At 37.6% G+C, this 72,089-nt stretch overlaps 3 protein-coding genes across 7 annotated transcripts; all 3 read left to right on the top strand.

The window, feature by feature from the left end:
• The first annotated feature begins 20,568 nt into the window (after positions 1–20,568).
• On the top strand, positions 20,569–34,892 carry LOC134473570 (killer cell lectin-like receptor subfamily E member 1). Its single transcript, XM_063238285.1, has 7 exons — positions 20,569–20,749; positions 23,666–23,770; positions 24,093–24,131; positions 24,739–24,887; positions 25,702–25,802; positions 29,194–29,279; positions 34,537–34,892. The coding sequence occupies exons 1-7, from the start codon at positions 20,569–20,571 to the stop codon at positions 34,890–34,892; spliced, it is 1,017 nt and encodes a 338-aa protein (XP_063094355.1).
• LOC100724198 (natural killer cells antigen CD94-like) lies at positions 30,549–51,433 on the top strand. Of its 3 annotated transcripts, XM_063238223.1 has the most exons (11): positions 30,549–30,913; positions 38,561–38,660; positions 42,766–42,886; positions 43,611–43,728; positions 43,812–44,059; positions 44,438–44,533; positions 47,092–47,184; positions 47,329–47,391; positions 49,177–49,328; positions 50,158–50,261; positions 50,996–51,433. In XM_063238223.1, exons 6-11 carry the CDS (start codon positions 44,527–44,529, stop codon positions 51,114–51,116), a joined length of 540 nt encoding a protein of 179 aa, XP_063094293.1. In that variant the 5' UTR covers positions 30,549–30,913; positions 38,561–38,660; positions 42,766–42,886; positions 43,611–43,728; positions 43,812–44,059; positions 44,438–44,526; the 3' UTR covers positions 51,117–51,433. The 3 variants fall into 3 exon arrangements, with proteins under 3 accessions (XP_063094293.1, XP_023421056.2, XP_023421057.2); XM_023565288.2 differs by lacking the exon at positions 38,561–38,660; XM_023565289.2 differs by lacking the exons at positions 38,561–38,660; positions 43,812–44,059.
• Positions 51,434–51,572: 139 nt separating this feature from the next.
• On the top strand, positions 51,573–70,410 carry LOC106027822 (C-type lectin domain family 1 member A-like). 3 transcript variants are annotated; one of them, XM_063238221.1, is made up of 7 exons: positions 51,573–59,063; positions 60,226–60,342; positions 62,213–62,311; positions 62,826–62,942; positions 63,658–63,809; positions 64,802–64,923; positions 66,757–70,410. In XM_063238221.1, exons 2-7 carry the CDS (start codon positions 60,228–60,230, stop codon positions 66,881–66,883), a joined length of 732 nt encoding a protein of 243 aa, XP_063094291.1. In that variant the 5' UTR covers positions 51,573–59,063; positions 60,226–60,227; the 3' UTR covers positions 66,884–70,410. The 3 variants fall into 3 exon arrangements, with proteins under 3 accessions (XP_063094291.1, XP_063094292.1, XP_063094290.1); XM_063238222.1 differs by having other exon boundaries at positions 51,573–59,068; XM_063238220.1 differs by having other exon boundaries at positions 51,573–59,911.
• Positions 70,411–72,089: the final 1,679 nt, after the last annotated feature.

Here is a 72,089-nt window from a genome sequence, read left to right as displayed (position 1 = left end):
CCAGTTCACATAATCTGTCCTTAGTTTCTTTCAAACTGTTGTGCCAGTTTTCGATAGAGTTTTTAGTTTCCTGGTAATCTCTTTGAACCTGCTTCATGTATTTTATGTTTTCTCTATTTTCTTCATGAAACAATTCTTCCCTTTTTTTCTGTTCTTCCATTCCACCATCTGTTTTTTCTTGGGCAGTGCTTAGCATTTCTCTAACTATTCTGCTTATGTCTTGCTTCAGGTCACTAATAACTTCATTCCTGAACTCGTCTATGAGGCTCTGGAGATAGCGCTTTGTATCTATTGGTGCCGTGTGTGCTATTGCGTGTTTCTCAGGATTGGGGGCTGAGGACGCTTTCTTGTTGCTTCCTCTTCCCATATTCTTTGTTCCTTATGTTTAAGAGTGTATAGGAGGCCCAGCTTTCTTCCTTGTCGGCCACAGTCTGGGCTTCACCTCTAGGGTGCACCTTCAGGCGCTGGGACCTGAGTTGGGCTAGCCTATTGGGTCTCCACCAGCAGTGTCTCACAGGCCAGGCACTCCCCACCAATCCCACTTGAGAGGGGGATATGTGACTGAAGTCACTGCAGCTTCTAGTTCTGGGAAGTCTGCCAGGTCTGAGTATGTCCTCCGCTGAAGCCTCCTTCTCTATGTAAGGGTCTGATTTGCTCACTCACTCACCGCAGGTCGATGCAGAGCACCCGGTCAGTCCTGCTCCCAACTCCTTTCAATGCTTCCCACTCTCCGAGCTTTCTCACCTCTCTCCCTGCTGTGCGACCGGGATGCAACAGCGGTTGCAGGTAATTCAAATTGCAGTTTCCAGTGGCATGGGTCCAGCTTCTGTGCTGAGACCTTATCTGTGCCTGCTGTCTCACCAGGATTGTGTTTCCAGATGGTTTCTCTTAATTTAGTTCATTCCTGGGTCAGCAAAGAATATCCCTTCTTGCCTGGGACTTCCTGTCCAGCACCCTTCCTATATTTCAAGTGCGGTTTCTCTGAGAGCATCAGAGGCTGCTGCTATCTATCCACCATGTTCTTCTGGAATCAACAAAAGCCTTATTAAAGTTAGAACTATCAGATATTTCTTTTTCTTAGTGAGTATAACACTTCTAATTATATCAGATATTTTCTATGGTGATGAGTTCTCTGTACACTTCTAAGCTAATGTAAAATGAATTTGAAATTTGGTTATCTTTCATAATACTGAAATTTTAGTCATAAGAACAATTTATTAAAATGTCATTAATTAGTTTGTAGGATAGATTGTATTTTTGAGACAAAGTCTCACTAGTAGTTCAGACCTTGAACTCAATTTGTAGCCCAGGTGACCTTGAATTTGTACTGATCCTCCTGCTTCAGCCTGAAGCAGAGTGGGGATTACAGGCATGGCCTATGACACCTGATTTTAGATCCTTTCTGCAATGGTTTACAAAAGCCATTGTGTTAAAAATTTTGTCCTCTGGGTGGCATCATTGAGAAGCAATCTTAAATTCATTAAGGGCATGAAAGGTTTGTAGCACCAGGCCCCTTCCTCCCTCTTTGTTTCAGGGTCATGAGGTCATGACCTTGCTCTGGCATGGGCTTTCTCCACATGGTGCTCCCCAGAAAACAGACACCAGTGTTCATAATCCTGTTTCTTCTTCTATAGAAAATTTTACAGACAACTTCTATAGAACATTCACAGATCAAGTAACATTAGCATAAAATTTGAATAATGAGTATCAGAGGCTAGGAACAAAACATTTGAGGGGACATTCACAGACACTTTTAACAAGTGCTATGTGAAGCTGGCCTTGGTGGTGCAGGCCTGTAATTCTAACACGCTGGAGTCTGAGGCATGAGGATTACCACTAGTGTGGGGCCAGTCCAGGGCACGTCCTGAGTTCAAGTCCAGTCTGTCTCAAAAAAAAAAAAAAAAAATCCAGCTATATGAATGTTCTCACTGACACCAGGTTCGATATTGTTATTCTATCAAAATACTTCTGACCATAGCACATGCATTTTGTTTGCTTTATTAGCACTAATACTATTTTCAGGTTTTATTTTTATATGTGTTTTACTGTGTAAAATTGGTTATATGTAAATACATTTTCTTAAGTATGACTGGATGTTGGGAGCCGCAGCCCCGAGCCCGGTCGCCTCACTTGGCGGACGTGAGGCCTGTAGTAAAGAGTAAAGCCTGAGGTAGATTACCCCTCCCATCGAGCACGTTAGTTTCCTGCTTACCGCGTAAGCAACCCACTCAACAATATAGTCTGCCTGGCAACTGATGATGTTAGCCAATCAGCTTGCCTTGCTTACTTTAACATGATTGGACACTGTAACCGTATATATACTGGTGCCACCCCTGGGGGGGAAAAAGAAGCCCGGAAGTAGAAGCCCAGAAGGAGCCGCGGGGAGCGGACCAAAGGAGGCTTCGGCTGGGAGCGATCCCAGGGCAGGCTGTACGGAGAAGGAAAATAAAAGAAAAGGTTGTCCACTGCCAGGCTTTGTCGTGTGTCCTTCCTGCCGGCCGGGAGCGACATCGACATTTGGAGGCCCGCACGGGGACTGATCACCCCCGAGACGTGACAGCGGACAACGCTCCAGTACAGAGCTGCGAGACAGGTGAGTTGGGGATAAGCCTGGGCTCTGGGTGGCGCGCACCTACAGGGCTTTTAGACTCCCCTCAGGCTCACGCGTAAGTGGCGGATTCCTTGGGCCTCACGCGGTGAGTAACATATTAAAAGATGGGAAACATGCTAGGTAGCAACACTAAGAGCGAGGGTGGTTGTGGAGAAAGCTCTCAAGAGCTTACAAAAGTACGCAGGGTATTTGAGCAGGCCCAGTCGGGGAGCTCCCGAGAGGGGCCCGTCAAGGGGAACAAAGATGCTAAGGAGAAGGACGGGGCTCTAGCCTCGGAGTCATGTGACTCCGAGGACGAGGGAAAGTTGAATGGCAAGGAGGCCAAAGAGACCAGCTGTCAGGAGCCTAAGTCGCTCGATAAGGAGTCGCAGGGTTCTTTCCCAGCGTTGCGCCGTGAATTGCGCTCTGCTCAACTTGGTCTGCGGAGGAGTAGAGAGCTCCTGAGCGCTCCCCGGCGCGAGAGGGAGGCGAAGCCTTCCGCCCCACCTTGGGGGCTGTTCCCGGAAGCGATCCCTCGCCACGAGGCGGCCGCCCGGGAGCTCCCTTCCTCTTCGCCAGAACAGGAAGTGATGCACGGGCCCCCATTTTCCGCCCAATCACGGCCGCCGTCTTATGCTCCGCCACCGGTGGGTCGGTATTTTTACAGGCGGCTTTGGCAGGGGGGACGTTTGTCTCATGAGGTACATCCACCACCTGGGATAGATAGTGGCCCCTACGGGATATTTCCTGTACAAGTAGCTATGGGCCAGGGACGTAATGCATGGGAGCCTTTTGAGATAAAGCAGATTAGAGAACTTAAAAATGCAGTTACAACCTTTGGGCCGACTGCGCCTTACACCATTGCCATGCTGGAGAACCTGTCTTCTGGGCCCCTCACCCCCGCGGACTGGATTCAGCTGGCAAAGGCGTGTCTGCCCTCGGGTAGTTACCTGGATTGGCGAGCCTGGTACGCAGAGTTCTCTGCAGAGCAGGCTGAGAGAAACGCCAGTCGGGGAAACCGGGGGTGGAACAAGGAAATGCTTATGGGAGAAGGTCGGCACGCTGATGATCAGACTCAGTTCCCCGGCGCTGTCTATGAACAAATCAATGCCATAGGGCTCCGCGCCTGGAAGCAGGTAAGTGGTGCCAGAACAGCCTCCTTGTGTCTTTCAAAAATAATTCAGGGTACCACAGAGCCATTTGTTGACTTTGTGGCCCGAATGCAAGATGCTGCCGATAAAATATTTTCTGATCCGGGAGTGGCTCGACCACTGGTAAGGCAGCTGATTTTCGAGCAATGTACAAAGGAGTGCAAGGCAGCGATAGCCCCTCATAAGAACAAGGACCTCAACACCTGGATTAGGATATGCAGAGAGATAGGGGGGCCGCTCTCCAACTCGGGAGTGGCTGCTCTCCTGGCCGCGGCTGTACAGCAGAGGGGACCTCGCGGGTCAGGAGGGGAATGTAAGGCCAGAGGGTGTTTTGCCTGCGGGGAGCCAGGACACATTAAACGTCACTGCCCAAACAATGCAGATGCTAGGCCCCGTCCTAGGAATGAAGAACCATATGTTTGTGGGCGATGCAAGAAGGGATCACACAAAGCTGAGGAGTGTAGGTCGGTCTTTGATGCTCAGGGCAACCGTATTTGTGGACGAGATGCTAGAGAGCCAAAAAACGGCCAGAGGGGGCCCCCCTCACAGGCGGGCCCCCGCCCCAGAGACAGGACAGCTCAGGATGGCAGCCTTCAACAAGGGCCACCCCTGGGTCAGCAGGTGTGGACCTCAGTGTCGCCTCCAGACTTATATTAGTGCCTGACATGGGTGTTCAAGTGGTTGAAACCACCTTTAAGGGACCGTTACCCGAAAATTCCGTGGGTCTGGTGATCGGGAGATCCTCCACGGCCCTTCGGGGTCTCACAGTAGTCCCGGGGGTCATAGACTCAGACTACACAGGACATATTAAAATTATGGTTCAATCTCTTGGGGGTACTATGGTAATCAATAAAGGAGACAAGATAGCGCAGCTCTTGCTGCTCCCCAGTCTCCACAAGAGATTTCCCTCAAAGCAGAAAATTAGAGAAAGTCAAGGTTTCGGTTCCTCAGGGGAAGTCTTCGAGGGACTCCATATGACACTTGATAAAAGGCCCATGCTCTCACTTAAGGTCAATGGCAAGAATATAACAGGGCTCCTAGATACAGGAGCTGACCGTTCCATTATCTCCAAAAAGGATTGGCCTTCCAACTGGCCCACCAACACTGCAGATAACACGCTGCAGGGCCTGGGGATGGTGTCAGCTCCTCAGGTTAGTGCTTCAACCCTGCTCTGGTGCGATGAGGAGGGTCATCAGGGCCATTTCCAACCATTTGTGTTGCAGTTGCCAGTGTCTCTATGGGGAAGGGACATCCTCACTCAGATGGATGTCACGCTTACGTCAAACTGCTCCCCCCAGGCTAAGGATATACTCAGGAACCAGGGATATACCCCCGGCAAAGGCTTGGGCAATGCCCTACAGGGTCGGACATCCCCAATACCAGTAGAGAACAAAAAAGGTAGGCAAGGGCTGGGTTTTTCTTAGGGGCCGCTGAAAAAGCTCTCCTACCCACTTCGATTAAAATCACCTGGAAATCAAATGATCCGGTCTGGGTACCTCAGTGGCCCCTGCCTAAGGAGAAGCTATTAGCCTTGTCAGAAATAGTCAGTGCACAACTTAGATTAGGACACATTAAGCCGTCGACCTCCCCATGGAACACCCCCATTTTTATAATTAAGAAAAAGTCTGGCAAGTAGAGGCTGCTCCATGATCTAAGGGCGGTCAACGCGCAGATGCAGTCCCTGGGGGCGGTCCAGAGGGGGCTGCCAGCTCTCTCAGCCATCCCTCAGTCTTGGCCGATTTATGTTATAGATCTTAGAGACTGTTTCTTCTCAATCCCCCTGCATCCAGAGGACACCCATAGGTTCGCCTTTACTTTACCCACCATTAACCAAGAAAGCCCTGATCTCAGATACGAGTGGATAACGCTGCCCCAAGGTATGGCCAACAGTCCCACTATGTGTCAGATTTACCTTGATTCCCTACTGGCCCCCCTACGGAAATCCTTTCCCAAGATAAGATGTGTGCATTACATGGACGACCTTTTGCTCAGCGGCAGGGACCCAGACATGCTAAATAATATGCTCGGCCAGTTGGTCGAGGCCCTGAGACAAGCCAATCTGCATGTTGCCCCCGACAAGATTCAGGGAGGAGAAATGGTGACCTACTTAGGCGCGAGAATCTCCCCTATGCTAGTCTCTCCGCAGAAGGTCACCATTAGGACGGATGGCGTTAGGACCCTAAATGACATGCAAAAGCTATTGGGAGACATTAATTGGATTAGGCCATATTTACATATACCAAATTCAGATCTCAAACCCCTGTTCGACCTTCTGAAGGGAGACCCAGATATAGCCTCCCACAGGAGGCTCACTCCTGAGGCAAGAGCTGCCTTACAGAGAGTGGAAAAAGCCTTAGGTGGGGCTACCTTACACAGAATTGAACCAGGGCGACCCTTTGATGTCTGTTTGCTACAGACTAGTCTACAGCCCACAGCGGTGATTTGGCAGAAAGGACCACTACTGTGGATACACCCTAAGGTCTCACCTGCAAAAGTCATAGAGCATTACCCGGAGGCAGTCGCTTCATTGGCCCTTGAGGCGCATGATAGAGCTGTCCAACATTTTGGCTCAGGACCACAAGCCATCCGAGTACCCTATACCGCCAGCCAGATCAAGACCCTGGCTGCCTGCATAGATACATGGGCCATTCTGAGATGTGTTTTCCATGGGGATATAAACAATCAATACCCTAAAGACCCTATCTTGTCATTTGTCACTCAGCACCCTGTAATTTTTCCAAAGGTTACTGCCTCTGAGCCATTAGTCCCAGCAACTACAATATACACAGATGGCTCCAAGACGGGGATAGGCGCCTATGTGATCCTAGGCAAGCCCCCGGTTACCATACAATTTGAACCTGATCAGCCTCAGGTGGTAGAACTGCAGATCATTAAAATGATTCTTGAACGGTTCTCAGAAGCCATTAATATTGTCTCCGATTCTAGGTATGTGGTCAATGCTATGCAAGTGCTTGAGACTGCCGGTTTAATTAGATCCACTTCCACAGTGGCTGGGCTGTTCCTGTCTATCCAGACATTGCTTCAGAACAGACACCATAAGGTCTTCACCACCCACATAAGAGCACATACATCCCTGCCGGGGCCCATGACACAGGGGAATGCAGCTGCTGATACTGCCACTCGCCCGTTATGGATTTTTACCTTACTAACACCAATCGAGCGAGCCCGTGCCTTCCATGATAAGTTTCATGTCAATGCCAGGACACTAACAAACCATTTCCATGTTTCCAGAGCAGATGCACGAGATATCGTGCGACTATGTGGCTCCTGTGCCACATACAAACCTGCCATACCGATGGGAGTAAACCCTCGAGGTTTGATCCCTGGTGATGTTTGGCAGATGGACATCACACATATACAGGAGTTTGGGACTCTTAAATATGTTCATGTTTCCACAGACAGCTGTTCTCACGTCATATTCGCAAAGCAGAAACAGGTGAAAAACTGTCTAATGTGATCAATCATTGCCTGGCGGCTTGGGCCGCATGGGGCAAACCAAAAATATTAAAAACTGATAATGGACCAGCCTATATAGGCAAAGCCTTCAATGAGTTCTGCAAAATGATGGAGGTTCAATTAAAACATGGTATCCCATACAATCCCCAAGGTCAAGGAATCATTGAGAGGGCTCATAGAAGCCTCAAAGAAATTTTACAAAAACAAAAAGGGGGAGTAGGCCAAGGCCTGGCCCCAAAGGCGCGATTATCCATGGCACTATTCACACACAATTTTTTAAATTTAAATAATGATAATTGCTCCCCAGCCGTGGAGCACTGCAACCCTTCCCCCAACCATAAAGGGTGGGTGAAGTGGAAAGATGCCCTGACAGGACAATGGATGGGCCCGGATCCAGTGGTCAGCTGGAACCGAGGCGCGGTTTGTGTTTTCCCACAGGAATCGGGACGAGAACCACTGTGGGTACCGGAGAGACTGACACGGGCGACAAAGCCCTCGACTGAAGATCAGACCTGCCCTACCGGAGATCCATCACAGACCAACCAACAAGATGAATAGAAATAGCGGTAGCCCAAAATGGACAAGAAGATCCTCAGGCATATGCATGGCTCGCTCGCCTAGCCTACGACCGAGTCTAGGGGTGGTGAGCTTCCCACACTCCTCCTCTAAAAAATTATGACATAGCTGGGTAGGAGAGTCAATGACGGGTAAGAGCGTACTCCCCCGGTGCGACTCAACCTAAGCCAGGCCCTACCCCATCCTGCACGTAAGCCGCTGGACTGTTAGATGCTGCCCAGGTCTAAATTTCTCTCCGAGGGGATTTCTTTACGGAGAGGAAATGAGTGCAAGCTTGTGTGCATCCAGGTTCCGTCCAGTTTGTGCCTGGCCCTAGAAAAAGGACGAGGGCCTCAGGGCCTTGGCAGACCATGGGACGGCCGACCAGGGTCTAAGCCAAGGACCTACGGTGGGCCTACGCATAGGGCATAAGCCTCTGCACCCAGTCCAGAAAGGGCTACGATGCGCACATTCATAAAAAATAAAAAAGGGGGAGATGTTGGGAGCCGCAGCCCCGAGCCCGGTCGCCTCACTTGGCGGACGTGAGGCCTGTAGTAAAGAGTAAAGCCTGAGGTAGATTACCCCTCCCATCGAGCACGTTAGTTTCCTGCTTACCGCGTAAGCAACCCGCTCAACAATATAGTCTGCCTGGCAACTGATGATGTTAGCCAATCAGCTTGCCTTGCTTACTTTAACATGATTGGACACTGTATCCGTATATATACTGGTGCCACCCCTGGGGGGGAAAAAGAAGCCCGGAAGTAGAAGCCCAGAAGGAGCCGCGGGGAGCGGACCAAAGGAGGCTTCGGCTGGGAGCGATCCCAGGACAGGCTGTACGGAGAAGGAAAATAAAAGAAAAGGTTGTCCACTGCCAGGCTTTGTCGTGTGTCCTTCCTGCCAGCCGGGAGCGACATCGACAACTGTACAATTTAAAGAATTTGAACTATTAGGTGAAACATTCAATACCATGCTTTCACAATTTATTTTAGTGCTTTCCAAAAAAAATTATACTTAAACACACACACACACAAAAACCTGTTATGAGTTGGAAACAAAGAAGGCCTAATAATATTAGTTAATAATTTCTCTTCGTTTGATCTCTAGAAGATCCTTTTGGTGAAGATGTTCGTGTTTGCCTCATTTTACAGATGTAGCAATAGCAGATTAGGAAGTTCAACCGAACCAAGATTATGATAGTTATAAATAGCACAAATTGAATTAATAACTTACCTTCCTTGATACCAAATGTGTGCTTCTAACTCTAATAGCAAAATGCTGCCAAGAAAATGAAAAGACAGGGTTGAGAACTAGTGTAGAAAATTTGGGGAAATCATCAATTTTCTTTTATTGTGAAAGTACTTGACAAAAAAAGTATGGAATTATTTCACACCTGATTTTCTACAAAAAGCAAACGCTGTGGATTTCTTCTTATCTTTGTCACGTATTTGCTGAGAAGGTGCCTGATAAGGCTGTGCTGAGCCCTCACACAGGAACTGCCCTTCTCTATGCTATGGGGTGCAGGGGGGAGGTGGGCCATGCAGTGTGTGTGAGCCCTTCACCTCAAACATTTCCTTCGTGGTTTTATCTGTGTTTACAGGAGCCGCTACCGTAGGGTTTATATTTTCTAATTTTAAGAAAGGGAGGAGGACAGCAGTGCTGTTTTTAGAGGAGTTTCTGTAAGGCCAAAGACTATGATAGTTTACTACATATACTCGGTTCACTGTGCTAGGATCCCTGTGAATTAAACTGTCCCAGATTCCTGTATTTATTTCTCTCCTGATGCTGCAGACTTTCAACCCAGTAGGAAACGTATTGTCCCAGCTTCTCTGTCTTTCTTCTGGTCTCTCTCTTTCCTCTTCCTTCTTGAGTCTTTACCAAGATGCTGTTTCCTCTCTCCTCTCTCTTGCTTTCTTTTAGAATGTTACTCTTGTGGAGTTCAAAGCCAACAACATAAATAAAAAGCTTTTATGCATTGTTTTGTCTGTAACATTTTAACATATTAAAAGTTTCTAGAGCTTCTGCCTTTCAGTAATCCGCACTGTTTCCATGAAAGAGCCTACCCTGTCATTTGTAGCAATATGGGTGGAGCGGGAAGTCATTTGGCTGAGCAAAATGAGACAAATACCACTTGATCTAATGTATGTGTAAGAACTAAAAATTCATCTTGTGGAAGTGGAAATAGAACAGTGGTCCCTAGAGACTGGAATGGGAAGGAAGTGGAGAAGGGAAAAAGATTCAATAGAAGACACCAAAATACACAGGGGATGAGTTAGTTGTTTTCACTGGTGTTTTTGGTTTTGTTTTGTTTTTTTGAGATAGAGTCTCACTGTGTAGTTCAGGCTGAACATGAACTCACTATGTGACCCATGCTGGCCTTGAACTCACAGAGATCTTCCTGCCTCAGCCTCTTGAGTGATGGGATACAGGCAGGTGTCACTTTGCCCAGCACAGTTTTCTATAGTGTAGTGAGCTACGAATTGGTTACAGTATCTATGATACGGTTCAAAATCAGTAGAAAGACTAAGAAATTTCCAACACAAGCCAGGCATGGTGGCATAATCCTGTAATCCCAGCTCTCAAGAGACTGAAGCAGCAGGATCATTATGAGTTTGGGGCCAGGGTGGAGTACATAGTGAGGTTAAGGTCAGCCTGAACTACTACATAACAAGACCCTGACCCAGAAAATACAAACAATTGCCAACACATAAAAATGAGTGTTTGAAGAGATGGAAATGCTTATTTCTCTGATTTATTATAAGTTTGTATACATATACTATCATAATGTACCCTATTAAAATGTACAAATATTATATCTTAATAATAATAATAACCAGAAATAGAAGACCCTGTCCTTCTAGTTATGTTCTGTAACTAGAATGAAGAGATGGAATCACCTTCTGAGTCTCATTAACCCAAACTTGCCTACATGCCCTCATGTTGCCATGTGGTACCCGTATGGATGTCCTGTCCTCATACCTTGATCCACAATTTCATCCTCCCTCCACTGCGAATGAACTGCTAAAGCAATCTAATTAACTTTTGAAATATTCATTTCTGTATACTTCCCTAGAGATCATTTCATTGAATTACTACTATATCCTGCTAACTAGTCTTCACATAACCACTCTTGGCTCCTCCAATTTATCTCTACTTTCAAGACACAATATATTTTAGAACTCAATTCACACTGGTCTGCTGAAACAATAAAACAAAACACAGCTTAATGATATTCTCTCTATTTAAAATAAAAGCCAATCTGCATAATTGTCAAAATGATGCAGTTCACATAATTCGTCTAATGCTTGTTTTTCCTGTTTTGTTCATGTCACTCTGCTACTCTTCTGAGTTTCCTACAAGTTCTAAATGTTTATTTCTGTCTTTTGTACCTGACTCCTAGCCACCTCTCCTCTCCTTTATCTAGGCATTTCAATATTTATATTTTCTTGCCTAATTGAATTTAAATACTTAGGAAAGCCTTCTGTGTGTACCTGAAAGATCAATTTTCTAATTAAATGTTGCAGAATCTTGTTTTTTATGTCCATTATTTCCATCATTAGTAAATATGACTTTGGACAATTATTTCATTTATTCTTTCAATGAATCCACATTTATTTATTTATTTATTTGTATCGGTACCAGGGATCGAACCATGACTGCCTGCTTGCAAGGCAGGCACTTATGCCGCTGAGCTAAATCCCCAGCCCCTGAATCCACATTTATTAAACTCATACTATATGTCAGGCATTCTTTTGTTATTGGACCATGCTAGTAATCTATTTCTTTCTGTATCCATTACCTTTTTATTCTTTCACCCATTTTTTGCACTTATGACAATTATGAACAAATCAATGATATATGTATATTGATGAATTAATATATTTGAAAATATATTATTTCAACTATTATTCAAACTATTTCACTTAATTTTTGAAAAATCATCAATGGAATGAAATTGATCAGAAACAAAGTGTGATGAGAAATTTATTCTGTTTTGGTCAACATTGGACAGCATCTGCCACAGCAGTCCTGCAAGATTACACCACGCAGGGAAGTCAAAACTGTCTTGGTTTTATGTAAATCCATGCTATGAATTTTGCATGAGCATGAAATTGCTGAATTCGGCTTTTCTCAGAAGAGATCCCCAAAAGTAAAGGACACATGATGATACGGGAATATACATGTGCTATCATGATCCAATGACTCACTCTGGTTTCACTCATGGCTCTGGAGAGGGAAATATAGCAGAATCTTGGTGCAGTTGTACTTACAGGAAAGAAACATTTGATTTCAGAAATGTGTGCCTGTTGCTTAAAAAGTCTTTTATGTACGAGACCTTGCAATGAAATACATTATCTCACCTGAACCAAGCAATACTCTCAGCCCCCATGTGGTGGGGAGTGCTAGAGAAAAACAAGCAACAACAACAAAAAAACCTTAGTGGAAAAGTTCATATTGGTGATTATGAAATGAGACATAGCAGGCACTTTTTCTACCTGGGCTGCAGTCCCCAGTTCTGCTCTAAAGGACCAGGTCCCGCTTCTTCAAATTTCCACATATTAGATTTTTATGACATCCTTCTGAGATTTCCTCCTCACTACAGGTATATTTTCTCATTTCTATGACACAATTTTTGCACCGCAACTTTTGAAATACATGATCCAAAGGAAGATTTGGGGGGCTATCTCTGTTGATAGACATTTTTAATTAAAAACATTAACTGCAATATATTTTCTTTCTTCAAAATTTCAAAGTTTTGCATACTGTTAATCTTGTCTTCCCAAATTCGCTGCATGTCTAGAAATCTTAACAAAATTCTCTGGAAAATTTTAAATTCTGACTTATCAGTGACTTTCTCTTAATCAATGTTTTGCTAGTTCTGACACTGAGAACAAATATTAAATATTTATAAGACATTCTTTAAACTTTGAATTTTAAGTATTTTTGTATTTAGTCTGTTTTGATTATTTACTTTAATGTATACTTATTAAATATATACTTATTATACATATTTAATATATACTTACACATATAATTATTATTATAAACACAATGCAAAATATACATATTTAATGTATACTTATTATGCGTATAATTATTGTTACAAATACAGTGCAATATATGCATAAACTTATTATTACAAATACAATGCAATTATTGCATATATATTACATATATATGTATACTTATTATTACAAAGTAACAAGATAATAATAGAATCTATGCATAATAGAGCACAGATTTGTTTAAACCCTAAAAGGACAAAAGATGCTTGTTAATTAATCACATTAGGAAAACAGGGAAAGGTGAATATTAACCTCAGACTTTAATAATAAATTATATAATGGTTCCCAGGGAACATATCTAACGACCACAGCACTTGAGTAGAAAATCACCTCTTGTACTGTTCAGTTTCGAGATGCAAACTGCTGCTACGCTGAGGAGAATCTGGTAAGCCGGGGCTAATTGATTACTGGTTTAGAATTGATTTTTAATTTTTTTACTAAAGATATTCATTACTTTCTTATGAAAATTGGTTAAGTGGTATCAAACTTCATTAGGGTTATTTTATTTTCTTCATTTCTAGTTTTTTTTTGTGTGTGTGTGATGTGTTTTCATGTATTTTGTCTTCAAAGAGTTGAGAACTCACATCCAGAAAAAGTAACGGGAATTTCTATTCAACAAGGAATTTTAAAAATTAGAGTTTCATCCCTTTTTGTTATAACATGTCGATGTCGCTCCCGGCCGGCAGGAAGGACACACGACAAAGTCTGGCAGTGGACAACCTTTTCTTTTATTTTCTCTCCATACAGCCTGCCCTGGGATCGCTCCCAGCCGAAGCCTCCTCTGGTCCGCTCCCCGCGGCTCCTTCCGTGCTTCGCTCCGAAGCCTCTACCGGTCCGCTCTCCGCGGCTCCTTCCGGGCTTCGCTCCGAAGCCTCTACCGGTCCGCTCTCCGCGGCTCCTTCCAGGCTTCTACCCGAAGCCTCTACCGGTCCGCTCTCCGCGGCTCCTTCCGGGCTTCTACTTCCCCCCAGGGGTGGCACCAGTATATATACGGATACAGTGTCCAATCATATTAAAGTAAGCAAGGCAAGCTGATTGGCTAACATATTATTGAGCGGGTTGTTTACGCGGTAAGCAGGAAACTAACGTGCTCGATGGGAGGGGTAATCTAACTCAGGCTTTGCTCTTTACCACAGGCCACATGATCGCTATATGCGGCGGCTCGGCAATGTGGTGGCTCCCAACATCTCCCCCTTTTTTATTTTAAATAAGTCTACGCATCGCAGCCCGTCCTGAATTGAGTGTAGAGGCCTATGCCCTGATAGGAGGCCCACCAAGGGCTCTCGGCTTCGGCCCGGGTCGGCCGTCCCCGAGTCTGCCAAGGCCCCGAGGCCCTCGTCCTTTTTCCAGGGCCAGGAAGGAACCGGACGGAACCTGGATGCACACAGGCATACACTCATGTCGCTCCGCATGATCCCCCCGGGGCGACATTTGGTTTGGGCGGAACCTAGTAATTTAGCGGCTTTCGTGCGGTATGGGGTAGGGCCTGTCTTAGGTTGAGTCATGCTGGGGAGGCATGCTCTTACCCGTCATTGACTCATCTACCCTGCTATATCATAATTTTTTAGAGGAGGAGTGTGGGAAGCTCACCGTCCCTAGACTCGGTCGTAGGCTAGGCGAGCGAGCCATGCATATGCCTGAGGATCTTCTTGTCCATTTCGGGCTACCGCTATTTCTATTCATCTTGTTGGTTGGTCTGTGATGGATCTCCGGTAGGGCAGGTCTGGTCTTCAGTCGAGGGCTTTGTCGCCCGTGTCAGTCTCTCCGGTACCCACAGTGGTTCTCGTCCCGATTCCTGTGGGAAGACACAAACCGCGCCTCGGTTCCAGCTGACCACTGGATCCGGGCCCATCCATTGTCCTGTCAGGACATCTTTCCACTTCACCCACCCTTTATGGTTGGGGGAAGGGTTGCAGTGCTCCACAGCTGGGGAGCAATTATCATTATTTAAATTTAAAAAATTGTGTGTGAATAGTGCCATGGATAATCGTGCCTTTGGGGCCAGGCCTTGGCCTACTCCCCCTTTTTGTTTAGCTAGAATTGCTTTGAGACTTTTATGGGCTCTTTTGATGATTTCTTGACCTTGGGGATTGTATGGGATACCATGTTTTAATTGAACCTCCATCATTTTGCAGAACTCATTGAAGGCTTTGCCTATATAGGCTGGTCTATTATCAGTCTTTAATATTTTTGGTTTGCCCCATGCGGCCCAAGCCGCCAGGCAATGATTGATCACATTAGACACTTTTTCACCTGTTTCTGCTTTGCAAATATGACGTGAGAACAGCTGTCTGTGGAAACATGAACATATTTAAGAGTCCCAAACTCCTGTATATGTGTGATGTCCATCTGCCAAACATCACCAGGGATCAAACCTCGAGGGTTTACTCCCATCGGTATGGCAGGTTTGTATGTGGCACAGGAGCCACATAGTCGCACGATATCTCGTGCATCTGCTCTGGAAACATGGAAATGGTTTGCTAGTGTCCTGGCATTGACATGAAACTTATCATGGAAGGCACGGGCTCGCTCGATTGGTGTTAGTAAGGTAAAAATCCATAACGGGCGAGTGGCAGTGTCAGCAGCTGCATTCCCCTGTGTCATGGGCCCCGGCAGGGATGTATGTGCTCTTATGTGGGTGGTGAAGACCTTATGGTGTCTGTTCTGAAGCAATGTCTGGATAGACAGGAACAGCCCAGCCACTGTGGAAGTGGATCTAATTAAACCGGCAGTCTCAAGCACTTGCATAGCATTGACCACATACCTAGAATCGGAGACAATATTAATGGCTTCTGAGAACCGTTCAAGAATCATTTTAATGATCTGCAGTTCTACCACCTGAGGCTGATCAGGTTCAAATTGTATGGTAACCGGGGGCTTGCCTAGGATCACATAGGCGCCTATCCCCGTCTTGGAGCCATCTGTGTATATTGTAGTTGCTGGGACTAATGGCTCAGAGGCAGTAACCTTTGGAAAAATTACAGGGTGCTGAGTGACAAATGACAAGATAGGGTCTTTAGGGTATTGATTGTTTATATCCCCATGGAAAACACATCTCAGAATGGCCCATGTATCTATGCAGGCAGCCAGGGTCTTGATCTGGCTGGCGGTATAGGGTACTCGGATGGCTTGTGGTCCTGAGCCAAAATGTTGGACAGCTCTATCATGCGCCTCAAGGGCCAATGAAGCGACTGCCTCCGGGTAATGCTCTATGACTTTTGCAGGTGAGACCTTAGGGTGTATCCACAGTAGTGGTCCTTTCTGCCAAATCACCGCTGTGGGCTGTAGACTAGTCTGTAGCAAACAGACATCAAAGGGTCGCCCTGGTTCAATTCTGTGTAAGGTAGCCCCACCTAAGGCTTTTTCCACTCTCTGTAAGGCAGCTCTTGCCTCAGGAGTGAGCCTCCTGTGGGAGGCTATATCTGGGTCTCCCTTCAGAAGGTCGAACAGGGGTTTGAGATCTGAATTTGGTATATGTAAATATGGCCTAATCCAATTAATGTCTCCCAATAGCTTTTGCATGTCATTTAGGGTCCTAACGCCATCCGTCCTAATGGTGACCTTCTGCGGAGAGACTAGCATAGGGGAGATTCTCGCGCCTAAGTAGGTCACCATTTCTCCTCCCTGAATCTTGTCGGGGGCAACATGCAGATTGGCTTGTCTCAGGGCCTCGACCAACTGGCCGAGCATATTATTTAGCATGTCTGGGTCCCTGCCGCTGAGCAAAAGGTCGTCCATGTAATGCACACATCTTATCTTGGGAAAGGATTTCCGTAGGGGGGCCAGTAGGGAATCAAGGTAAATCTGACATATAGTGGGACTGTTGGCCATACCTTGGGGCAGCGTTATCCACTCGTATCTGAGATCAGGGCTTTCTTGGTTAATGGTGGGTAAAGTAAAGGCGAACCTATGGGTGTCCTCTGGATGCAGGGGGATTGAGAAGAAACAGTCTCTAAGATCTATAACATAAATCGGCCAAGACTGAGGGATGGCTGAGAGAGCTGGCAGCCCCCTCTGGACCGCCCCCAGGGACTGCATCTGCGCGTTGACCGCCCTTAGATCATGGAGCAGCCTCTACTTGCCAGACTTTTTCTTAATTATAAAAATGGGGGTGTTCCATGGGGAGGTCGACGGCTTAATGTGTCCTAATCTAAGTTGTGCACTGACTATTTCTGACAAGGCTAATAGCTTCTCCTTAGGCAGGGGCCACTGAGGTACCCAGACCGGATCATTTGATTTCCAGGTGATTTTAATCGAAGTGGGTAGGAGAGCTTTTTCAGCGGCCCCTAAGAAAAACCCAGCCCTTGCCTACCTTTTTTGTTCTCTACTGGTATTGGGGATGTCCGACCCTGTAGGGCATTGCCCAAGCCTTTGCCGGGGGTATATCCCTGGTTCCTGAGTATATCCTTAGCCTGGGGGGAGCAGTTTGACGTAAGCGTGACATCCATCTGAGTGAGGATGTCCCTTCCCCATAGAGACACTGGCAACTGCAACACAAATGGTTGGAAATGGCCCTGATGACCCTCCTCATCGCACCAGAGCAGGGTTGAAGCACTAACCTGAGGAGCTGACACCATCCCCAGGCCCTGCAGCGTGTTATCTGCAGTGTTGGTGGGCCAGTTGGAAGGCCAATCCTTTTTGGAGATAATGGAACGGTCAGCTCCTGTATCTAGGAGCCCTGTTATATTCTTGCCATTGACCTTAAGTGAGAGCATGGGCCTTTTATCAAGTGTCATATGGAGTCCCTCGAAGACTTCCCCTGAGGAACCGAAACCTTGACTTTCTCTAATTTTCTGCTTTGAGGGAAATCTCTTGTGGAGACTGGGGAGCAGCAAGAGCTGCGCTATCTTGTCTCCTTTATTGATTACCATAGTACCCCCAAGAGATTGAACCATAATTTTAATATGTCCTGTGTAGTCTGAGTCTATGACCCCCGGGACTACTGTGAGACCCCGAAGGGCCGTGGAGGATCTCCCGATCACCAGACCCACGGAATTTTCGGGTAACGGTCCCTTAAAGGTGGTTTCAACCACTTGAACACCCATGTCAGGCACTAATATAAGTCTGGAGGCGACACTGAGGTCCACACCTGCTGACCCAGGGGTGGCCCTTGTTGAAGGCTGCCATCCTGAGCTGTCCTGTCTCTGGGGCGGGGGCCCGCCTGTGAGGGGGGCCCCCTCTGGCCGTTTTTTGGCTCTCTAGCATCTCGTCCACAAATACGGTTGCCCTGAGCATCAAAGACCGACCTACACTCCTCAGCTTTGTGTGATCCCTTCTTGCATCGCCCACAAACATATGGTTCTTCATTCCTAGGACGGGGCCTAGCATCTGCATTGTTTGGGCAGTGACGTTTAATGTGTCCTGGCTCCCCGCAGGCAAAACACCCTCTGGCCTTACATTCCCCTCCTGACCCGCGAGGTCCCCTCTGCTGTACAGCCGCGGCCAGGAGAGCAGCCACTCCCGAGTTGGAGAGCGGCCCCCCTATCTCTCTGCATATCCTAATCCAGGTGTTGAGGTCCTTGTTCTTATGAGGGGCTATCGCTGCCTTGCACTCCTTTGTACATTGCTCGAAAATCAGCTGCCTTACCAGTGGTCGAGCCACTCCCGGATCAGAAAATATTTTATCGGCAGCATCTTGCATTCGGGCCACAAAGTCAACAAATGGCTCTGTGGTACCCTGAATTATTTTTGAAAGACACAAGGAGGCTGTTCCGGCACCACTTACCTGCTTCCAGGCGCGGAGCCCTATGGCATTGATTTGTTCATAGACAGCGCCGGGGAACTGAGTCTGATCATCAGCGTGCCGACCTTCTCCCATAAGCATTTCCTTGTTCCACCCCCGGTTTCCCCGACTGGCGTTTCTCTCAGCCTGCTCTGCAGAGAACTCTGCGTACCAGGCTCGCCAATCCAGGTAACTACCCGAGGGCAGACACGCCTTTGCCAGCTGAATCCAGTCCGCGGGGGTGAGGGGCCCAGAAGACAGGTTCTCCAGCATGGCAATGGTGTAAGGCGCAGTCGGCCCAAAGGTTGTAACTGCATTTTTAAGTTCTCTAATCTGCTTTATCTCAAAAGGCTCCCATGCATTACGTCCCTGGCCCATAGCTACTTGTACAGGAAATATCCCGTAGGGGCCACTATCTATCCCAGGTGGTGGATGTACCTCATGAGACAAACGTCCCCCCTGCCAAAGCCGCCTGTAAAAATACCGACCCACCGGTGGCGGAGCATAAGACGGCGGCCGTGATTGGGCGGAAAATGGGGGCCCGTGCATCACTTCCTGTTCTGGCGAAGAGGAAGGGAGCTCCCGGGCGGCCGCCTCGTGGCGAGGGATCGCTTCCGGGAACAGCCCCCAAGGTGGGGCGGAAGGCTTCGCCTCCCTCTCGCGCCAGGGGGCGCTCAGGAGCTCTCTACTCCTCCGCAGACCAAGTTGAGCAGAGCGCAATTCGCGGCGCAACGCTGGGAAAGAACCCTGCAACTCCTTATCGGGCGGCCTATCCTCTTGGCATCTAGGCTCCTTGGTCTCATCGTTGTCTAAGCCTTCCTCGTTCTCGGAGTCAGATGACTCCGAGGCCTGAGCCCCGTCTTCCTCCTTTATATCTTTGTCTCCTTTGACGGACCCTTCCCGGGAGCTCCCTGACTGGGCCTGTTTGAATGCCCTACGCACTTTAATGAGCTCTTGAGAACCTTCCCTGCAACCACCCTCGCTCTTCAAGCATGCATATATCATTTCCCACAGTGGCCGAGCGAAGACCGAAGCCTTGCCCTCCCTTTCCGCTAGAGAAAGATCCCTGCCCAACTTCTCCCACGAGGGCAGGTTTAAGTGCCCTGTGGGCAAGAACCAGGGAGCGAAACTATCAATCTCCTCAAAAAAGCTCTCCAGCGTTTTGCGTCCCACCTTGAGGTCTCTGGACTTTAAGAGCTTCCGGAGGACCTGTACCAAGGGCTGGGTGTCGTTACTCGGTACGTTACCCATATTTAATATGTTACTCACCGCGTGAGGCCCAAAAATCCGCCACTTACGCGTGAGCCTGAGGGGAGTCTAAAAACCCTGTAGGTGCGCGCCACCCAGGGCCCAGGTTTATCCCCTGCTCACCTGTCTCGCAGTGCTGTATCAAGGAACGTTGTCCACTACCACGTCTCGGGGGTGATCAGTTGTTCCCCGTGCGGGCCTCCAAATGTCGATGTCGCTCCCGGCCGGCAGGAAGGACACACGACAAAGTCTGGCAGTGGACAACCTTTTCTTTTATTTTCTCTCCATACAGCCTGCCCTGGGATCGCTCCCAGCCGAAGCCTCCTCTGGTCCGCTCCCCGCGGCTCCTTCCGTGCTTCGCTCCGAAGCCTCTACCGGTCCGCTCTCCGCGGCTCCTTCCGGGCTTCGCTCCGAAGCCTCTACCGGTCCGCTCTCCGCGGCTCCTTCCGGGCTTCTACTTCCCCCCAGGGGTGGCACCAGTATATATACGGATACAGTGTCCAATCATATTAAAGTAAGCAAGGCAAGCTGATTGGCTAACATATTATTGAGCGGGTTGTTTACGCGGTAAGCAGGAAACTAACGTGCTCGATGGGAGGGGTAATCTAACTCAGGCTTTGCTCTTTACCACAGGCCGCATGATCGCTATATGCGGCAGCTCGGCAATGTGGTGGCTCCCAACAATAACACACTTTCTCAAACTATAGAGTGACATATCGATACTTATATTTTTTGCCTCACACAGGTTTTTCCTTTATAAAGATGACCGAAGAACCCACAACTTTTACTACATTAAACAAGACCTCTAAGCAGAAACACACAAGAAATAATGACATTAAAAATAAATACAATTCAAATGCATTGCCAGTCATCGAGGAGGAGGTAAAACAGCACAAACATTATAAAAAACACAAAGCCACAGCAGGAGACATCGCCAGCAAAGGTATAGCACTGTATTTCATAAACATGAAGGGAATGTTGAAAATTAAGTAGTGAACTATGTTACGCATAGATACAAAAATATGTTATAAAGTTTTTCTAAGTTTAGTTAGAAAATATACAAGTAAAATTTGAATTTCATGTTGATTATCGCAAAGGCCAAATGATCAATGTTATAACTAATTTAAAAAATAATTTTAGACATTACATGATTATGGAAATAATTGATTCATATTTCAATGAAGAGTAAAATTTGAGCAAGTATGACAGGTTGGAAGTAAATTCTTTTGTTGCAGAACTTTAAAAGTCAAAGTGTGGAAAAATCAGAAGACAAGACTGCTTCCAGGACTGGGATCAGAAAAGTCATTCAAGAACCCTGAGAATATTACTATGCAAGAGTAAACATGTAGTTGGCCAGATCACCTTGTGGCATACAGTTCATAGCACCATCTTCTACAGCATTATTTCCTGAAAAAAGAAAAGATGAATACACTTCTTTCAAAGTTGGACCTCAAAGTGGCTGTTAGCAAAGATAAAACTAAATCCTAAATAGTTTTACACAATTAATATAATGTAAACTTGCGGGTCTTGGCTTCTGGAATTTTGAGCCTGGCTGCTGCAGGCTTTTGTTTTCCAGGCTTAGTGATCTGGAAAAGACATGAAGGGAGGCTTATAGGCTTGCAAGGTGGTTGGCAAGCTTTTCAAAAAGTAGAAGCCAATTTTACATAGTCGTCAAAAATAAACCATTGAAGTTTTCCTGGATTATTTTTTCAAAACCATAAACACATTTCAGTAAGCTTGTTCTAAATTGGCAATAAAATTCTAAGAAAATATTATACTTCTAAAGAAAAAGGTGATAGATTATAGTTATGTATTGACCAAGGAAATGCACGTTTATTAAACAAGGTGTTAAAATATAGTCTGTATTTTTAGAACACACTCCTGATGCTATTTGATTTTATACACATGTATTTGATCTGTGGTATACAGTTTTTCTTTGTAATTTACTTTCTACTTAAATTATAAAATGGAAAATTTCCACACACTGTATAAGTTTGTGTACTTGAAGTTTAAAACAAGCAAAATAATTTAGTAGCAACAGAAATAAAGGTGGTGGTTCCCTTTTGATATTGGAGTAGGTAATGAGAAGCCTCCCCACTAGTTTAGGGTGGTGAGCAGATGTGTTCAAACTGAAAATTCATCCAAATATTTGCTTCTGATAAGTGTACATATCTGAATGCTTGCTAGACTTCAAATATTTACTTAGACCAAAAGAAAGAAGGCAAAATGTAAATTGCCTGTGATAATTATGGGAGACTGTGAGGATTATTGGTGTTAAATGATTTTTTTGTGACTTACTGAGGTTTTTTCCTTTGAGGATCATATTCTGTTTTGACACTTTTATTATGGTCCGTTTCAGGGACATCTGTTTGAATTCTTACTTTAGAAATTAACATTGTTTGTAAGACTATTTGCTTTTAATTAGAAGTAGGGTAAATTCCCTAATTAGGTTTCAAGATTCTAATTTTAGTTTCATTTTCCTGTTTTCCAACATTATGCTAGACCTTAGAGAAATTCTATAAGAATCACTACTGTCATTTTTTAAAAATTGTATTCTATTTATTGATATAGCCTAATTTGAGAAGATCTAACTTTCCAATTACAAACGTAATTTGTCTGTCCTTTTGAGATTTTATATATGACAGAAAAGGTTATGTTTCTATCTTGTGGCAGATTAAAGACCATTTCTGAGATTCCTGAATTTGAATCCTCAAGTATCTACCTTATAGGCATCTCTCTGTACCTAGAAGAATACACAGCTGACACACACGCTAGAAAAGCTCAAGGAAAAACAGCTTCATTGTTCAAATTAACAAACTAATTGTCTCAAATCAAACAGAAGTCATGATAAGCCATAAAAATCTACCCTAGTTTGGTGGAGCATGAGCAGCTTGGACGACGCCTTTTCTTAAGAATCCTACCCCATTTGACACCTTGTTCTCTAAAAGGCAGGATAGTCACAATGACTTTAGACTTTGTGCTTTTTAGCCAAAAGAGAGAGAAGGTGAAATAACTGACTGATCATAGGAATTTAACTAGCTTAAAGCCTAAAGAAATTATAATTTAAAAAAAAGCAAGCTGCCATGAAATGATAGTGAAGCCTTTGATATGTTCCCTGCACAGAAACCTCATTTGTCATTCTTTTGACTTTTATGCATTTCCTGTAGGGGAGGTAGTACCTCATACAGGCAGTGGTGAACATTTTTAAAATAATATGGGTGGCAAAAATAAAAAATACTTGAACAAGAATGAAATTATTATTAAATGTCACTGCGGGGGCTGGGGATTTAGCTCAGTAGCATAAGTGCCTGCCTGGCAAGTGTGAGGTTGTGAGTTCAATCCCCCGGTACCAAACAAAAAAATAAATAAATAAATGTAAGTCATTAGGATTTAAAGTGAAGTTTGAGATTCTATGTGTGAACACCACGCTGCTCAGTGCCTTCCAGAACTCAGTTCTGCCATTAGTTGATTATATGAGCAAACAATCTATGCAACAAATAAGGTTTTTACTTCTATTATTTTATTATAAAAATCATGAGTTATTTGCATATATTCTTAACTTATGTATATTTATATTTCACATATTGATTATTTTACACTATTTTCATATGTGTATGAAATGGTCCCAATATACTAGTTTACCATACACCCTTCAGAAGGTATATGTTTTTAGGAAAACTTCATTATTTACTTTTAAAAATTGGGTAAAAATATTCCATATGTCTGAGAATCAAGAAAGAACGACTGTTTAAATGCACTTTTGACTGTAAAATGCTCTGGAAATGCTCTATTTGGCTTGGATTCTTACTCTCATTCTGTCTGGTTTTGATTCTGGGTTTTGGTTTTGATTCTCTCTTAGGGGATTCCTCTCATCTGCCATGGAAGCTCTTTTCTAGTGTCCTTGGCATCAAGTTTCTTCTCCTGATGGGTGGAGCTATCACAGTGGCTGTTTTTATTACAAACTGTGAGTAAATATAGTCTTCTAAATTGTTTTATGCTCTGGAGAGCTATTCATTTCATAGAAGGTAATCAAAGCCTGCACTCACAACAGTTTTATCTTACAAACTTTTTCCTTGCTTGAAGATATGCCTGAAGGTTGGAGCATTTGCCTTGCATGTATAAAGACTTGGGTTCGATTTATAGCATGTCTGTACCAAAATTGTTTTTTTATGTTTTTATGTTTTAAAAACTTGCTCATTTTTTCTTATAGACTATGGCATTTTCTTATTTCATTTTGATGTGTCAGTGTGAAACAAAATGTAATATGATATTGATTCTTTTTTTAGCATCTCCCTTAAAAACGTCTCCTACAATCCATCAAAAAGGTAGGCGATGGTTATGGCCTGACTTCTTACAAGCAGGAAAGGTATTTTTTATTCATATCAGTTCTACAATATAGAGTCATTTTAGGGAAACTACTTCAGCATGTGTCACAGACTTCTAAGATCCCAGATAATAAGTATATGAGACAGAAATTTATGTATAGCTAACTGAAATATGATATATCAGAGGTAAGTTAGACCTCATAAGTTCTAGAGGAATAGAATTTATGTGAAAAGAAATTTTGGAAAGGTACAGTTTATATTAAAAGGGTAAAATTTTAACAACATAATTAATCTAATTATTATATAACAAGATGTTTAAAGCCATCAAAAGTGATTAACCACAATGGAAGCAAGAATTATGGTTCAGCTACTCTATGTTACATAAATTATCTAAAAGGGTAGGGACAGGTTCAAAGATAAAAACAGAAGTTTATATTTCCCATTAGTAACTTTATTAAAGTGAAATTCTGTTATCTTTACTATTGCTATATTATGAAATATACTTTGCCATAATTTTATGAAGTATACTTTGCATGTTTTGAACAAGTAATAAGTAAAATTGCAACTGTAAATCTCTTTAGTGTAATCATGGAAAATCTCTGTCTAGGGCCTCACTGTCAACCTTGTCCAAAAGATTGGATCTGGTTCAGATGTAGCTGTTATTACTTCTCTGTGAAGAAGCTAACTTGGAGTAAAAGTCGACATGCATGCATGTCTCTAAATTCCAGTCTCTTGAAAACAAACAAAGAGGAAATGGTAAGTTAATATCTGAGTGTCATAATAGCATGCATGATATGTAAAATTAAATGGAGTAAACTGAGGAGTGATTTCCATTTGCTCAAATTCAGCATGTGACAAATGTCTAAAAGATAAAAGTAGTTTAACTTTTGTTTCAATTTCCATATGTAAAATGCAGCATATTGTGTAACAAAAGATAGAAATAAAACTTGAAATTCCCTTCATGAAAATATGTATAACTAGAAAATTGAGAAGGAAACAGCTATTAGAAGGAATATTTCAGACAAAGCCAGAAGAACCCAGTGTAGGATGTCACCAAGGTGGTATAGTATCTGTGGTCCAAAAACTAATACCATTTTACCAGATCAGTTTACCAGAATGTACACTGCTATATGAGAAGTTGGTTTGTGTGGGAATCTGAAATCCAAAGTCTGTCAACATCAGATTAAAGTACCAAATATGTGAATTCTTCTGATATAGGAGATTATTTTAATTATGCACATAATAAGAGAGTCACTGGATGTAAGTTAATCTCCAAGAAATCTATGAGGCTTTTATTCTTTTAAATGCTTATGCCCTTATGCCCCTAACCAACACTATCTTGTTATTTGTATTCATTTTCTATATTTCCTACCAACACAAGGATTTTGTGTTTTTCCTTGGATCATCAGCATTTAAGATATTCCTGCACTGCAGAACACACTAATAGTTTTGTGGGGTGAAGGAATCAAACAAATACACATATAATGAATTATTTAAAGATACTTCCATCCAATTGGTTAAAAACATATTAATGAAAACTTTAAATTTGCACCTATTCTCATACTTCTAGAATTTCTTCCACTTGAAATCTTTCTACTGGATTGGAATGTACTACAAGAAACCTGAAAATCAATGGTTATGGGAAAATAATTCGGTTCTACCTTCAGATATGTAAGTATCTCTCTGACATAATGTGCTTAGTTTAATTACCATATTTACTTAAACACAAATAAGTGGTACGTAGGGCATAGTTCTAACACAATTGGGAGATGTGGAAAAGAGTCAGTCATTTAAATCCAATCCCATATACAGAAATATGGATTGTAGAAGTTGGTCATATTGGGGCTGGGGATTTAGCTCAGTGGCATAAGTGCCTGCCTTAGAAGCCGGCAGTCGTGAGTTCGATCCCTGGTACCGGTAAAAAGGAAAAAAACACACACACACACAAAAGAAGTTGGTCATTTTACTTAATTTCTTCATCCGCCCTCTCCTGCGACTTTTGTTTACAAACTACATTAGTTTTCTAACATTATCATAATAAATTATAGCAGACCAAGTGGTGTAAAAGGTATTTCCTTATAGTTGTGAGCGTTAGAAGTCTAAGATCAAGACATGAGCAAGATGTTGTCTTCCGGGGCCTCTGTCCTTGGCAGACACACTTTAGCCATGTTTCCTCTTCTTATGACCCCAGTGATGTTGGATTAGAGCTCACCCTAATGACCTCAAGTTAAGTCATTACCTTTTAAAAGACCGTATCTCCAAACGCTTTCTGAACTACTGATGGTAAAGATTTGAACTTATGAATTTTTAGAAAACACAGTTCAATCTATAATATTCTGCTCTCTGGCTCCTCAAACTTCATAATTTTCATATGAAAAATACATTCACCTCATCCCAGTAACTCCAGTCTTATCCCCATGTATCACCAGTTTTAAAGCTTTAGTCTCATCTAATTCTCTTTTAAATCAGAAGTGGATAAAACTTGAATTCTAACGCATCCTGAGGCCAAACTCTTCTCCAGTTGAGTTTGTGGAGCCAAACAGGTTGTTTGTTTCCAACACACGACGTGAGGCAAACGTAAGACTTGTATTCCCATTCCAAAAGGAAGAATCAGAAAGAACATAGGGATGATGAGTTCTAAGCAAGCTGAAACCTGCAGAAGCCAAGTTCACTGGATTTTGAGTTTGCAGTATTATCCTTTTCAGTTCAGTGTCCCATCCTCTGAGCCACCAGGGCAGAGGCGATGTGTCCTGGCTCAGTATGGGGAGACAGCCTTGCCTTCTGAAACTAAGGAGGTACCATCATCTGGAACTAAGGATGAGGCAGCCCAGTTTTGGTTAGTGACTGGCATTGGCAGCCCTAACCATTCCAGAACTACCTCCCAGGTCATTTCCCTAAAGTATAGCACATTTAAGTACGTATGTCTTTCTTCATCTGACCTATAGAATGCCAAGTCTCTAACAGCCTTACCTTAAATTCTTCTTATCCTGACTCAGTCTCTTTTACTCCAAGCTGGCAGTGTTTCTGCTTGTATGAAATTCTCAAAACCTCCATTGTTCTAAGCAACTCATAGAAGTCTCAGCTACAAATAGTGAATAAAATACACATTTTCCTCTGTTTCTGGCTTCTGCCAAGATGGGTGATTGAATCTAGCAATCATACTCAGAATCTCTTTAGTAACAGCCTTCTAGCTGTGTCCTTGGTGCTTGTTACAGACATGCTTTCTCTCTTATTTATTTATGTATTTTGACCTGGCCTGCGGGTAAGTCCACAGAGACCCTAAAGGGGGAGTGAGGATGAAGAGGGGACAAGAGACACAAAGGATGGAGACAAGATGAAGTCCGATCAAGTCTCTTTTATTCAAGGAAGGAGTATCAAATATATAGGTATTGGGGAGGAGGGAGCTGGGTTCTGAGAGGTCAGCAGGTAACTTAGCAACAGTGGCAAGACCAACTGTCAATTCAAATTTCCCTTGCAAGGGCTCATAAGGCAGGCTGATTAACATAATCCCTGAATAGATCAAACAAGCTAGGTACAGCAAGGTGCTTAACTACCAAACTTAACTCCTAGAGAGACTTAAGGTGGTGTGGCCTGCAGATAGAAGGTGCCAGTCAATTACAGGGCTTCCCACAGTATTTATTTATTTATTTTGCAATATGGATAGTTTGAGGAGATTCCAAATTTTCACTTCTGGATCCTACTTATGTAACAGTTCCTTCTTCAATTTATCTCTCTTGTGAAAATTTAATATACAAAGCAGGGAGAAAACCCAGCTAGTATAAATTATGCCAGTTATCATCTTCTTTAAATGTTTAAATTCACTTACAAGTTTTACTTCCCGTAAAATACTAAAACACAATTGGCCAGATTCCTTGCCTCTTTAGAGCCAGCACTGCCTTTCCTCCTTTGTCAGACTATGTGTAGTATTTCTCATTTCTATCAGAGAACTTGCCAGAATCACCTGTGATATCTATATTTCTACCAGAATTTTCCTCCAGACACTCTTTTTTTCCTAATGAGTACTTTCTTATTGTCTACTTTCAAAACCACTTGCAGGTTTTTAGTTATTTTGCATACTATATTCCTCATATCAAAATCTATCCATGCCCAAGGGTTCCTATAAGCAGTATACAAACAAGTGACTTAAATAATAGAAATGTATTTCAGAAGTGTAAAGCAGGCTAAAAATCCAAGATCAAAATTTTTCAATTTTGTTTTTTTTCTAAGACTTTTGTCCATGAATTGTTTTCTTCTTCCTATATTTTAACATAGTCTTTGTTCTGTAGCTATCTGTGTATGTCCAAATTTTCTTTTTAGGATATCAGCTATACTAGATTGGTGTAATTTTCTCATTTTGAGTTACCCCTTTAAATAATTTAACTCTACTCCCATATTTTAAGAGTTACTGGACATTAAACTCTAACCCCTAATTTATTGAGCACATATGCACCACAACCTTTGGTTTAAAGTCTATCAATTACCACATTATTTTATAAGCTCTAACTTCTAATTTTGGTTATATTGCTAGGTCTGCCAGGTTTTTGCCATTATTCTCATTATGAGATAAAGACTGTGATGTCTAAACATATTTTGACGCCAGTAGATAATTGTAACTAGGACTGTTATTCATAGAAGATTTTTTTTGTTGTTGTTGTTTTTATTCTGTTTTTCAGTGCCAAGGATCTAACTTGGGACCTCATATATTTGAGGCAAGTGCTATACCACTGTGCTACACTCCTGCCTTGCTCACAGACTTTTTATTTTTCTCACTTATTTTAGTTTGTCTCTTCACCTTTACCATCATGATAACTGACATGGTTTCCTTTTAGACTCTTTATTCTTAGTTGAAATTTTGATTAACATTTAAGATTCTACTACCTATTACTTTTCAATTTAATGATATTATCTAACTGTGCCATTAGGTGATAGAAATTTAATGAAATTTTTTTAAATTGCATATGTGTTATAGTTTTCAAAGTACCTATATAAAATAAACATTCTCTATTCTCTTTGGAATTTGACAGCTATTATATTTCTTTTATTGTTTGTTTTATCTTTCTAGTTCTGAATGGCAACAAGCCTGTTTATCTTATAAGTCAAAAGAACTGTCTATGGCTGAAAACTGTGAAATTAAACAGTACTACATTTGTAAGAATCATTTGATTGTCAAGCGTGGTGGTGCACACCTTCAATCCCAGCACTTGGGTGGCTGAGGCAGGAGGATCACTATGATTTTGAGGCCACCCTGTGCTACATAGTGAGTTCAAGACCAGCATGAACTACATAGTGAGACCCTCTCTCAAAAAACAAAACAAAAAAGATTTTATTTATCCTATGAAATCACAAGAGAGAAGAAAATAAATGTTTTCTTATCCCAAATCTTAGTCATTTTCTTGTTTTATGAATAAAATGTTGTAGATTTGTATTTTTAGCTGAATAAAATCTTATCAATAGTATTCATAAGTATGCTAAAATTTTTGTGAAGATATTGTTTGATTTACATACATTTTCATGAAATAAGATGTCACAGTATTTAAGAAAATACCAGTTTTTGGAGACATTACAATAAATGGTTTCTGAATAAAACAATGAGATAAAGTCATTGAGGAAAGTTTGGACTGTTCAGTATTAAAGACTGTACTATGAAGATTTATGCTGTCACTACTGATTTTTCGTGTGTGCAGTCTACAGTATTGTCAACATATATTGTTGAACTACAACACAGAGATATTATACTGGAAGAAAAAAATTAACATAACCCCCCTATAAAAAATATAATGACTTCCTAAATTTTGGAAGTCAGCTTTCAGCTTGAGTGCCATACAAACATCCAATTTATCCTGCAATCTCATGAACCCAAGAGGACTAAAGACCTTCATGCAAGTCAAATTGAAACAACAAGGCTTTCACTTGAAATCACAGTTGTCAAATTTTCATTTAAAAAATGGTCTCATTCATGACATCTTTGAAAGGTGAGAAATGAAGCATTTGTTTTAATTCAACAGTTTCGAAATTTTGAGAATTACAAACACAACAATGATTCTAAACAGATTCCACTTTCCTTAGTCTTCTCATCGTCTGTGCTTTCTACACACACTCACTCTTATTTGACACACTACCCACTCGTAGTTTGTTTATTATATAGGACTGTATGAAATTAAATTCCCAGGTCAACAACATAGGCTTGTAATTTGTCTCTGTTGTCTTCTCTCTGAGTTGTTTACACAGCGGGGAACTGGGGCTGTGGTGGGAACAGTGGTTGGTAGTACCGGCCTCTTTGTGGTGATAATGAAGGCCCTTCGTACTGTGGTTTTCCTGGGGGCTCAGTCTGAAAGCTCCAGGATTTAGCCCAGCATAGTTTGGTTCTCCTGACTACCTCCCTCCAGCAGAAAACTCAGACCTTCCTTCCAGTCCACATTGTTCAGGGAAACACTGCTGTTTGAACATTTGCCAAGTTGCTGGGACAGATAAGAGGCCTCTAACCCTACAAGTGAGTAGGGTAACTGAGCAGCTCATGTGCAACGAACTGGCTGCGGACAGCAGTGACTGCAGAGGCACAGAAGGAAACAGAATGAAAGCCTGTAGCGTGCACACCGGCAGAGAAACCCACAGCGACCACTGACCCGCACCACCCACTGGAAGGCGGGGCAGGCCCAGAGCCCAGGAAGCATCTCAAACACCAGGGCCTCCAGGTGCCACTCCCTGCAGCTCTCCATACCTAGTGGATTCCAGTATTAGAAGCGGGGGAAGAAATTTGACAAATCCAACACCTCAGTGTGGAGGTAGTTTTGGGCTCATTTTTCATCTCTTCTCTCTTTTTCTTCTTTCTCTCTCTTAGCTTTTGTTTGGCTTTCTTTTATCTGATTTTATTTACTTTTATGTTTCTCTTTGGATATTTTCCTCTTTTTTTGCTTCTCTTTTTTACCTTCTTAAAAAATCTTGCTTCTTCCGTTTTCACTTTCCCCACCAATCTACATTTTATTTCTTTATTATTACCTTAGCCATTATTAATATTTAGCCTTTTACTTTCCATTATTATTGTTCTGTCTTTCTATTGATGATGGTGATACAGTTACTTTTAATTTTTATTTTTACTATCGTATGTTTGGAATATACAGCGATTGCATTCATTATGGAGAGCTGACACATGTGCACAATACATCTTAATATTTTTATGTTCCTTTCACCTGTCCCTCACTTCATCTCTTTATTCTCTTACTGTTTGCAAAAGTTCTGTCTTCCTGCTTCTTATTATTGTTCGTTTTGTGATAAAACTGCGGCGGCTGAAAATATAAGAAGTATGAAATATAAATGACCTTTATTTTGGGAATGCGGGGAGAGACACCCCCGATCCCCTGGGGGCACAGCATCTCCACCCTGGCATCTGTGATCTCTTCGTGAAACACGTGAAACACGTGGAGTAGGCACATAAGTAGCCTCGGCTTGGGGTGGAACCTAAGGGGGCATTAGGGATGCACAGGTAGCCCATTGGTCTTTGTTTGGCGCCAGAGGTAGATTCCTAAGGGTGGGGGAGATGGGAGCTCCTTGACTTTACCAGCTACAGTGTCCGGCCTGGGCCAAAACCCTTTCATTTTGTTCTTCAGTTTACTTATACTTTGGGTATTTGATATAAGAGAAACTGAAAAACTTCAGTTTGTGTATCTGATTTATTTCACTTTATGGTCTCAAGTTTCATCCATTTTCCTATAAGTGACTCAAGTTTGTCCTTCTTTATGGCTGAGTAAATAGTTTGGTATTATAAATACCATAGGACAATTGTAGATTAACCACATGTGCCCTAAATGTAATCACGTGTGTCCTAATAATAGATAAGTACAGAGCTATTTGATTCCAGAAGAATGGGAGGAATCTGGATTAGAAACTGAGATTAGAGTGATGTGGCTGCAAGACAGTGCTGGCAGCCACAAGAAACTGTTAGACAAAGAGTAATTCTTTCCTGAACCTTCAGAAGCTATCAGCCCTACTAAGACTTTAACATTATCTTTATATAATTCATTTTAGACTCCAGCCTTCAAAAGTGTTAATGAATACATTAGGATTAGGGTTATCTGTCATAACCTCAATAGCTAAGAGAGATCCAGTGCAAAATGACTTTCTGCTGTGACACAGAGCTTGAACAGATGGTATGGGAGGCTGGTAATAATAATCTTAACCAGACAATAAAACAGTGCATGATCATTGCTGATGTGATGGGAGCTCTGGGTACAGGAGTCCATGGGAATTTTCCAGGGACTTCCTGGGGCTTTACCCCAAGACACAGACTGAGCACTAGAGCTGTTACCATAATGAGAATTGAAAACAGAGAGAGAGAGAGAGAGAGAAAGAGAGAGAGAGAGAGAGAGAACTAATTTCTCTCTTTGTTATGTGTCCTTCATTATTCTTTCTTTATATCTCTTAGAACACACAGTTGGAGTAAAGTAAAATAAAGTAATAATAATAACTAAGGGAAATATTCAAATGTAGCTTGTGTTAACTGGAAGATGCACAGAGAGAAACTCTTTGATTAAAATTCACTAATTTATTTTATTGCACCTAACTACAGGTTTGAGTTGCTGAAAGACAGAATATGTCTACAAGTTTTATATTATCTAAGAATTGGTCATTTTACTAGAAACTGTCAGCATACCAAATCTAAATAATTTAATAAAATATTAAATTCAGTATAATAGATATATTCTTATAATACTTGCTGACTTTGCCTAACTCTAAATTTACAGAAACATTATTCAAGTTATTAGAATTGTTCTGGCTTTAGGAATAAGAATTTTGGAAATCGTATAGTTATTTGTAGAGAGGCTGCTCTGACTCCATTTTGTCCTGGACACATCTGATTGACAGTGTCTTTGTAGAAAGTGCAGGCCTTGAAAGATCCCCCAAGATAAAAGCACGAGGTTCCATAAGAACAAGAAGCAAACAAGTTATATAATATAAGCATGCACAATATGAGTTTCTTTGTTCTTTATCTCAATAAAAGCTTCCTGTTTATGCTGACCGATGGCAGCCATTTTGCTGACACTTGATGTATTTGTCCCTTTATTTTCCTTTGGTTACAGAATCCCTATAGTTGTTGTCATAAATCATTTTTATTTTTGGTTTTTTAAAAATATCAATAACTATTTATAGTTTTAATCTTCTAGATTATCTGGTATTTTTATTATCATACCCTATGAGTTTTTATGTCATTTTTAAGCAGTTTAAAAAACATTTGATTTCTTTAAAATTACCTATAAGCTTGGAAAAACGCTAGGATAATTACATAATCATAAAATTGCTATAGACGTGTAGATAGCCAATAAAATATGCTTAACAAATTTACATGTGAGAACATATTTAAAATAGTGACTCATCTTTGAGTTTGAACTGCAGTTGGGTGCTATGAAGCCATTTTCATTTTGTTACCTGAAGTGAAAAATTATGCAGGCTCTGTGGAATGATATGGTACAAGTTTAGGAAAGATGCTTAAAGAGCCACACCCAACATTTGAGTAGTTCTCACAGGAAAGTGACATTTGAGTAGTCCTCAGTGAAATGAAAGAGAAAACTTCAAAATTGCTTAAGTTGGGATTTTGCAGTAGCAGTGAAAATCTCTAGGATAAAAGCAATTTTGTATGTTTAACAAATGGTAAGAAGGCAGAAGTGGAGTAAATAGGGGAAGAGGAATGGGAAATGAAGCCAGAAAAACAATTAGGTAAGCAAAAGTGTAGCAAATATCTTGTATTTTTTTAAAGTAGATTGATTGTTTTCAAGGATCCAAATAGGAAAACAATGCACGTGTCATGTCATTAGACAAAGGTCATGTAGTACATGGCCATATTTATAAAGTAAGTAGAGTGTTCGAGACAATGAAGCAAAGCGGCTCTGAGCAGGATTTAAATTTTACTAATTGGCTTTCTATGTTTATCTGTGAGTCTGTCCTAGGCCCCAGCCCTTTGCCTGGTGACGGGAGCTGATTCATAGTAAGTGAACCTCTATGAATCACTGGTGCTAGCTGAGGCCTGTAGTGGCCTGTGAGGCCAAAGATACCTCAAAGGGCAAGATAAGGCCACAGCTATTGTGGCTTCCTACCCCAATTAACAAGGTAGAGGCTGCAAAGATTACTCCTACAGTCTCACTTCTACCATGTCTTCATGGTAGACTGACTTGATTCATTACTTGGATACGTCCTTGAAGTGACTCCCAAGGTCCTGCTCAGTACTTTCTCAGTACTTCCTCAGTTTCTCCGCCCTTTGTCCTTGGTCCTCTTATAAGTGGACTGATCCAGACAATCCTTTGTCTTTACCCTTGAAGCCTCAAGCTTAATTAAAGGGTTTTGACCCTCCTGGAGCCCTACAAATCATACAATTTCTCTCTTTTTATTTAACCTCTGCCGTACACTTGTTTGGGAGATCGAGAATCTAGGACAGAACCCGACAGTAGAGAATTCAAACAGGCAGAGGGTAAGATGAAGGTTAAAGGTAAGACAGACATCCGGCACCATACTCAGGGCTGGAAGAAACAAGGATGGAGGGAGCTCACCAGAGCCTCTCCATGGTCGCTGGGACTGAAGAAGATGGTGCACAGTGAGTGCTGGGGGTGCAGGGGCTTTTGGGAAGGAGTTAAAAGTGCACAGTGTGTACCCCCACTGCAGACCATACAGATTGAAACAGAGAGAGAAAAGGAAAACGCCAAGCTTGTTCCTCTTTCTAACTTCCAAAGCTCAACCCAGGATTCCCATCACATGAACTATACCAAAACTGTTTGAGTGGGGAAATGATAAAATGCATTTGGCAGGAATACAAGCAGAGCAGAGAAAGACCATCAAGGTCAAAGATGAAAATGCCTGATAGCCTGGAAGATACCAACTCCACCAAGGCGTAGAACAGAAGTGTTTCAGGAGAAATGCTTCCCATACCCCATTAGAAGAATTATCAATACATTAACTAGTGAAGAGATGCATTCAATAAAATTTGTCCATTCTTCATGGCAGTCTCACTACTGTAACATGTACATAACTCAGATACGCTATCGACATGCAATCACTTGTAGAAGAGTTAATAAAGGAAGGAAGGAATTTAGAAATATCTCATAAGAATAAATTGAGAATAATTTATTAAGATAATAGCATGAAGAAGTGTCTCTGATACCTTATTCAGAATACCAAACTCCATACATCTATGAAGTAAAAAACTTATGTGTTGGCTTCCCAAATATGAACTAAGCTAAGTATCATTTTTATATTTGAATGTTGTGGAGGAAATATTAATGGGCATGATTATCAAGTGAGCCTCATATTCCACTGGTAGTTTAATTCAAATGTATTTATTAAATATTTATAAAATATAAAAAATTAAAACCTTAACAGATTTCTCTAGAAGGATTTTTAATAAGGAAATATGGGCCTGCACATTAGACTTAAGCTAACTTTAATTTCTACTTCCTTAAAGACATGATAAGAAAACACTATGTATAAAAGAAAAATTGCAGATGTAGTTTTGCTTTATTTCTCCTTTGCTGACTTTGTTGGATATCATTTGTGTCTCAAGCTGACTATATTTCTTATTACCCTATATTAGAATAACAGTTCTTCAGTTAAAACATGATGTTTGATTTCATCATTCCACATTGTAAGCCTGTGTAATAAATTCACATATCACCTTGTATCCATAACATAGATAATTGTTTGCCAATTAAAAACAAAATAATCAATGTGATAACATAGTGTTTTTAAAATATAACTTTATACCTATTTGTAAAATAAGGTCTTAAATTTTCATTGTACTAATACTATAAGTGCTATTTAATGAGTCTTGCAAATGATTGATAATAGTTCTTTTAATATATTCTGCAAAAATTAAAGCTTCTATACTGACTTCTAATTCATCATATTAGCTTTTTTTTCACCTAATGTGAACTTTTTTCATTTGTATTTTGAGAACTTTCTAGGTCTACTATTATTCCATGGTGATAAGGGTTAATAGGAACTTGGGGAGAGATCTAGAATTCCTCTTAATACAAGTTCTATATATTTATAATTGTAGTTATGTAAATAGCAACCTTGACAATACTCTTACTGGCATTAGTAAAGCTCTTTTTTTTTTTTTTTTTTTTTTTTTTTTTTTTTTTTTTTTTTTTTTTATCTGTACCGGGGATCGAACTCACAACTGCCTGCTTGCAAGGCAGGTGCTTATGCCGCTGAGCTAAATCCCCCGCCCCTAGTAAAGCTCTTTCTACAGCAGTTTAAGAGATGCTTCTGATACCAAGAATCATAATCATTTTTGCCATAGTATTCTCTAACATTTTCTGCCTGACAGTGAAAGGGCTATTTCTTTTGTATCTTTACGTATTATTTCCACCCACAAAATATACCACCTTTTAAGCACTCTATAAGAAGAACATTTCAACTAAGAAAGATATTGTGAAAAAAATGATTCTAATATTTATAGCCCAATCAATGGTTTATGGTCTTCATGTTATTTTTCTGTTTGACTTATTTCTGTTCCTTTAACGTGTAAATGTTGTCACAGTCTTTAATTTAGTGCTGTTTCCTGTGGTCAGACTTGCCAGAATGACACAAATAATGCTCTTAGTGATAGAGATCAGTCACATTCGCAGGGCTAAGTCTCACTTTTGGTCTTTTTTTCCCCAATGATACTATCTTCTGCTTCTTGATCAGATAAATGGTTGTGACCAAAGCTTTTGAAATAGCATCTTTTCATCAGACATGATGTCTGCTCTGCTCATTATCCTCCATTTCATTCCTACGATTATACTGTCACCTCATTGGTATTGTTTCTCTGGACTGTTATTTCAAGTAGCAGCAACTGTGTGGTTGGAGATATTCTGTAGTGTACAGAGTGATATGTTAACGTGTCAGCCACACTTTTCACACCCACAGAGTGTACTAAGCCGATGACTAAGGTTTGAGCAAAGCAATAGGCCAGGAATATAGCAGGATCGAGAGATTTTCATTTAATCTACAAACTTACTGTAAACAATGATGAATGTTCTCTGGGCCCCAGTATCCACATCAGGCAGAAAGACAGACAGACAGACACACACACACACACACACACACATTTGAAAGCTAGATAAGTTTTTTAGTATATTATACGTCTATAAATTAAACCATGGTCACAATATATTTCCAGTAAACTATTCAGTTGCATTTTACTGTTTACAGATGTTGAGAATGAATTCTAAAGTTGTTATTGAACCTACTTAAATTTAAAGATTAAAGAAAAGCAAAAGAAAATATAAGTACTGACTTTTACCACTTTATTTTTAGTAGGAAGAATAAACAGAGAAAACTCTTACCTGTTCAGGATTAAGTAGAAGGTAGTTTTGAATGCTAAATAATCTACATTTGAAATTTTTTTATCTTTGTGCTATTATTTTTCTAGAATTTTTGTTTGCTTAGCTTTTCTTTGCCTCATCAATATCAGAGTTTTTACACTAATGAGGCAGATATTTTGATTATGACTTCAGTATATATTCGTGTCATTTAGTTTTTATAAATCTTATCACTAGAACCACCCATTCCTTCAGATATTCACTAATTTACCTATTTACTTACTTATTTAAATTTAAGTGTATTGGTACAACTTAGGTATACATAACGACCACATTCATTATTGGGAATTTGTATCTGTATATGATAAATCTTGACTCCTCTTTTTTCCCCCATTTCCTCTTCAAATCGCCTTCCCCTCCTTATTCACAAAGTTCAGTTTTCATATTATAATTTTCTCATGTTTTTCTTTCCTGTTTTTCCTTTCCCCTTTCCTCCCTATTTTCCTTTTGGGCAATTTCTTCCTATTTCACAATATCTACTATACATTTATGTTCTTATTCACATTTTCAGCTTCTCACACTAGAGAAATAATATGACATTTATGCTTGTGTCCAATTTATTTTACTTATGATTATGATCTCAAGGTCCATCGATTTAGTTACAAGTGTCTCAATTTTATCTTTCTTTATGTCTGAGTAATACTTCATTAAATAAACAAAACCACACCTATTTTATACATTCATTGATTGGTGGGCATTTGGTTTCCTTCCAAGATTTAGCTATTACAAACTGTGCTGCTACAAATGTGTGTACATCACTGTGGTAAGATGCTATTAAGTCTGGGAAGATATCCAAAAGGGAGTAGCTGAGTCACATAGGACCATACCCCTTTTTATTCATTAAACAGTTAATTATGTTAAAAGTCAGCTGTGGCTGACTTGGCGTGGTGGCTCTTGCTCAAAATCCCAGCACTTGGGAAGTTAAAGCAGGAGGACTGTTTTGAATTTGAAGCAAACCTGTGTTACTTAGTGACTTCAAGGCCAATCTGAACTACACAGCAAGACCCTGCCTCAAAAGAGCCTAAATAAATAAATAAATAAATGAATAAATAAATAAATAAAAAGTCTTCTGTGTCTCAGACACGGTTTGAGGTATACAGATTCTGAAATAGACCAGAAAGATCAACTGGGCTCCCATGTTACCTTTCCTGGCAGGCTGACAGGAGCAGAACATGACGAGGTGAGTATTGTGTTAGAGCTCAATGGTTTGCACATGTATTTTCTTGCTTGCTTTCTCTTTCTTTCTTTTCTTTTTTGATGGTACCGGGGATCGAACTCATGAAACAATCAGGTGCTTATGCCGCTAAGCTAGATCCCTGACCCATCACGTATATTTTCATTATGTTCTGCCTTGTGTACGCACACGGAATTGCATTGATAGAAATTTAAATTTGTTATATAATAGGGTAGCAATTTTTAAAATTTGAGTATGGATTTGTCTTTTTGTGGACTGTAGGTCATGGGCTTCATTCATATCCATAGCTCTGTAAACATTTTTGCCCAGGAAAGAACACACTGCTTTGTAATGACAAAAAGCCTTGGAGAGACTTACCTAACAGAAAGAGGAATGTGTAACGTAGAGTATAGGTTAGAAGTCAGAATGCAGACCCATTAGGAGCATGGAGGGGTAGATATGAGATTAGTAGATTTATTAAACAAGTCGTTCTGTATAAAAGAGAACAATGTGTGACATACAAGTGTATGCTATATCCAGCAAGTGATGCTATTACATAAATGTGAATATTTATAGATGAATATTGATAGGATCTGCTAGCCTGGGGTTTAGCTGTATCCTTCCAACTTGGTACCGGACCCAGAGAAACAATTTATCTCTCCAAGAGTAGCTTCTATGTTCTCCTTCTCATTCCAGAGATAAACCTCCTGTTGCCTTCACTCTCAGCCTCCAATAAATCTTTCTGTCTCCTGTTTTACACAGGCAGATGCTTCTTCAGATTAGTGATTAACATGTCATTTTCCCCACCTCTCAGACTCTTCCCCCCAGCCAAACTGATAAAAGTAGTCCCACTTCTTTGTTCTTATTTGAGAGCCTCTGTGCCCCTGCCCCGTGAAGCTCTCCCATGCCCACATTAAAAGTCTCTTCCTTTGTCTCCTTCTTCTTCTTCTTCTTCTTCTTCTTCTTCTTCTCTCTCTCTCTCTCTCTCTCTCTCTCTCTCTCTCTCTCTCGTTTTCTCTGAGCCACTTTAGACTGAGTGCCCAAAAGTACTCTATCAAAAATCACTCAAAAGTGGCCTGAATTCACATTCATACCTCTCAACAATAGGCTGGTAAGGCTATGCCACGAATATGAGCATTTTCCCTTTCTGTTTCATGGTATAATAAACATAAAACATGCCATAAGTATTTATCCTAATAGATTTTTGGCTGTAGGGGTCTTTCCAACAAGAAATATTTTTTCCTGTGAAAGTCATAACTTTCAACAAGTTTAGATCAATTACGAATTTTAATCATGAGCATTTTTAGGAGCAGGAAGTAAAACTTTGGTTATTGGACATTATTTAACATTCCTTCAGCAATCACCATGGGACAAAAAATTTGTAAGAGTAAAAAGAGTCAGAAACTTATTTTTACATGAAAGCATGGGACAAAAAATTTGTAAGAGTAAAAAGAGTCAGAGACTTATTTTTATATGAAAGCATTTATATACCACTATAAAACATATTTTTACATATAAAAGATATCTCATTTCTTGGAAGAATTTTTTTGTCTTTTTTTTTTTTTTTTTTTTTTTAAATCTGTATCAGGGATCGAACTCACAACCACACACTTGCAAGGCAGGCACTTATGCCGCTGAGCTACATCCCCAGCCCCTTCTTGGAAGAATTTTAGTCATTGTTTTTGGTACAGCTAAATATGGTATAGGGAAGCACTAGTAGGATTACACATTTTGAGACATAGTTTGAGGACAGTTCTAGAAAACAAGAGAAAGGCAAGTGATTACTTGTGCAACTGTGGATGCCACAGACATGTGCTTCTCTCCCCGCCACCTAGCTTGCTCATTCACGTCTTTTCCTGTGTTTGCTCACCCGTCTTTCATAGCAAAGGTTTTCCTCATCCTCTCATTTGAATTTTTTCTGTAATATCTCATATACCTTTTTTGCTTGGCATTTTCAAGTCCCCTTTTCTGTCACATATTTCTTCATCATATACACTTGTTCCACATGTGTGTTCTGATTCACTATTGTAGTGCAGTGAAAGCACTGGAAAACAAAGTTACTGTTTCTTCCAGGAGATCCTGCTGCATTTATGGCTCTTAGAAGAATGCCAAACATTTAGTGAATACCCGGTAATCATTTCATAATCTTAACCTGAAACTTTTTGCAAAACCAGTATTGGTGCAAAACCTGGGAAAATACAGTAATTTAAGTGTATTTACAGCTGATTCATTTTAGCAGGGAGTGGTGGCATACACTGTAATTGCACCACTTGGGAAGCCTGATTGCAGCCTGGGCAATTTAGACACTTAGCAAGACCTATATCAAAGTCAAGAAAAGAAAAAAGAAAAAAAAAAAAAAAAAAAAAAAAAAAGGAGGAGAAGACTGTGTATTTAGCTCAGTGTGAAATCCCAGGATTCAACACCTAGAACTACAGAAAACCAGAAGTATCCATTTGTAAGCATTTATTTCTGAAATTATAATTATTAACATAATTATACAATTGTACAAAATAATAGCTTTCACTCTCACATTACCACACATATGTCTATATTGTGCTTTGGTTATATTCACTGTCTGTTGCATAGATTAATCTTTTTAAATATGAGTACTATTTTTCCATTGAAGATGGAAGATGTTTCTACTTTGTGTCCATGAAAAAATCTATTACTTTAGCATAAAGGAAAATATTCTGTGCTTTACTGAGTACTGAAGGGGAAGAATGAAAATTAATCAAATTATCTCAACAGCACTTTCTACAATCTTGCACATCATTTTGAAAACACGAACAGTGCTTACAAATATGAGATATCCTTTTTGGGTGCCTGTTGGTCAGCACTCTGACAGGTTATCATCCTAGAGTAACAACACCCAACACTCTTCTTTGCATGTCAAGCATGGGACCGAGAATCAGATTTCAAGGACCTGGGATAAAGTTAACAGGCAACAGGCCATTCCTTTCTCTTTCAGTTTTCTGAAGGGCTCCATAACCAAAAAATAATCTTATTTAAAAATTATGTTATAAAATGTAGCATAGGTCACAAAACATTTTTTTTGGAAACCCCAGATAATAGGATAAAAACAAATTCCTTAGAATCACAAAGATAGGTTATCTCAACTAAAAACATCAATAATATTTTCTAAACTTTTTCTCATAAAACTGACTCAAAGCACCTCAAGTGACTCTTCCAGTTTACATGTTGTATGAATCTCTACTGTGTTATTAATAAATTATGCCGTAGTTATCTATTACCTTTACTAGACAGAGGCTTTGTGCGAGGTCAGCCTGGTAGAGTTACAGTGCTACTGGAACTATGTTTCCCAGCTCACTGCAGAAAAAGTCAATTGTTTTGAAAGACAAAGTGTTGAGGCAAGAACACTGACTTTATTCAAAAAGCCAACTCAAGAAAAAGGGGAGGTTTTTGTCACAAATTGTTCCTTGCCTAAGCTGATTTGGAGTGCCTTATTTAGGCAGCTGATTCGTGTCTTCTTCCTTGTGGGTATCATCCCACAATGGGTGGGCCACAGGACACACATCTGATCCTAGGCATGCAATCATGAGATGCTTTTCTGCTCTGCAAAGACCAGGATCATCATTTCTTTGGGGTATGCTTGATCCTGATTTGTGTATTCTACAACAGCCAGGCTAGAGGGTGGCATCAGTTAATAAAGTTTAATTTTACTTAAAAATCAGACTGCATAGTGTCAATGGTGTGTGTGCAGATATTCTACTTCACATATATACAGATATTTTAACACATAATAGTGTAGAGTAAAACCTTGAGTTGTAAGCATTATTTGTTCTGGAAACTTGCTTATTCAAAGCATTCATAAATCAAAGCAAATTTCCCCATAAAATTAGTGGAAATTCAGATAATTCATTCTATAGCCCAAAAATATTCATATAAAAAGGGTTATAATGCTATAATACAAAATAATAAAGAAAAATATAAAATGTAAACAAATTACAAATTATACTTATGTTTGAAAACTTTTTTGGCTGGTGTGAGGGAGACAATAGAGACAAGAGCTATTGTGTATGATGAGTTTCATTATCTCTAGTACAATCACTGATGTCTCGTGACTCAATGTAATCTTTTTGTTTTTGTGCAGCTTTACCAAGGAAGACATCCAATGACGCTTGCCATTACTTCCTTTTGAAGATTTCTTGAAAACTTGACACTGCATTGTCGTTAAACAGATTCATCATGCACATTGCTACAGCCTCATTCAGGTGATGCAAAATTTTGTGCTGTTGCTGAGATTTTACATATCTCCTTCTTCTCATCTGAAGTGAGAATAAGTCACTTGCACTCCAGGGTTTTACTGTATATCTAGTACAACTGTAGTTATTCATATGTCTAAAGTTAAACAAAGACTAAAAATTTCTACAATCATTAAAGCAAGACATACAGTTATGTAAAATGAATGTCTGCTTTTTGACTTATTAGAGGAAGATAACGTTGAGAGAGATTCAGTTTGTCCTTCCCAATTTAATTGATTTTATATGTATCTCCTTTATAGTCTTTGGTATCTTCAATCCTGAAATTTAAGGAACAAAGGTATAAATATTATAAAGCTGACAAAAAAGGAGATAAGAAAAATCTTGTAAGTGATACAATACAAAGATTAGCACATAATGAATAAAAACTTTAACTGTCTAGAGATAATTTTATAAGCATAGACTATCTCACCATTTACAATTAGCAAATTATAAAATCTTAAAATAATCATTTATATGACTTTTTTCACAGGTTTATTTCAAAGTCCTGGAACTCTGAACATAATATAAATTAACATTCGCAAATGAAAGCTTAGTCACAAAAATTTAAAAAATAAGCTGCTTAAAATGGTAGATTTTTATAGATCTGATTCTTAACGTCTTGTCTGGATACTAATATGCTTCATTATTCTTCATTATGGAACCCTTTACTGCCCCTTTTACTTTATGCCCACAGTTTCATCAGCAGATGACAGTGGATCCTTGTAAACATTTTTGCCTAATGACCAAGAAAGAGGCTTAGTGCGCGTCACTAGTACTAGTGAAACTATTTGAGTTTGCAACTTTAAGAACAGGTAAGTTTGCCAACTGTGGTGTGTTATTTTCAGAAGGGAAACCAAAGCCCTGCCCAGCAGTTTACCACAGAATCTATTTGCAGCAATACAGGAGCCACAGCTGTAGCTGAGCTCTTCAAAGCTTTTTCATGAGGTTCCTACACCTCACTGAAGTCCCACCTGGCACACTAATCTGATGTGTATGCTAACCTGCTGCATTAAAGGATGAAGTTAAGAAATGTTGAAACCAGTGAAGTGTTTTCTTCACTCAGCCTTTAAAATTTCTTCCTGTCCTAAACAATCAAGGAGAAAGTCAAAATTTTATGACTTCACTCTCAACTCATTTACAGAGGTAAATTAGTATCTGTTAAGTGCTTTCAATTTTTTTTCTGCACAAGGTACATAATAAATGTTTATCCTTGTAAACATGTAAAACTTAGGTGATTCTTTTTCTAAGTAAATTTATATTTGGCTTATCTTTCCCTTATTTCTTAAATAATCTTTAAAGATGATTATAATATTTAGAAGTCATTAAATGAATTTCCTGTCTTTAAATCTCGTTAAAAGTGTTTGTGTTACAGTGAGAATTTCCTGTACCTTGGTTCCCAGAACATCTTAGAAGTTTGTGATTTTATCATTTCTTATACAACATATATGTATATCACCAGTAAAGGATTCAAGATATTAAGTATACAATTTATATTTTTCTTTTTAATTTCTTCATCTTTAGCCTTCTGTTCAGTTCCATGATTCAGTATCAATTTTCTTAAATGACTACATTCCGTGACTTCTCTGCATGAGCTTGGAGAATTGATTCTCATGGCAGGTATGTGCAGTCTATTCATTAAATAATAAAAAAATAACTAGAAAGTATATTTCAGGGATTAGCTAATTCAGAGCAGTGATTTATGAAAAAAGAAAACATAATTAAAGATAGATATTTTTATGTTTTCCATGTACAACATTTTTCTGCATTTATTTTCTTGATTTTTTATTTGTAATATGATATGTGTGAAGCAAAATCTTTTGCAAACCTTTTCAACAGATTTAAAGAGTAGCTTCTAACAGGGATATTTCTAAATTCTAAATGAACCTAATAGAGAGTGTCAAATATTACTGACACAATGATTAGAAGATTTTAACATCCAAGAATCAGTTTGACTAAATTTGTATTATTGTTAATGACGTCAACGTTTGAGGGTATGCTAATGTTAATACAGAATCTCCTAGGGTTTAAAAGTTTAAGAGCAAAGGTCTATGGAAAAGTAATTTTGGATATGATAATATGAAATCTTTTTTAGAAAAGAAAACAGTCTTTGTTTGTATATCACAGTTCAATGTGCTGTGAAATGAACTCAGGTTCTCACCCCATACCTTGATTTTGGAAACTCTTTCCACCAGCTCCTGCATCTTTTCCCCCTATAATGCCTTTACAAATTGACTAACCAGAACATGACCTCTGTAGAGATTAGCAAAGAACACATTTCCAAGTAGTGCATTGTGACAATGACAGAATATGACAAATTAAATACTTTGGAGCTAGACAAAATTCTATTTGGTTTCTGACTTAGATGATCACTAGCTTTAATACCTCATGAAAAAGTATTATCCAACCATTTGCTTCATCTATCTAATCACAGTCCTATTATTTAAAATGTGACTTTTCTGGGAAAATAAAAATATGTGTCTTTACATAAACCCATTAACAGGATTTGAGACCTGTTAATTTCTTCTTACTATAGATGTATACGCTTCTCTGCTAATTTAAAAACAAATAGTAAATCCATTAAAATAGAGATTGTAGAAAAACCTATATGGACAACTTCTCTGAAGAATCTGATAGCACAAAAGTTTTGGAATTGGGAGGAGTGATGAATAGTGATGAAAATATCTTCATTTCCCAGTTTTTCACTAGCAACATGCCTATGTGATGAAATTAAGAATTTGTTTTAAAAATACTTTATTTACTGACTGTAACCTACCAAAATTCTTATGGCTAATGGAGCTCTGCATGGTAAGATATTATCCACTGTGGTAAATTTCTACAAAAAATATTTTAATGTAATGAGTACATTTGACTGTAAAGAATCCACCTGTGAACTCTAGATTCAGATAGTAGAATCAGATAACAAATACAGAAGGAATGCAACAGTTGTGATAGTAACACTTAACATTTTAGTTAAAGCCAAAAAAAGATAGAGGTGCCGTTTGAATATTCCTTAGCCCTTCTGAAAAACTGCAGGTGAAAAATGTGCAGTACTTTTAGTTCAACAAATCATCGTTATGCTCATAAATTCAAATGACTGTCATTGTTTTTAATCACTGAAAACCAGAATCAAAGTCAGTAATTGCTCAACAAACTAATAATACAAGTCCAAAAAATGTTTAAATTCAAAAATGTAAAGTAAAGGACATTGTTCTTCATGACTAGCCTCAGATATATAGATCACACTACTAAGCATAGGCATACTACTTGATAGTCAATTCTAGTTACCATATAATTAAGCATATTACTGTGTGCATAGTAAATTCTAGTGGTCACATATGTTTATTGGTTATTAACAACATAAATTGCTCCAAAAGAAATGCAACAATCCAACAAATTAGTTACATTTCACTTTCTGGTAAAGATAGATGAATCAAATTTAAGAGCTGGATTTTTTGGTTACTTCATTATCAAATTATGAGATTATTTCCAGAGAAATAATTGCAAATTTTGCTCAACATCAAATAAGTTTCTGCAAAAAGTTGTTGATAAATGCATTTTTGGCTTAATTTCTGAAATTAAATAATAACTTTCTAACTGAAATCATTTACATTGTTAGGTTTCTAAAATAAACATTGAAAAGAAAAATACAAAAGATGATTTCTCAAATTTTGAACAGCTCACTTAGTTACATAAAATGTTTTCTGTACCAATACTTGCTCAATGTCAAAAGATAGTTACTGCCTATAAACAGTACAAATGGAGCCTTTATTTTAGTCTCTTTCCATGCAACATTACTGGACTCTGGATACCCTAATTCACATCAGCTGAGTGTAATAATTTGTCTTCTTTTCGTTTGTTCTGTATACCTGACAAACTAACACATGTGTTACCTTAACATATAAATTACCACTCAGGTCCCTTTATTTGAAAAATCACATCTGCTTTCAGAGGGTCTGTGAGAGTCCATTTCTCCACCCAGTAGGTGGTCTCCTCCCAGATCTGTACTGACGTCCAGTTGCCTGGCACTGGACTCGATGCCTCCCTCTCTCACCTCTGATGCCTAATGAAATGAAGAATTCTTTGGATTCATCTCTGCTGATATCTGCTCTTAAAAACTTCAGTTCTCATTTTTGTTCTTTAAAATATTAATCTATGTCCTGTGTCTTTTTCTGCAGCTTCTCAAATCACTCTGTGGAGGATAATTTCTGGAACCTTTGGAGTAATATGCCTTATACTGATGGTTACTTTGGGAATTTTGTTGAAAAATAGTAAGTGTCTCTTGATGAGTCTACATAATGATAAAAATCCTAATCATGTCATTTAATAATAGAGGTTTCATTTTATGAATGTTTAATAATTTGTCATTTCATAAACCTATTCTAATTAATCAAATCTCTAATCATATTTTATAGCATTCACTAAACAAAGTATTCAACCAACACTTGCTCCAGAGCCCATCAAAGAACTCCAGGAAGGTGGGTTTCACTGACTGGCAAACCTTATGTCTGATAAGAGATTAAGAAAACAATGTCTTGATTTTCACACATAACATTGTACTTAGCGGTGTAAGTGTTCTGACAGTAGCATACTCACATTTCCCCATTTCCTAATGTAAAAATGACTAAATTACATTGGTATGCATGCATTAGCTTTCTATTACTGCAACAAATACTTGACATAACCAACTTATTCTGATAAAAGGTTTATTTTGGCTCACAGTTGTACAGCTTTCAACCTTGATGAGCTGGCCCTGTTACATTTGGGCACACGGTCAGGCAGCACATTCTACTAAAGCAAAAGTGGAATCACTTATCTCATGACTGGAAAATAAAAGAGAGTAAGAACAAAATGCCAATCTCTCTCTCTCTCTCTCTCTCTCTCTCTCTCTCTCTCTCTCTCTCTCTCTTTCTCTCTCTGTCTTTTTGAGCAGAGTTTTACTATGCAGCTAGGGCTGGCCTTCAACTTACTTTGTAGACCAGCCTGGATTCAAACTAGCAGTGATCCTCCTGCCTCAGTCTCCTGAGTGCTGGGATTACATGCATGTGCCACCAAGCCTGGCCTATTTTCTCTAATCGCAAACCTCAATGTCTTAAATCCTTTCAACACCTTATATCTCAAAGGTTTCATTGTTTCCTAATGTGCCAGGATGGAGACCAGGCCTTTCATACATGAAACTTTAGAGAATATTTCAGACCTCAGCTATAGTAGTAGTACGTGATTTATATATTTGATGTATTAGGCAAAAACTAGCCTGAAAGATTTTTTCTCAATATGAGTGCTCCAGATTGTGTAACACATAAACATTAAACTACAATAAATATGACAGCTAATTCTTATTTCACATTCTTTTTACCTTTTGTTCAACTTGTATGATTCAGGATGCAGTACAGAGATTTCTCTAATTACACATCTTATTTATTCATTGAAAGCTAGCTCAAAGCTAGCTTTTAAGCTTTCCAAAGGTTATGAGTGTACAGAACTTCATTTCTATCTCATTCCAACAACTTCAGTGCCACTCATCTGGTGAAGACTTGAGTGTCTACCATACATCGTAATTTTATTACTATGGATAAGAAATTTTAAGGTTCTGTCACCAATAAACTATATAATTAGACTTGAAGCTAAATGTTTTATTTAGCTTCACTGTTGAAAAATAAAATATTCAAATATATCAGTTTTTGAGACAGGTTCCTCACTAGGTAGCCCAGGATAGTCTCAACTCACAGCCTCAGTTTCCAGAGGGCTGGGCTTGGGCCACCATGCCTGGTTTAAAGACATCCAAATTCTTTCAGTATATTATGTTCTTTTGTGATTCAGGAAATATGCTAAAATATTTTTGTACTATAAATCTACTATAAATCTTTCATCTACTTAACTTCTATTTTTAGTAAAGTGGTCACTTTGGATAATTTCCTCAAAATATGTTTTTCTAAATGTCCCCCATCCTATGCTTTGCTACATGCTGTTTAAACATACTGAATTTATTTTATATAACTTACCTAATTATCACTAAATGTACTCAAATGCCTGGATGTTATATACTGTAATTCTGAATGTAGCTCCATAATGTAAATGCCATGAGGAAAATTTCACATTTGATTTGTTCACATTAATACTCCCTGAACTGTGGTCTATATAGTAGATTCTCAAAAAACATTTGTAGAAAAAATTAATAAACAGAAAATAACGATGTAATGATTAAATAAGATTGAAAACAATTTACAAATTTCAGTGTCAGCATAATTTGTTTTTCCTCTTAGTACCTGACTGCTGTTCTTGCCAAGAAAAGTGGATCGGCTACCAGTGCAACTGTTACTTCATTTCTGATGAAAAGAACACTTGGACAGAAAGCAGTCATTTCTGTGCCTCTCACAATTCCAGTCTTCTTCAGCTCCAAAACAGTGATGAATTGGCATGTACTTAACTCTTGTTCCCAGTGTTGTACTTGACTTCTAAAACAATGATGTCTAAGATGATTGCTTTGAATCAATCTTTCTGTCAGATAGAAAATGGATAGACTTGTGATCTGGCATTTTCAGGTTCTTTGAAATAATCATTATAAAAACCAAATCATTATAAAAATTCTTCACATATTGGCATAAAAATCTAGATAGATACCAAATAAAATATAAGAAACTTGTCGAGGAGAACTCAAAGAAATTACAAGCCATTAATTTTACTAATTTTACTCAAAGAACCAAATGACTGATTTTTAGTTCTTCTGATAGAATTTATAATTTGTTTTGTAATTATGTAGGTTTCATTATCTTTCTAGGATATAATACAAAGCCAGTAATGGATCATATGATCATGAGAATTGCCCAATTCTGGTGAAAAAAATGAAGAAATTCTCCAGAAGCATGCAGCATTTATGCCGAGTGCAAGCTGAGAAGGCCATGCCCATGAAGTTTATCCTTAAAAATGCTGTTCTGAGGAAGTGAATTTGGTTATTTTTCCTCTACTAACATGTATTCTTTGAAAAGTCTACCTGCCTTCATGATGTATTTCATTCTTTTAAAACCTGACATATATACTAGTTTTTTCTCCATAAAGGAAAAGGCCTAATCAATTAAAATATCCAAGCCATAGGACTGTAGCTTTCAAATTAGAAGTGTGATTTTAGTTTATATAATAGACAGGCTCAATCTTTTCATGAGCACTAACTTCCTTTAAAATACTTTAAAATACTTCTTTTATACTTGGAGTAGATTTAAATTTGTTTGTTTCTTTTCTCTAAATAGGCTTTTATGAAAAGCACCCAAATGTTTTATTGGACTGGTCTCTCTTTTACTAAAGAACATGGTGCCTGGTTGTGGGAAGATGGCTCAGCTCCCTCTCAAGATCTGTAAGTCTCTGACCTTTTACATTTTTTCTTTTAGAATTTTTTATTTTTCTCTTGAAAGTCTCATCCAGGAGTTTCATATCTTAAAAAACTGTATAGGGCATAAGAATACATAAAAAATAGACACACCCAGAATAACAATCATGGCTTCACGTAGCACATTCAAGTTTATGTTCAACCAAATGAAGTTAGTGTACTTGTGACCTCATAAGTACTTCGATGTCTGTTTTATTTTCATTTTTGTATAAGCATTTGAAAGCTTATATGTATATACAGATGCTAACACATACAAAGGCAATTCAGAGAAAATGCTATATCCATCATTTTCATTATTCTGCTAGAGCTTAATGTTCCTAGCATCTTCCAATATCTTCTGCCTTTTTATTTGAATTTTGAAATATTTGAATCTCATTTTCATTTATATAGATGGCATTTGCAGAATTTATGCTCTGGCTTTTTGTTGCAGATTAAATCACACAGTACTTCATAAACAAAATAGACAACAGCAACAAAACAAAACACAAAATCTCTGCCATCCACACTATTAATTATTGAGAAAAATTTAGTTTTGCACAGTACTATACTTTAAAATCATGAAAATTCTGGTTATTGATAGAAAAATTCCAGTTTGTTAATATCCCACTTAAATGATTTTAAAAGTCTGTCATTTAATAAACAAGTATCCTTGAACATTCTCATTTCTTTTTTCCATGTTAATGTTTTTTTCTTTGTTGCAGACTCTCATTGCTTCCAATTCCAACTCCAGGGCACTGTGTAGTGTATAGTCCAAGAAGAGTGGCTGACTCTAAACTCTGTGAAATCAGTAACCGTTACATTTGTAAGCAACGGCTTATTTAAATGTTAAAGCAAAACGGTGGACAATACAGAATACTCAATACTAAAAGTAGTACCTTTTCTTCTTATTATTCCTGCCTACTTCTGGGATCTGTAAATTGTTTCAAACTATCTTTTCATATAATTCTCAAATATTTGAGGCCATGCATTTTTAAAATAGTGGAATTTGTATGACTACACATGAAATTATAGTGTAAAGATATATAATTACTTGTATTTTTAAATTGGGTATGTATATTTAATGTTAAATATGTTTGTGCACATCTGCTAGTAAATTGTCTTGGAAGAACTTTAAATAAAGGTTAATTCATACCATGTAATACATATCCACACTGTTTCATTCCTTTTTATGAGAAGTTTTAGTTTTACTTCACTTTTCTGGAAGTAATAATAATTTTAAAATTCCTAATTCTTTATGGGTATTCTTAAATAAAAATTGATTTAGGAAAAATGCACTTAATATTCATGGAGAAAGTTTCAATAGAGGATATAATATCTCTCAAATACTTATTTATTTAATTTTAAAAAGAGTGAAACTAAACGTAACAAAACAGAACAAAGTAGGTCAGAAGGAAGCAATGTAAGTTACACAAATTTCAAAGCAAGATAACAGGGTATCTACCATGGCTACCATAATGTCTTTTGTTTTCTTCCAAGTAGTCATCCATATCTTCACACAATGAATTCATACGAAATGAAATAGTGTTAAACTGATCAGAACACAGTGATGAAGGCATTATAGGCCAGACAATAGGAAAGCCAACAATGGCTGCCATAATGTCTCTCGTTATCCTCAAAGTAGCTGTCCATACCCTCATGTATGTTGAAATTAAACAATACAAAACAGACTAAAATCACTCTGAACAAATAAAAATAGCATTATTGGATTTCACAGCCTGACAATACGGTATCAACAATCGATACCATAATGTCTCTTTTTCTGCAAAGTAGCTGTTTATTTCATCACGCACAATATAATTGATTCTCATAAACTGTTTAGGGGAAGTTCTACACATGTATAAGTCTCTACATGTACACCTATACTCTCTCTATTAGAGAGAAAATCAAAACATAACAAAACAAATTACTAGAAGAATAAGAAACAAAAAGACAAATAAGTAACAATAGCAAAGAGCCTAAAACAATGACGATATAAGCCTTCAAAACAAGGTGGTAGGAGCATCACTAGAGTTGACATTTTGCATAATGATCTTCAAGAGTTCCTCAGATCCCCAGACATTAACATGTAAAATTGTCCCAATTATATGAATGTTAGCTGTTTTGTTCCAAACTTGTGAAATTTGAAGCACAATTGTCTTAGCTATCCTAAGTGTGTTTATACAATTTTAGATATTTTTTCTTTTTCCTCTTTTTCTTGAGATATTATTTTTCCCTTTTGAGCAGATTCTTATCCTTTCACTGTATTTATTGAGAATTTTCAATCTTATGTACTCTTACAATTTATTATACTAGGGAGACAATACAATATTTACACATGTGAGTTTGATTTATTTCACTTATGACTATGGTCTCAAGTTGTGACCATTTATTTACATATATCTCAATGTGATCATTCTTTATAACTGAGTAGTACTCCACTGCATAAAAATATCATCTTTTTTACCCATTCCTCAGTTGATGGGTATTTAGGTTGTTTCCAAATCTGGCTATTACAAATTGTGCTGCTATAAACATGTGCACATATATCATTGTGAAGCGATATTTTCAGTTCTTCTGGAAATATGTCCAGTAGTGGAATAGCTGGGTCAAATGGGACTTCCAATCCCAGCTTTTTGAGGAACCTCCAGACTGACCTCCACACTGGTTGCAATAATCTGCACTCCCACCAACAGTGCAGAAAAAGTCCTTTTTCCTCCATGCAGCCTCTCCAGCATTTGTTGTTAGTTTTCTTGATCCTAGCCATTTTTCTGGAATGAGATGGGATCTCAGTGTCATTTTAATTTTCATTTCTCTAATGACCAATGATGTTGAACATTTTTTCATATATTTATTTTCCTTTTGTATTTCTTTGTCTGAGAACTGTGTATTGAGCTCAGATCCCATTTTTGGATTGGGTCTTTGAATTTCAGGAGTTTGATTTTTAAAATATTCCTTATATGTTCTAGACAGAAGTCCTTTGTCTAAGGATGTGACCCCAGTTATAGATTCTGGGAAGTATTTCCCACATGGTTTGATTTTTGTTCATGAATTCTCCTCGTATCCCTATGTCTTCAAGATTTCTACCTACTTTGTCTTCCAACAGATTTAGTGTTTCTGTTTTAATATTTAGATCTTTGATCCATTTAGATTTTAGTTTAGTATGTACACTAGTTTGTAGTATAAATATGTCAGTTTTTTGGTTGCTAGTGTGAAGGATGTGGCTTCTCTTATTTCTCTCTCAGTGATTTCACTGTTCATGTACAGAAATGCTATTGATTTTTGAGTGTTGACTTTGATTCCAGCTACATTACTAGATTTATTTATTATACCTAGGAGTCTTTCAATGGAGTTTTGAGGGTCTTCTATGTAGAGTATCATGTCATCTACAAATAATGATAATTTAAATTCTTTTTTTCCTATCCTTAATCCTTTTATTTCTCTCTCATGTCTAATTGCTCTGGCTATTATTTCCAGCACTATTGAATAGCAGTGGCAATAATGGACATTCTTGTCTTATTCCTGATTTTAGGGTAAAGGGTTTCAGTTTTTGGCCATTTAATATGATGCTGGCTATTGACTTTTATCATATCGAGGTAAAGAGCATCTATTCCAACTTTCTGTAAGGTTCTTATCATAAATAAGTGTTGGACCTTATCAAAAGCTTTCTCTGCATCTATTGAAATGTTCATGTGATTCTTATTTTTGGCTCTACTGATATAGTGGGTTACATTTATTGATTTTCATATATTGAAGCATTCCTGTATTCCTGAGATGAATCCCACTTGGTCATGGTGTATAATTTTCTTCATGATTTCATGCATTCTGTATGCCAAAATTTTATTGAGAATTCTGCATCTATGTTCACTAGGGAAATTGGCCTGTAGTTCTCTTTTTTGTTCTGTCTTTCTCAGGTTTTGGTATTAGAGTAACACTTTCTTCCAGGAATCAGTTAGGGAAAATTTCTTCCCTCTCAATCTCATTGAATAGTTTGAAGAGTGTTGTCACTAAGTCTTCTTTGAATTTCTTGTGGAATTCAGCAGTGAATCTATCTGGACCTGGGATTTTCTTTGTTGGTAAGGATTTAATTATATTTTCAATTTCATTAATTAAAATTGAGTTGTTCAGCAGATTTACATCTTCTTGACCCAGCTTTGATAATTCATGTGTTTCTAGGAATCTTATCATTTATTCTGTGTTATCAAACCTATGAGAGTAGAAGTTTTTGAAATATGTATTGATGATCTGTGTTTCCACAGGGTCTGTAGTGATTTCACTCTTTTCATTGTTTATTACATGAATTTGAGTTTTTTCTTTCCTTTTTCAAATAAGATTTCTAGGAACTTATCAATTTTATTTATTCTTTCAAAGAACCAACTCTGATTCATTGATTCTTTGTATCATTTTCTTATCAGATTGATTTCTGCTCTGATATTTATAATTTCATCCCTTCTTTTGGCTTGGGCATCACTTGTTCTTCTGTTTCTAGATGTTGGTAGTGTTGCATCAAGTTGTTTATTTGTGTTCATTCTGTCTTCCTGATGTGGTAATTCACAATAAATTTTCCTCTGAGGACTGCTTTCATTGCATCCCACAGATTCCAGTAAGATGTATTTGTATCTTCCTATGCCTGTAAATATCGTTGAATTTCTTCTTTAATTTCCTCTGTGTCCTACTGATTGCTCAGGAGTGTATTATTCAATTTCCATGTGTTTGTGGGAGTTTCGCAGTTTCTTTTATCATTAATTTCTAGTTTCATGGCACTGTGATAAAATAACATGCATGGGATAATTTTAAATCTTTTGCATTTACTTAAGCATGTTCTGTGGTCTCGTATATTGGCCTATCTTAGAGAATGTCCCATGTGTTGTTGAGAAGAATGTATATTCTGATGTTGTTGGGTGGAACACTTTGTAAAAGTCCACCAAGTGCATTCGTTCACAAATGTGATTCAGTTTTACTATTTCTTTGCTAATTTTCTGTCTAGTTGATTTGTTCCTTTGTGTCCATGGCATGTTATGGTCTCCTGTTATAATTGTGTAATTGCTTATTTGATTTTTCATTTCTTTTAATATTTGTTTTGTATAGCTGGGTGCTCGAATTTGGTGCACATATATTTAAGATTTTTATCTCTTCCTCTTGAAGTTTTCCCCTAACTAGTATGTAGTGAGCTTCTTTATCTCTTTGATCATTCTTGTGATCTGTATGTCAGTTTCCATTCTCATGTTTGGGAAATTTTCAGCTACTACGAATCAAATTCATGAGGTTGTGCTGACTAAGCAGGTGCTTATGCTGCTGAGTTAAATCCCCAGCCCAGCTATTATTTCTGTAAATAGCCTCTTAATATCATTTGTGTTGTCACTTTGTTTTTCATTTATATCTATCAATCTTATGTTGTTCTTCTTTGCATCATCTTGCAGCTGTTGAATTGTTATTTCTTAATTCCTTGTTATTTTTAAAAGATTTACTGTTCACTAGCTGCAATCTTGTCTTTGAGGTCTGAAAGTCTTTCTTCACTTTTATTGTGTTTTGCTGAGTTGATTTTGGCAACTTTTGAAGGGATTTTTTTTATTTCCTGTATATCATGTTACTGGGATGTCTTACCAGATGCTCCAGGTAGGGAAACTCAAAGACATTTATGTCTGTGGCCTTATGAAAGTAGTAAATTCTAATATTCATAGAAAATCTCAAAATATTTTAAAAATAATTATATCTCTGAATTACAAGCATGGACAGTTTGCACTGAAATGAACAAGAGAATAAAAGAAATAACATAATACATACATGCATTCATGTGTTTGTTCCCCAAATATTGTGAACTGAATCCAAAAGAAAATAAAAATTTCTCCAAATCAGAAAAACAACCAGTCAGCCAAGCAAAGAAAGACCTATAAATTAAGAAAAAATGCTCAATCACAATTATTATACATGAATTGCAAGCCACAATACAAAGAAACTACATTTCTCATTCATCAGGCAAATTTTTATAAAGTTCAGCAACATTTTATACTATAGATTTAGTGAGGAAAAGTTATTTTTATGCATTGCTAATGGGAAGGCTAAATGCTACATTTCCAAGGAGGAAATTTTCCCTCTCACTCTGCTCTTCTTTTTAACACATTATTTGATAATGAAACATTTTTTTTTCTCTTTTTGTTTTGGTGTCTTCATACAGGCATGTGTATGTGTATACACACACACACACATACACACACACAATGATTCAGCAATTTCAATAGTTAAGAAGAATCATAACGGCACTCTATATTCTACTCTGGTGAAGCCCCACAGTATCAAATATTCTCAGACTTTTTTCAAAGATTCCAAGTTCACCTTCCCTGTACTTTTAATCTTTGAATCACTGTTCCAATTATAAACGTGAGTTTTGAGTTTTGAATGATGATTCTGAATGTTATCCTCCAGGACTTTCCCTAATAATCAAGAAATATCAAGAGGTGTAGTCATTGATTAAATAAAAATGGAGGAATGACTGAAATATTGTTTCATACACATGCTTTCTTTTCTCATGTTGTTTTTATTATAATTTATTTTAACTGACGCATGACATGTACAAATTGTACATATTAATGGCAAAACCAACTAATGGTTTAGTAGATGCATACATTATACAATACTCAAATGTGTTAAATAGATGAATATCTTCAGAGCTTCATTTTTTTGTTGTTGTTCGTTTTCTTTTATCATGTACTGTGCTGGGCATAAATCCAGGGCCTTTGCACTTAGCTGCTTTCTTACCCTAATGCTTCCACTCTCCTCCCCTCCACTTTCTTCCTCTTCTGTTTCCCTCCTCTCCCTTTCTCTTTCTATTTTGAGACAAGATCTTGATAAATTGCTACACTGCCCAGGATGAGCTCAATTTTGTAATTCTCCTGACTAAGCCCCCAGAGTGCTTGAATTACAGAGATGCATCACCATATCTGGCTCAGTCATCATTTCTGTTCGGTAAAGTCCTTTCTTTCAATTTTTTGAAATGTGCACACCATTATTATCTATCCTCACCCCACTGGATCACACCACAACAGAACTTGTTACTGTTATTTAACTGTAACTAAGCACACATTTACTAGCATTTCCCTTGCTTCTTCCACCTGGTAAACTCCACTGCCTGTAGTAACCTTAATTCTTCCTTAATTAGCAGGAGATCAAGTTGTTTAGGTTCTCCACAGTTAGAACATGTATTGCTTGCCTTTCTATGCCTGGGTTGTCAATGTAATTATAAATGATAAGATTTCTGTGTTTCATATGACTGAACAGTATTGCAATCTGTGTATATGTCACATGTTCATTATTCATTCGCCAGTTAGTGGACACTGGGGTTATTTGCATTTTTAAATATTGTGAAGAGTACAGCAATAAACATGGGGATATCTCTTTGATATACTGATTTCAGAAATCCAGTAGCATGATGTTTGCATCATATTGTGGTTCCATTTTTGGTTTTCTGTTTCATTTTATTTTTATTAGAACATATTAGTTAGACAGAATAGTGAGTTTGTATTGACATTTTCCTGCTTGCATGTAATGTTCTTTGATCTTCTCCACTCCTTTTATTCCTTTTCCCTTTCTCCAATGCCTTATTCATAACCTCTCTGCTAGTGCCTTCCACTTTCATATTGTCTGTGATATTCACTTTTTAGATTCCATACATGACAGAAATTGTTATATTTGGGTTTCTGAATCTGGTTTATTTCACTTAACACTATGATATCCAGTTTGATATATTTTACTGAAAATGACATGATTTCATTCTTCTGTGTGGTTAATCATCCATTGTATATATAAACCATGTTTTCTTTACTCATTCATCACTTGATGGCAGCTGAGCTGTTTTTGCAGCTTTGTTATTGTGAATTACACCACAGTACACCTGAGTATATAAGAATCTCTCTAGTACGTTGACTTTAATTTTTTGAGGAATATCTTAAGACTGGTATTATTGCATAAAACAGTAAGTCTATTTCAGAAGCTTTTCAGTCTTTTAAACAATGAAAATAAAAATTAAAAGTAAATTCTAAAATTATAGATAATAGGATCAATCCATAAAATGGCATAAATTAATGTAAAACAAATGTAATTAATTTTAAGAAATACGTGCTGTATCTGAATTGATTGACAGTTTGCTTGTTTGGTAGATTGTGTCTTAGAGCTTTATACCAAATGACAAATTAGTTATGAAGCTGAAGTTTTACTGAGAAAAACCATGCAAAGTCCCCACAGAGACAAATAGCATTAACTATTCTTGAACTGAAAGAAGCTAAAAGTGATACAAGATATTTTACTTTTAAGATTCTTGCTCCTAGAACTATAATTGAAAATAGGGTGTGATATCTAATAATACATTACACAGAACTAAAACAGCAGTGGAGAGGTGACCAGCTTGCGTGCGTGTATTTCATTCCTTTTGAAATGCTAAGACTTGAACAAAACATATTGACCACTACAGAAAATATACTAGGTATTTTAAAATAACTGAAAGTCCGACTCGTGACAGGTTCCACCCTAATGATGTTTTCAGGTGTCAGGACTTCCTATGTGGTTGTATCCGGAGAGCTCGCATTGCTACATTCTGTGCTCACTCTATTAATTTCTCAGGTAGGGGCAGCTGACAAAGATAGTAGCTTATGTATCTATTCTGTTTCTTTGAATTTATCTTGGACTTTATATTACGGATCATCAGGAATTCCTAAACTCAGAACTTTTATCCTAACAGTGAAGAGCATCTTTGCCTGGGATCTATACATTCTGCAACAATCTTGGTGTTGTTCTCTAAAAGTAAGGTATTTATATTTTTCAAGATATTAATTCATTGTATTCAAGGACCAATGTTTTTAAAACTTTCAGTAAAGGTGGGTCAAATTATTTGAATCAAAAGAATAAAGGTTTATTTTTCAGAATGTATGGCTTCAGATAGATGAAATATCAATAGGTGACAGATAAGAAAACAAAAAAAACTTGGCCATATTGCATTTTTATGACAATTATCAGAAAAAAGGAAATTTGGAAATGAATCTGATATAAATATGAAACATGAAACAGTTCAAAAATTCTATTGGAAAAGGCTTACAGGATTCACCATTAGGTTTGGACTTTGCTTAATACATCCAATAACTATAGAGTATTTAGGAGCAAGAGATATTTGAAGCTTCGTTTGAAACATCTTAAGACCTATTTCTAAACTATAATATATTTAGTGTACAAAGTATTCAATTTAGTGTAAAACTGTAGCATCATTCAGCTGAGACTTCTGTGCTCAGTGGGTCATAGTGAGAAGGCAGGAGCACAAGACAGAAAGAGGTGACTGGTCGGAAGAGAAATAGAAAAAGACAGGACTATTCACGGGAGGATGTGATAAATGAAATAGTTATGAAATATTCTTAAAGTCAATAGTAAGATTTAATTCATATTTTAGATAATTACATATTGATTGTGGTGCAACATGGGAGGGCCAATATACACTAAAAAAGAGAGAAAATTCTCTAATAGCATAAAAGTCTGTATGAGCAGATCAGAATTGAAGTGGGTAATAAAATGTTTTTTGTAAAGATGGAAACAGATGCTGTGAGACATAGAGGCTCCCAAGGGCATGAATCAATGGAACCTGGAAGAATTTCTCACATCAGGTTTTTAAACACTTTTATTTGATATGCAGTAACTATTAAATAATTCAACAGGTGTCAGAAGTTTGTAATTAAAAAAAAACATTTCCTTTGGATTGTAGTCACAAATGGTATGCAACAAGTCATTTTATAAATCTTTATAAATGTCAATGATAATCTATTCTAAATAATGTTTGCTAATTTGAGAGAAACTGTAAATCCTCTGTAAGGCTTACATAAGAACAATCTGTATGGGCATCCAACTTAGTGACAGCATTTATATGGACCATGACTTATGATAAAGATTTTGTTATTTCACATGCATTTCTACTTTTCAGAAATGAGCGGGGAAAAAGTGATTTATTCTGATTTGGTAATTGAGCCTCCATCGCAGTCGCAGAGGAGAACCCGTGAGTTATCTGAAGCCCAGCGGAGTACCCATTTGGAACAGCACGGTTTGTGGATTTTTCACATTCTTACACTTGGCTCTGTATTTTAAAACAGTGTCGGTAATATGTCTTTAATTGAACACTGCAAAAGATCAAACTTTCACTAGCAATCACAAACTAAACTTAAACGGGGTTGAAGTGAGGGTGGATTTTAGTTTTGGAAAAGAAATTACACAATATTTCACATGACCTTAGCTTTAGATACTAAACCAGGACACTTTAAGTGAAATAGTAAGTTTTATAAATAAAGTTATTTTATATGCCAACCTTACACTTTTGAAGATGACAGAATCACAATAATGGATAGTTACAGAAATAAAGGAAAATTACCATCTCATATGTTCTGTGAATTCATGGTAATTTAATTCTTATTTGTTTTATTGCTATATCTGTACTTTTCAAGTATATTTTGTTCAGCATTTTATCTCATGTTGTGTTTTATCACTACAATTTCATTTTCATATTTTATTTATCACACAGGATTGTACAAATTTGGCACAATTGTGTTATTTGTTTGTTGTTTATTTCCATATAGTAAAATGAGGTGCCTTTTGTGTAAGATGAATGATTAGTTAAAACAAGAATATATGTAAACATACCTATTAGCTGACCATGAATTTCCTTTCTTTTATTCTGAGAATCTGGAAAGTAAAATGGTAAGAATATAAAAGGTAAATATTTTCAAGTAGGGAAACATCAACAATATCAAATGGCACAGTGCCACTGAGATTATGGTAAGTCATTAAATAGGATTCTTAATGACATTCTTGAAATCAACTTCATAATTGGCTAGAGAGTCCAAAATGGAGATGAAATAAAGAAAGAAAAGAAGAAAGAGATGTTAAAAAAGAGGTACAAATTTAAACTATTCTCCCAACAGTTTTTAATGAAAGAAAGATGCTTTGCTAGAGGCAATCACAGGGGAAAAGGAGATAGTTTACTTATTGTATATATTCTTGTTCTGACTTGAATCCATTTTGGTTTGAGAAAATGAAATGAAATTACGTGGAAGAGTTAGAGTAAGTAGAAACACTACAAAATGTCCAGGAAACAAAGACAGACTTTTAAAATGCCACAATAGTACAACATGTAATAGAGAATATCGATACATTGGAAGGTATTAAAATACTTAGAGTTTCTATTAAAATTCTTGAAAGTAAAAAAGGAAGAATAAATGTAAGTATATCTGGCAAAGATGGGTATGTTGAATACAGGATCGATTCTTTAAAATAACAAATAATTATAACACATAAATTTCCAATAAAAACTGTCCTAGCAAATCATTCACAGAAAACCTAAATAAGAGAATCACATAAGAAAAACATTGAAATTTAACAGCTTAAAAATACAAAGTAAAACTCTAAGAACAATAATGTCTATGAAATTTGAAACTTGATTGTAACTTGTCATAGAAAAAGAGGAAAGTCCCTTAAAAGAGCAGAACAATCAAATAAATTATTGTATAGCTTTGAGTGTTAATATTATGTAGGTAATTTAAAATATTTTTCAAGCATTTAATGATCTGTGAAAATATTAAAATGTGTTTTAAATATGTAAAATAATGAAAGTAATAAAGTACGATGATGGTGGAACAGTCTCTAAGTGAATTCATTAGTGATTAAAATTTTAATTTATCATTTCTGAATTTTTCAAATTTTAAACTCATTGCATATAATTTTAGTTTAAAAGATATCTAATATTAAAATTAATATAAGACCATTAATTCAAGAAGGTTTTTACATAATGAAATCTTAGGTACACAGAATCATTCAGACATACAAGATCAACACATCTCCTTGGAGCTTATGATACAATAAAAATCTGAATATACATATTGAAGATAATATTGAACAAATTACTCTTGTCTTTCCAACAGGTCGTTCTGCTCCTTCGTCTGCATGGAAATTAATTGCACTGGGTATGCTGTTCATCTCCATGGGCCTTCTTTTGTCTCTTATAACCGTAGCCACAAAGTGTAAGTCTGATCAAAATGAGGTTGAGTTGCTTGCTACTCATAGGAAGGAATCTCTTTAACATCGTTCACTTGCATGTTCCATTTCAATTTCTAAGGGTCAGTTATATTTTAACCATTGTCTCTGCATTGCGGATGATTTTAAGAGTCATATGAAATTGCTTCCCAGGCCCTTATCTTGGGATCATTCATATTGTCTTATCTATCTGGATTATCTTTACCTTGCTGATACCTTGGTCTCATACTTAATATCAACTTCACATCGCAATTACTTCTGAGAAATGTCAGGTTTTCTTACTCAAACTCAGTTGGTCAGTAATCTGTGCTATAATTTAATAGGATAATTTTCCTTTCAGATTGAAATTGCTTTTAAATTTGTTGTATTTGTCTTGTTTTCTTGAGTAAGAAGTCTTTGACAATGTGTTGTTACTGTTAGTATCTCGTAGTAAGTGCAATGTTTTGTGCAATAGCAAATTTATCTTAATTTCAATATGATGATCCAAAATGATGTTTTCAGTTTGTTCTTCAGCAGCAGAGACATATTCAGAAAATCTCACCTGCAGCCAAGGAACACATCAACAGAGATTGCTTTCAGGAAATTCAAAGAATGAACAGTCACTAATAAATGTTCAAGGTAGTTTCAAATAAGCTCATATATTTTCTTTTTTTTTAAGATTAAGATAAAAAGAAGACATAACAAAACAGGTCAGAACAGAACAATTTAAGCCACATAGTGTTTCCCCACAAAACAACCCGACATAACATTAGCTACCATAGTGTCTCTTTCCTTGAAATATTTGAGTATACCTTCATATACTATAGTATCAAACATAACAAGACAGCATAAAACCATTCAAGAGAATGAAAGAAGATCATACATTTTCTAAGAATTAGGAAATAATTAGAAAGAATGCAATGTCACCTGCACTTGGAAAAGCTTTGGATCAGCTTATATTACAGTATCAGCCAGTAGAAATGAACTTGTCTAGATGTCTTAGTTTTCCATATGAAAGTATAAAGTGTTCTCATTTTTCCATCTAATAATATAAAGAACATATAAGTAAGTGAATGAATCATACTGCACATACATATGACATGTTTACCAATAATAGTTTTAAAATGGGAAGTTATTGGAAATACTAAAATGTTAGCAACTCTGATATTAGAAAGAGTATGTTATAACTTACCTGTACATTATTCAAATTAGCAGTACAGCAACTTAAATTAGATCATTTGCTTTGTCATTTAATTTATGTATGAGTTAATATGTCCTACAATGTTAACACCGATGTTTCAAATTATGGATGCATTGTTTGCACATATTTGAATATCACCTCCTTTTTCTGTAGCTTGGAAGTGTCACCCTTGTGATGACAACTGGCACCAGTATGGGAGCAACTGCTACTTTGTTTCTTCAAGTTTAACAGCTTGGGAAGTTTGTAAACTTCAATGTGCATCTTCTCTTTCAACGTTTTTTAGATTCAATGCTAAAGAAGAGCTGGTAAAGATAAACCACTATTTTTAAGTTTTCACACATTTCTCTGGGAGAAATTTCTTAGACTGCAGCTTTTCTATCTTCTAAGATATCTACATAAATAAATTTATGTGGTCCACATAAGGATACTGTATTCATTTCCTCAGGTTTAGTATAAAGTCCCTTGTCAGCAACAACTGTGCACGTTTTATTCATATTTGAACTTTTCCTATCTCTCCAGCCTCCTCAGGCACAGGAAGCTTCCATTGCCCTGGCTTCCTCACCATTTGTTTGTTTGTTTGTTTCTTTCTTTCTTTTTTTTTTTTTTTTTTTTTTTTTGTCTTTTTCGTTTTTATTGGTACCAGGGAACGAACTCACGACTGCCTGCTTGCAAGGCAGGTGCTTATGCCGCTGAGCTGAATCCCCAGCCCATCATTTGTTTCTTGTACGCCTCCTGCACATTCCTTACGGTGTGGTCCAGTCTACTCCTGAAAATTTCCATCTCCCACTCCTAATCTTGTGTGACCTTCTGATAAATCCCTATTTACTTTCCTAGTTCACCATCGAATCACTATGCCTTGAAAAAAAAACTTGATCCCCTAAATCCTGTGGATGTTTCTGATAGGTACTGTCCTTTTATTCCCTATTTCTTTTGTGGTAGCAACTGTTTACTCAATGGCTTTGCTCTTTGCTTTGATTCTTTGGTAAAGATGCTATTTATTCAACTCCAAATATATAGCTACCAGAGTATTATAAGGACCCATCATGAATAAATAAATTATTGGTTATTACTGTGTAGAATCTACAGAGGATTTTTTCTTTTTTGTACCGAGGATCGAACTCATGACCTTGTGCTTGCCAGGCAGGTGCTTATGCCGCTGAGCTAAATCCCTGGGCCTGAGCATTTTTATTATACTGATAGAATTTCACATAAAATAAAAATGCCTAATAATGTGAAAATGTTTTTACACATTTTACACAATTGCTGTACTGGATTAATTGTTCTGCTTTCATTCTAGGATTTTGTAAAGAAAATATCAAGAATGGGGTGTCATACAAGTTCAAAAAACCTTTGGACCAGCTTAAAATTCAATGGCAGCCAATGGACTTGGTTAGATGGCTCAGTTTTTACCTCGGATGAGTTAGTATCTTCTTGATGTTTTAACGCAGCGGTTATAAAAAGTTAAAATCTGGGGTGCATCTGATCAGGTATTAAATTCTATAGCTCAGGGTTCTATAATTACAAAAAAAAAACTAGCAAATTAAAATTATCAATGTGCTATCGAGTTTGATTAAATATTCTCAATCAATTTTCCTATCAATTTTATTGTTCAGGGATTATTTACACTTTTATATAAATAAAATACTGTTTGAATAGTTTAATTTATACAAGATTATATTATAAACTTAACAGGTATCAGTGATAAACAAAACATAGATGTAAATATATCAGCAATTTATAATGATTAAAAAAAGCAATAAAAATCCTTTTGTTATAAGACATTATATAAGATGATATCCAAAGCTCAAAAAGCTAACATTCAAATCATTGTCCAATATGTATCCTACATTTTGACTGTCTATATATTATCTCTATATAAAATTTTTACCAGCAACATTTGCATATGCTGGACATAGTAACTTTTAGTTACATCTCTACTATTTGTTTCCTTAAATTCATCATAATATTACACCTGTATCAGTAATATAGGATGAGGAAAATGAGATCAAAATATTTAATTTGACAATTGCCCATACTTAATGAAAATCATATTCTTTAGAAACAATTCTATTCAATATACCTATTTTTTTGACCTTGTTAAATATTATTCTTAGTGTGTTCACAGTCTCATTCTCATTTTTCCAACACAAATGGAACAAATAAAACTTGATTTTGTGAATGAATTATAATTGTGTTTCACCTATAGGCTAATAATGATTTATCAACAGTCATTTTTCTAGATGTGTAGAGTTTCTATTTTCCTAAACCATAATATTTCCACATGTGCTAACAAATACTTATTGAGGATGGTGAGGGCAAAGCCATTTTCATAATGCTACTGAGATAGTATTTGGTCTTTTAAACCTCATTCTTTCATGCATGTATAGTAGAGAATTGTTCAGGCTTCATAATACATTAAATCACAACAGATTATTGAAATATATACAAGAATTCAGTTGTCTTTTTTGATGCTGAAAAGTTAAAAAATTTGCACACATGTAAAGCAATAGCAGTGTTTTCATTAATTGTTTTATTTTGGAAAATCTAATTATTCTTATTTTAATAATATATACATATTTATTATTGTCATACATATATTTATAGCAGCACTTTTAAAATGTTATGAACTTCAATTTTTGATGTAGTAAAAAAGGATTGTTGTACACTGAATAACAAAAGGTTGAAGGGACTACTCAATAAATTTTAGGAGGCCTGAAACAAATTTATGGGAATTTCTTTTGTAGTAAAAATATCATGGATTTTCCAACAAGAATATCAAACAAAGCAGGAATTCATTCTTCCTGGTGCACTATTAATACAACGGAAATGCTTCAAATTTTGTCTTAGCACACATAGAGGATAACCAGAACCAAAGAAAATATTTACCATTCCACTTCAACCAGCTTTTAAATGAAGCAAGTGTCTTCTTGCCAAAATTTATCACTTTCTTTACGTCATGTTTATCTTTCCAAAATTGTGTTTTTAGTTAGATTTTAGACTTTTGAAAAATTGAATCTGCATATTTTCACTAGCTTTGTTATTGTTTAAGGGAAAGAGTGTTGTTTTGTGGTTTTCCTCTCTGCCACCACCTTGCAGAAACTTTGAGGGAATATACATTATTTTCATTAATATGTTAATAATTATGTCAAAGAAATATTTCTCTGTTTATAAAAACATGTCATAATTTTCATTTAGTAGAGCTGATATATGAAGTAAATCTTAATTTATAATCAAAATTCTTTTATCTTCTAGGTTTCAATTGGATAGAACTGACATGGCTGATAATCAATGTAAATATATAAAAGATGGTCAATTACTAAGTGGTGACTGTACAGCACCAGGTTTTTGTGTATGCAAGAAGACAGTAAAGGAAAATTAAGGGTTTAAGATTTATATGGAAAGAAAAGATGAAATACAAATATCAATATTTTTCCAAGATAATTTTTACCTCATATTAAAAAAATCTTTTTCTAAAAATCTGTACCTTTAGGATATTAAATACAATACAATATTACTTGTAGCAAATATGATGCCAAATATTCTTAAGCATATTAGTTAATCAAAAGTCTACAATATATTAACAGTGAAAGGCATGAGATATAAAGGGCAGTAAGAATGGAAAGAAGAAATTAAGAAAATGTGGAAGAGAGAATTCATACAATTCTGGAGATTAAAGTTTTCTTATTACGTTTATTGGTACAATTTAGATAGAAATTCTAGAAGTTTGAGGTTCAACATTAGTTTGTTTTCTGAGATCTTTCTGTGTTTCTAACATGCAAGTTAACTGCTGTAAGTTTCATTCATAGGACTGCTTTTACTGGGTCACATAGTTCCGGAAAGATATATCAGAGACATCATTTAATTGTAGATACTATTTAATTTCTTCTTTAATTTCATTTGTGATCCATTGTTTGTTCAGTAGGTGTTATTTAATTTTCATGGGTTTGTAGAGTTTTTATGATTTCTTTTGCTATTGATTTCCTGTTTCATTGTACTATGGTCTGATAGGATGCATGGGATAATTTCAATTCATTTGCATTTACTAGTATGTTCTATGGATTAGTATATGCTCTGCTTTAGAGAATGTTTCATGTACCCCTAAGAAGAATGTGTGTTCTGATGTTGTGGGGTGCAGCACTCTGTAGCTTTCTAGTAAGTCTATTTGCTCATATTTGGTTCAGTTGTGAAATGTTGATTTTGTATAATTGATCTATCTATTTATAACAGTGGCATGTTAAGGGGTGGATTATAGTAGTTAACTGGTTGTGTTAATTTGAATAAGAAATTTCCAACTAAATTGGATCAGTATAATTCTGGGTGTAGAAGATTCATGCTGAGGGTGATTGTAGACAGAGAATTTTAAAAGAGAAATGAAGAAGGAAGGCTTGCTTCTCTTTCTTTGGAAGACCTCTAGTTTTTATCTCCACCGTGGCTATCACTTCCTGGTTTCTAGCACAGACTCTTCAGTCTTCCAGGATGCACTCTTCAGTCTCCCAACATAGATCTTTCTGTCTCCTGATACAGACCCAAATTGGACATTGTATTGAGCTCCTCGCCTTCAACTAGATCCTTTGGATCCCCACCTGGAGGCAGGCCTTTTATACTCTTCCACATCTGACTCTGCGGATGGCCTTGTAAGGCAATAAATTCATATAGATATAGATATACATATTCATATACATATAGAAAGAGAGATATAAATATATTTATGTCATAATAAATTTGTTTCTCTAGCAACCAGTGACTAATAAAGAAATTGAAATAGATAAACACATGTGTCAAATAGGTGATATTATTTTACAGAAAATATATTACTTAGGGTCAGAAAAGTTCATATGACACGAAACACATTTTAATTTACCAAGATATGACGTTCCCAATAGGCACAAATGCAATAATGTAGCTTTAAAATACATAATAAAATATTTGAAAAACCAACAGAATAAATAGGAAAAAATGAAATCAGCTTCATAGTGTGATATTTAAAATATTCCTGCAACTGTTAAAGATGAAGATCAAAGTTCAACAATAGATTTGAATGTGAAAGTAGCAATATTTTCTATTACTATATAAGTAATTTAGCATTACATAGAGAATATTGTTTTTCTCAACATCTTAGAAAAAATTAGATGATAATGATACATCAGGAGAGCACAGAGATCTACAAATTGTCAAGTTGATTTTTTGTAAAAAGTAATGAGACAAAAATCTTTGGAGAAATTCACAGAGGAAAATTGTCAGAAAGCATAGATAAAAATATCAGAGTTTACCAAGGGGATGTATATAGAGTTAAAACAATTTATCAAATAAAAACTTACCTTTATTTTATTTCATGTAAATCCAAAAATGTCAACAAAAAATCTAGGCAAATGTAATTGATTTAAAATTTGAATAATTATAAATCATGAAATTATTAAGTTGATGGCTTACTCTTTTGATATGGCTGAAGGGCTTTCAGCATGATTTTCATATGTCTTGGACTATTTTTCAATATCATATAAGCTATTGTGAGATATAGAAAACAAATAAATCTAGGTTTTTTTTGTTTTGTTTTGTTTTGTTTTTCTTTTTCCTTTTTATCAGTACTGGGGATCAAACTCACGACTGCTTGCTTGCAAGGCAGGCGCTTATGCCGCTGAGCTAAATCTCCAGCCCGAAAACAAATAAATCTGAATTTTCCCTAAGATGAGTTTGATATTGATAAAATAAAACGTATTGAGAGAATTAAAGCAGTATACTGTTTGATTTTATACTTAACGTGAATATTTAGACACATTTTCAAAGTCAAAATTATTACAGTTGATAGTTATAAAAATCTTTAAAAATTAAGACTTTTGCATATTTTATGTATAATCTATTTTACACTATGAACTCATTTATAATAATTCTACAATGTAAGTAATTTAACTGACCAAGTGATTCTTACCTTAATGCAAAAGAAATGCTCTTATAAATAATTACTTAATCAGAAAGATCTAACTAGATATTGAAAATATCTAGTTAGAGTATAATAAAATAGTCAAAATATACATGAATTTAAGAGGTAGTTCCTCCCCAACTACAAGAATAATAAATTTCATTTTAATAAATGCATGGCTCTCTACAGATCTGTAATAGTGGCATGGACTAGAAGTTAGCCTCTATGATTAGACTTGTATTGAAGGACAAGTCCTTATAGGTGAGGCGAGATCCTCTGCAGTGCACACACATGGGGAAGAGCTGGTTTGGTGAGGACAGACACACTGCTACCACAGGAAAGTGATTTCTTATGGCGAAGTGTATGGTATAGTAACCCGAGTTTTTAAAAGTCCAAATGGCACTTGTTCTCACCATTTTTCCCACCACCATTGAAGGTATTTTTCTTGGAATGTAAGAGTGGGCGAAGAGTGTGAAATATGTACAGTCTACAACATTTCGGGGAGTTCAGGTTCCAGAGCTCAGGTGGAGTTGGACATGAAGGTGAACCAAACTCTGAATCTCAGCCAAAATCCCTGCCAGAGAAAAACAGACAAGATCCAAGAACTCAAACATATGGCACTGGAGATAGAGGAGTGGGGTCTGTGGACTGCGGACCAACACAGGTAGTTTTGCAGCATGACTTTATATTGTATTAGTAATGTAACAGCCTGAGAAAAGGGCGTGCCTGGCTGTAACACCTTGGGGTCTGATGCTGTGACTCTTGGAAACAGGAAATCCTTTAAAAGTCCAACCCAGTGGTTCCTCTTGCCTTTGACCTGTACCACCTGATTGGCTACTTTTCAGCTGTAGAACAAGTGGGACTCCCTGCTACCTGCCAGGAGAGCATCTGTGTTCTCTAGGCTGCTTTCCTGAGGCTCCAGAGACCAGCTCAAAATGAACACCAGAATCTGTTCTTTTCTGTCTAGTAATAAATCTCTTGCAATGTAATTTATGTAACTTTTGTGGATGTGGGTCTTTTATTATACTAGATTTAGATAAATATGTAAGCAGTGTACACTGACTCTGCTTGACAGTAAAATCACAGGTCAAGTGTTACCACACAGGTATCACTGCAATATGGTGTCTTTTAATTCTTTTGGGAAATACATAGAAGGGGAATAGGTAGGTCAAATGGAATTTCTGTTTTTTTAGTTTTTGAGAAATTGTCATACTGATTTCTATAATGGTTGTACTATTTACATTCCCATCAACAGTGTAGAAGTTTTAAATCCTCCAAATCATAGAAAAGGTAAAGGAAACAAAAACCACAATCTCACCCTGGACAATTCTAAACAATGAAGGTAGTGCACTGGACCTCCCTGCTTAGAGCAACCTTTTATAACGTGGAGCTCATTGAAAGTTTGTGTGTATGGACTGTGTCTCATATATGCGATGGTGACAGGACGAATTATGGGAAGGTGCATGTACAGTAGGTGAGCAGACGTTTCTCAGGACTCTGTCATTCATGCTGTCAGCCATGTTCTGGAAAACACTCCACTCATGGAAAGGACATGGGCAGAGCATTTCAAGCACGGCATGGGGGTCTGGACAGGGCATTTCAACCACTGCACCCCATATCCTCAGAGTTCATGACATCTTCCGTTCACCAGCTGGAGCCTGCTTGCTCCAAGAGCCCTGCAGCTTTAATAAATTTTGCTTGCCTGCTGGCGTGTGCATTGTTCAGTTCTTTGTGTGCTTCACACAAGGACCTGGAATCTGTTCCTGTAGTCCACAGCCCATGGTAACGTTTCTACACTGAAATTGGCATTGTGATTAGATATGCATGCTCCTATTCCATGCTACTCTGCATTAGAGTTAGTTTTTCCCAGACAAGTTGTGTGCTTTGCCAGATCACTTTGACTTTGTTGCACATTTTTTGCCTTTATCTAAACAGTAATGTTGGCATGGACTGCATCATAAAATGGATAAAAAGATACATTTAGAGTGAATGGTACAAGTAACAGTGATCTTCCTAATTCTAAGTCCTGCGATGCGTATTAGTCACATTATGTTTTACTCAAATAATTTTCTCATATTGTCCACTTTGCTTAGAGAACATAGGTTCTGTATTATTGCAAAATATGTAATTTTTAGAGTATATTCTACTTTGAAAGAAATGATTAAGAGGTAAAGGTAATGAATAAAATTAAAAATTTAACGTAAGTTGCCATTAAATTTTAAAAATCAGAGTAATCATACTAAAAATGCTATACTGGAAAATTATGAAACAATTTTTGACAACTTTCAAATCTAATAGTGGTTAATACTGAGTGTTGTATAATAACTTACCATATATACCATTATTTATTGCAGTGCAATAACTTTGTTTTATTTTTTACCAAGGGGATGAAATGCTGTCCAATGTTTTAGTTTGAGTCATTGATGTGTTCTGAGAAATCACCACAATTTAAAGAAACAAATATTTTATATGTTGGAAAATGTTACATGCAACACTAAACTTATGCATAACATAAACAATATTGAAAATAAGAAAAAGGGCTTTTAGACCATTTATCAAAAAGTATTGTTAGTGCAAACTTTTTGAAAGATTGTATGGTTCACAAAATCAGTTCAGTCACTTTAGTTGTGTAAGTGTGATAGCTCTGATAATGAAACTTAGCAAGTCA

Source organism: Cavia porcellus, unplaced genomic scaffold (genome assembly GCF_034190915.1).
Source record: "Cavia porcellus strain 051 isolate PalLab524CR breed Dunkin Hartley unplaced genomic scaffold, mCavPor4.1 scaffold_27, whole genome shotgun sequence".
NCBI classification, from domain to species: Eukaryota; Metazoa; Chordata; class Mammalia; order Rodentia; family Caviidae; genus Cavia; species Cavia porcellus.
This window is presented reverse-complemented; position numbering and strand designations above follow the sequence as displayed.

Excerpts from the sequence above, each read along its gene's own strand:
- LOC134473570 (XM_063238285.1), top strand. The coding sequence starts at position 20,569 with ATGACCGAAGAACCCACAACTTTTACTACATTAAACAAGACCTCTAAG. Across the intron at positions 20,750-23,665 it reads AGGAGACATCGCCAGCAAAG|GGGATTCCTCTCATCTGCCA; the intron begins GTATAGCACTGT and ends ATTCTCTCTTAG. Across the intron at positions 29,280-34,536 it reads AATTAAACAGTACTACATTT|ATCGAGAATCTAGGACAGAA; the intron begins GTAAGAATCATT and ends CTTGTTTGGGAG.
- LOC100724198 (XM_023565289.2), top strand. Across the intron at positions 47,185-47,328 it reads GGGAATTTTGTTGAAAAATA|CATTCACTAAACAAAGTATT; the intron begins GTAAGTGTCTCT and ends CATATTTTATAG. Across the intron at positions 49,329-50,157 it reads TCCAAAACAGTGATGAATTG|GCTTTTATGAAAAGCACCCA; the intron begins GCATGTACTTAA and ends TTCTCTAAATAG.
- LOC106027822 (XM_063238220.1), top strand. The coding sequence starts at position 59,875 with ATGAATCAATGGAACCTGGAAGAATTTCTCACATCAG. Across the intron at positions 62,943-63,657 it reads GTCACTAATAAATGTTCAAG|CTTGGAAGTGTCACCCTTGT; the intron begins GTAGTTTCAAAT and ends CTTTTTCTGTAG. Across the intron at positions 63,810-64,801 it reads TCAATGCTAAAGAAGAGCTG|GATTTTGTAAAGAAAATATC; the intron begins GTAAAGATAAAC and ends CTTTCATTCTAG.